The 68,199-nt window shown below is 64.2% G+C and overlaps 2 protein-coding genes across 4 annotated transcripts in view; both read right to left on the bottom strand.

Moving 5' to 3' along the window:
- The window catches only part of HTRA3 (HtrA serine peptidase 3), a 22,460-nt gene extending 18,770 nt beyond the window's left edge, over positions 1-3,690 (bottom strand). Inside the window, exon 1 of the mRNA XM_070399897.1 lies at positions 3,095-3,690. Within this exon, the coding sequence (XP_070255998.1) occupies positions 3,095-3,605 (511 nt within the window). The 5' untranslated portion in view covers positions 3,606-3,690. The remainder of the gene's footprint in view (positions 1-3,094) is intronic.
- A 17,488-nt stretch (positions 3,691-21,178) lies between these two features.
- On the bottom strand, positions 21,179-58,726 carry SH3TC1 (SH3 domain and tetratricopeptide repeats 1). Of its 3 annotated transcripts, none has more exons than XM_070399878.1 (18): positions 58,669-58,726; positions 47,252-47,461; positions 42,044-42,118; positions 40,281-40,408; positions 39,154-39,259; positions 37,964-38,110; positions 37,189-37,399; positions 36,415-36,491; positions 35,429-35,624; positions 33,615-33,748; positions 32,587-32,628; positions 29,082-30,746; positions 26,196-26,376; positions 25,898-26,048; positions 24,411-24,533; positions 23,524-23,674; positions 22,611-22,807; positions 21,179-22,135 (listed from the first exon to the last, which is right to left on the bottom strand). In XM_070399878.1, the coding sequence occupies exons 2-18, from the start codon at positions 47,412-47,414 to the stop codon at positions 21,878-21,880; spliced, it is 4,005 nt and encodes a 1,334-aa protein (XP_070255979.1). In that variant the 5' UTR covers positions 47,415-47,461; positions 58,669-58,726; the 3' UTR covers positions 21,179-21,877. The 3 variants fall into 3 exon arrangements, with proteins under 3 accessions (XP_070255979.1, XP_070255986.1, XP_070255971.1); XM_070399885.1 differs by lacking the exon at positions 58,669-58,726 and adding an exon at positions 52,137-52,160; XM_070399870.1 differs by lacking the exon at positions 58,669-58,726 and adding an exon at positions 50,805-50,910.
- Between the last annotated feature and the right edge of the window lie 9,473 nt (positions 58,727-68,199).

Here is a 68,199-nt window from a genome sequence, read left to right as displayed (position 1 = left end):
GCCCAGGACACGGCCAGCTGAGGCACAGGGCTCAGCTCAGAAGAGGCCGTCGGAATCCAGGCCCGGGCGAGGGTGGCGGGACTTCTGTGCGGGAAAGCTGGGGATGGGCACAGCCTTACCCATTCTGGCTGGGCCCTCGGAGGGCAGAGGGGACACTGCCCCAGACCCAGGCCTGACCCTGACTCCAGGCCTCGGGGACCCCGCTGCCCCCCAGCTGCAGATGAAAGCCTGGGACCCGGAGACTGTGGCTTTCAAAGCCCGTCAGACTAGAGGCCAGGCCTGGCTCGGGCACTTCCTGGCCGACTGACCTCAGACGAGTCGCTGGCCCTGCCCCTCCTCCCTGGGCACGTCTGTGGTGCACGCAGGGCCAGGTTCAGAGCAAATGAGACAGCGCCGGCCGAGGCCTGGCCGCAGCGGGACTCACAGGCCGGATGGTGCGAGCGGGACCCTGCGGGGACTGAGTGTCGGCCCCAGACCTGAGAGCCGCCCTCCTGCAGCGAGGCCTCGCCTCCCTCTCCTCCGGCCCCAGCCGCCCCACATGCCTCTGCACTCCTGCTGTCCCTCTCCGCCTCCCCACCCTTTAATCCTTTACCTGGGCACCCACTCGCTTCCTCAGCTCGGCCCGGAGGCACCCCGACTGCGGAGGAAACAGCTGGTGGGCGCACAGACGTAAGGGTGCCACTAGTGCGTGAAATAACCAGCGGCCCGCTGATGCGAGAATTCCCGCGCACGCGCTGCCGCCACCCCCGCTACAGACGAGGGAGCTGCGGCTAAGGAGCTGCTCGGAGGCCGTGGCTGAGGAAGCGGCACCCCAGGATGCCCCTGCCGGGATGTCCCCGCTGAGCCACCTCGGGCCCCGTCTGTGGTCATCAGGCGGGTCCCCTCTCCCCACCCTCTGTGCGTCTTCCTGCGCTCTGTGTCTCCGGGGCACAGACAGGGTGCCTCATGGAGGGGCCCTTGTCGCTGCCCAGGGCGGCCGCACACAGAGCAGGGACTTCACACAGGCACACCCAGCCCACCAAGAGGGAGACTTTCAAAATGCCCGGGCCACCTGCGCCCTGCCCGCCTGCCCGGCCCTGGAGTCTTATCTAATAGTGTCCACTCGGGGGGCGAGGGTAGGAGGGGCCCCCATGCACACAACCAAGCCGCAGGGGGGGGCGCCCGCCCGGAGCCCTCCACATCAGACCCAGCAGTGGAGCCTTCGGGGGGGGGCCCCCAGTACCCAGCCCCAGAGCAGACAGGCCGCCCGAGGGTGCAGCGGGCACCCATCACATGACAGCATCCACCTCCAGACACCCGGGCACCACGCTCTCACCCCCTGACCTGGGCACCAGCTAAGCCCAAGTCTGACGCATCGCCCTCACTTCCCTCAGGGCCCCACAGTGGGTCTCCCTAATAATCAGTAAGAGCCAGCCGATGCTTCCCAGACTGGGCTCCCCGGAACCCCGGCGTGCCCGGAGAGCCTGGGTCCCACCTGGGAAGGAGAGTGCTCTGTGCAATTCTCTTGGGAAACGCTGGGCTTTGTCATTGCTGTGTGTGTGCACATGGGTGTGTGTACATGTGTGTGTGCATGTGCATGCCTGTGTGCACGCTCTTACTGCAGGCTTTCTCAGAACCCCTGACGGCGTCCAGTGTCCACGTTCCCACACTTCCGGGCCGCGGACACTAACTCTCAGAACACCAGGCCCGGGAAGCCGGTCTACAGGGTGAAGTCTATGCCCAATGCTGCGGCCATGGGTCGTCCCATCCCCGCCAGCCTGCCCAGCCTGGTGTCACACACATGGGCACACACAGCCAATGTGCCCGCAGGTACACACACATCCCCAGCTGCTCAGAGCTGTGTGGCCTCCCCACGTGTCCTCGCACAGCCCGCCTCCCTGAGCTGGTTCACAGCAGCCCCTCGTCCGGGCGGCCTCTCCGTCCGGCTGCCTGGGGGCACCCTCAGCTGAGAAGTCCCCATCTCTGAAGGCTCCCAGCACCCTGGCAGCGGTGCCCTGGGTGTCTCCTGCTGAGGCCACACGGGCCTGGTCCATGAACGGGAGTCCCAACGCAGGGTCTGTGAAGCCCTGCCGACCCAGCGCCGGAGCCGGCCTTCCCTCACAGGGCTACGCCGATAAGGGGACAGCGGGGTTTTCTAGCCTTTTCTCCCCTGCTGAGGGGCAACCCAGGTGGCAAGAATCAACCTAGGCCAGTGATGGCGAACCTTTTGAGCTCGGCGTGTCAGCATTTTGAAAAACCCTAACTTAACTCTGGTGCCGGGTCACATATAGAAATTTTTTGATATTTGAAACCATAGTAAAACAAAGACTTATATTTTTGATATTTATTTTATATATTTAAATGCCATTTAACAAAGAAAAATCAACCAAAAAAATTAGTTTGCGTGTCACCTCTGACACGCGTGTCATAGGTTTGCCATCACTGACCTAGGCCCTAGCCAGTTTGGCTCAGTGGATAGAGCGTCCGCCTGTGGGTTGATTCCGGTGGAGGGCACATACCTCGGTTGCCAGCTCCCCCCAGCCCAGGCCCTGGTTGGGGTGCAGGCGTGTGGCAGGCAATCGATGTGTTTCTCTCACATCGATGCTTCTCTGTCTTTCCCTCTCTTCCAAAATCAATGGGAAAATATCCTCGGGTGAGGATTTAAAAAAAGAATAAGAAGCAGCAGCCCAGGGCCAACCCCAGGTCAGGCTCCAGGGCTCCAAGAGACTGAGGAATCCCAGGCGGCCCCTCCCAGGGAGCCCCACGCAGCGGGACCCCACGCGGGGCAGACACGCATTTTAAGTGCAGCAAAAAGGACAGAAAACACTGCATGTTGCTCCAGGCACCCAGCCTGGGGCTTGAGGCCAGGAGAGATCGCTCCCCCCCCTCCCCCCCAGAGCAGGGTCGCGCAGCCGCGGAAATGGACCTCGGAGGCTGCAGTGACCCCTCTGGGCCTCAGTTTCCCCACCGGAGGGCTGGCTAGATGATTGCCACCTGCCAGCTGTGCCCAGGGGTTGCGGACCTTGAGGCTCCGCCCTGGCGCCCAGCCTCAGTTTCCCCAGGAGAAGCCTCCGCGTCCCCTCCCGTCCCGGCCCGCCCCGGCCCGCGCACTTACCCAAGGGGCAGGCCCCCTTCTGCAGCTGGCGCACGGGCGACCCGGAGAGCTGCAGCGCCCGCCGGCTGGCCGCCTGCAGCGCGCACACGTTGGCGTAGGTGTGCCCGTCGGTGCCACACACGGCGTGCGCCCAGCGGCAGCGACACACGCCGCGCGCGCACTCCAGGCTCTCCCCGCACGGCGCGTCGAGGGGGCGGCCGCACGGCTCGCCCTCGCTGGCGGCGCACACCAGGCAGCAGTTGCAGAGGTCGGGCACGTAGCCGCCGGGGCAGCGGGGGCTCGGGCACCGGGACACGTCACAGCGCGCGGGGCAGGGCGCCGCCGGGGGCTCCCGGGCCTGCGCCAGCGCGGCCAGCACGGCCAGGAGCAGCGCCCGCGCCTGCATGGCGAAGGGGCCGGCGGCGGGCGGCAGCGCGGGGGACCGGCCGGGGACCCGCGGGGACTCGGAGGCCGCGCCGGGGCCGGGCGCCGGGCGCCTGCGGAGGAGCCAGGGACGGGCGCGCGGCCACATGCGCCGGCGGCTCAGGCGGGCGGGTGCCGGGACCGCAGGGGCATGACCGGGGCTGGAGGACAGGAGAGGCGCCGGCTCCCCGGGCTCCTTCTGGCCTTGCGGTCCTCAGGCGGAGGGCCCGACCACATTTAAAGGCGAAGCCCGGCCCCGCCCCCGCTGGAAGGGGCGGCCCGGCCTCCCCGCCGGCCCCGCCCCCGCCCCCGCCCCCGCCCCAACTGGCCCCCGCCCTGCCTTCCAGGCCTGGACCCACCCAGCGGCTCAGGACTGGGCCTGGTCTGGGAGCCCCCGAGAAGGACACGCTGGTGACCTGGAGGGGGAGCCATGGGGAGGCGGAGCCCCCAGGGAGCAGGTCTCAGGCGTCCCTGTCCAGGGTTCCAGGGGCCTGAGCTGCTCCCCCCCCTTCTCCTCCTGCCCCCCCCCCCCACAGCACAGGCCTGGACAATGGCTGTATGGATGTCCCTCCGCGCCCCCGCCCCACCTCCATTAGGGACAAGCCCTCAGGAAGGCCTGCCTTCTGCCCAGAGGCTGGGACTTTTTTCTTTTTAATATATTTTTATGGATTTCAGAGAGGAAGGGAGAGGGGGCTAGACTAGAGAGAAACATCAATGGCGAGAGAGAAGCATTGACCGGCTGCCTCCTGCACGCCCCCTACTGGGGATCGAGCCCACAAACCAGGCTGTGCCCTGACTGGGAATAGAACCGTGACCTCCTGGTTCATAGGCCGATACTCAACCACGGAGCCATCTCTTCAGAGCCTGGAGGATGGCCCTTCCAGGCGCGGGCTAGGTCCGCCAGGGCCCACAGCTCTGCCTCGGCTTCCGTCTCCATGCATCTCACAGGAGTGCTGGGGGACCCCACGGAGCAGATGGTGGGGTGCAGTGTGTGCAGGCGCCTGATGCTTGGCACGCAGTCTGCAGGAACTGGAAGCTGTTCCTTACCTTATTAACCGCAGTCTCTGAGGGCACTTCAGGCCCCGCCCCTGCCCAGGGGCCCAGAGCCTGGGACAGGAAGTGAAGCCACTGTGATGAGGGCTGCAGGGTCAGAGGAGAGGGCAAAACCCCTTTTGAAGGTGAGTGGGGTTTGGATATGTGGTGAGGGGCCTGGGAGCTGGCGGAGGACAAACCAGAGCCGGCCACTACCTGCTCACCACCTGCTCCAAGGCTCCAGACGCAAAAGGAAATCAGAGCGAGCACTCATTCATTCAGCGAGAGGACAGGCGTGCGGACCCGGAGCGGGGCGTCCATCAGCGAGAGGACAGGCGTGCGGACCCGGAGCTGGGCGTCCGTCAGCGAGAGGACGGGCCTGTGGACCCGGAGCTGGGCGTCCATTGGGGGAGAGGACGGGCGTGCGGACCCGGAGCTGGGCGTCCATCGGGGGAGAGGACGGGCGTTCGGACCCGGAGCTGGGCGTCCATCGGGGGAGAGGACGGGCGTGCGGACCTGGAGCTGGGCGTCCGTCAGGGGAGGACGAGCTTGGGGACCCGGAAGGCAGGCCCAGGCCTGTAGAGCAGAGGGAGTGGCCCGCAGGTCCAGGACGTGGTGGTGGTGGTGGTGGTGAGGGGGGGGGGGGGGGGGGGGTCGGGGCTCATGACCCAGAGCGGCCCCTTGGGAAGTACAGGGTGTGGCAAGACGCCTGTCGCTCAGGGCAATGCTTTTGGGGGCCTGCCCCCGCCCCTCTCGGTGCACAGAAAAGAGGAGGCCTGGGAAGGGTCAGGAGCTCACATTTCCTCTAGGCCTGTCTCCCCTAGATGGGGAAGCTGAGTCTCAGAGAGGCCAGGCCGGCCTTGCTGAGGGCGAGCTTGCACCCCTCTGCGGTTTAGGGTGACAGCACGCTGCTCCCCGGGCCGAGGCTGCTCGGTGCTCAGTGTTATCTGACTCCATATTCACAGCCCCTGGGTGGTGGGCGTTATGATCCTTAGAAGAAGGCTCTGAAGGTGAAGGCCTGCAGGGGGCAGGCTGGGGCTCAGACCCGGGCCTTCCTGCCAGTCCAGTCCCCGCTCCTCCCTCCAGGCCACACTGCCCCCCACGGTCACCCGGTTTGACCTTCCCCACTGCCTTGCAAAGGGGGTACTTGTTTCTTGTGCAGACGGGGAAACTGAGGCCCCGAGAGAAAGGACACACAGTAGCTGCCTTCCCTACAGGCCCCTGGAGTCGCCTTGGTTCTCCTGGACACGGAGGCTGGGCCCCAAGAGGCTGCAGAGCGGGGCTGGTGGCTTAAAGGGAATCAGGTTCCAGATTCAGGCAGCTGTGGGGACACAGTGGGAGCAGTGCCCCCTGCTGCTCCCATGCCTTCCTGCCTCCGGTCAGCAAACCAGGACACCCTCAGGGGCTCCCCCTCCTGCCCGGACCCCCTTTCTCTGGGACATGCGTCTCGCCCAGAGCCCCGCTTCCCGCTGGTGAGGGCCCTTGGAGCCTGGCGTGCGCCCAGGCGATGCGCTAAGGAAGGCGAGGCTCTTCTGGTCAGGACCGGGACGCACAGGGAATGTGGGTCCTGCCACCACAGCCCGTTCTCCTGCAGATGCTGGGGGGCCGCTCCAGGCCTGCAGGGGATCCCTGCCTTGTTTACGTCCACTCCGTTGTCCCCGCGCACCCTGCCAGGCTCTTCGCAAACAAGATACAAAGGAGGAAAGAGAGGCAAGTGGTAGGAGCAGGATGGGAAGCCGAGGTGAGGGAGAGGCCGCCTGTAGTGCTGCCCACACGTTCCCCTCCGAGGCTCCTGGCGGCCAGGGAAGCAGGGGGCCCAGGGGATGAGAACAAGCCGTGGCTCCGAAGCAGCCTAGGGGTCCCCGCGGAGCGGGGAGAGGGTCCCCAGGGAGCCAGAGAGAGACGCACCCTCCTCCCCGAGTCCCAGGGGCTCCCCGGGGACATGCCTCGGGGGGATGGGGAGAGACAGCCCAGGGACCTGCAGGGGCTCCGCGAGCCAGCAATGACCAGAGAGCTGCAGTGTCCAGGCGGAATGACCTGGAAGCGCATCAGGCATCCGTGAAACTGAAGCGGGTGAGGAGCGGCCTCTCTCACTCATGAGCCTGCCTTCCCCGTGCCAGCACCTCTCCCCCGCAAAAAAAACCACATTAGCACAGGCAGAGCTCCATCAGCCTCCCACAAGGGCTCTGGTCAGTCCACGCGGCTCGTGGAACACAGCACCGTAGGGCGAGAAGCTTCTAGAAGAGACAACCCCACCTCTGCGTGGAGCTGGACATCAGAGCTGCACCCTGGTCCTCAGGTCGCGCTCCCCAAACTCTGGGCCGGCTCTGCCCTGTGACCTGCCCGTGGTGCAGGCCCGGGGCTCGCGCTGGATGAGGCCATAGCTTACCTCACTTTGGGGACCTGGACGGCCATCCCCAGCCACACCTTGGTCTGCGAGAAGCAGCATCTGACAAGAGGGGTGACTCAGAGGGTGGGCCCTGCTCGGGGTTGGGGTGGGAGGGGTGACGTGGGATGCTGTCTGCAGCCCTCCCCTTGGCCTCACCACACTGACCCCGCCTGGCCCTGGGCCCTGGGCTGCAGGAGAGGCGAGGCGACGCAGCAGCAGCTCTTGGGACCCTGGGAAGTGGGTGCTCTCAGGACCCCCGTTTTGGATTGAGGCCCCAGGCACAGAGGTGGAGGACAGGCCAGGCCTCAGCACAGGGCTGTGCCTTCCTGAAGTCTGAGGCTCAGGGTATAGAGAGCTTGCACGTGCGCGGGGCCATGGAGGGGCCATGAGGCAAGTCCCTGGGGGTGACTGCTGGGAACTGGGCCCCCCTCCCCACCCCCCCCCCACCCCCCGCCCCGCAGCCGGCAGGAAAGCGGGACCTCAGGCCTACAGCCCAAAGGAAGGGAATTCTGCCAAAGCCGCCCACCTGAGCCCCTGCGCCAGGCCCGTGGACACGGCTGGCCTTGGCCCGCGAAACCGTGAGACCATAGGTGTGCTGCTCGAAGCCACGGAAAGCAAGTTTGGAGGTGAGGGCCCAGAGAGTGTGGAGAACTCTGAGGGGCAGGGACCACGCGGTGGGGCACAGAGCCTGGAGGAGGGGAGGCACCCTGCTGGGCCCCACCCTGGCGTTTCCTTAGGATCTGCTGAGGGCACCCAGGGCTGGGGCTCTGCCACCTCAGGGCACAGACGCTGGACCAGGGGGCTTTAAGCGACGCTCCCAGGCCCCAGAGCTGATGGATAGCGGACCCAGGATTGGAGGACAGCTTATCTGACCCCAAAGTTCATGCCTTTCTCCAGCACCATCCTTCTGCTCCACGCCCATTTTATGGAAGGGGAAACTGAGGCCCGGAAGGGGTGGTCACAGTGATTGAGTCTCTAGTATGTATCAGGCAAACACCATAGGAGTCTAATTGTGACCATACCCTCTGAGGAGGCAGCACTATCCATATGTTGCCCAGAGAAGAAGCCAGGCACAGAGAGGCTCACAGCAGGCGAGGCAGAGCCGGGACTGGAGCCCAGGCGGCGGCACTCGGGCCTCGCACACAAAACGCTGCGGCGCTGGCAAGGAGAGGGGGCCGATGGGAGCCTGGGCACGGAGGGGCTGGGGCTGAACCAGGGCCGCAGGCGGGCTGAGCAGGGCTGGTCTTTTTCCTTCTCATAAGACAACAGACAGCCCTTAGCTCTGAGTGGCTGCAGCTCAAGCCCTTCTTGGAAATTACCCCCCCTCCCCCCAGGAGCTGGATGGGAACCTCTCCTGGACCAGCCGCTCTCGGAGGGGGCGCCCTCTCCTCCCCCGCCTGGCAGCCAGCCCACCCACCCGCTGACTGGGCCGCTGTTCCAGAGCTGCGCGACCTCCGACCGCCCGACCACCCAACCGCCCGACCGCCCTCCGGGAGCCACCGGTCTCACAGCCTGAGGCCCCTCTCCTTCCGTCCTCTACACAGTCCTCTGGCCACCCAGGCTGCTGGGAATGGGCGGGCTTGGCAGGAGCGATGGGCGGGGTCTGCAGGGCGGGCCCTGAGCTGAGTCCCAGGGCCCCAGGGGCCAGCTGGGCCGAAGGTGAGCCAGGGAGGAAGCCCTTCAGGACCGAGGGCGAGGAGGCCGCTCAGCCCCCCCGGGCTCCCCTCGAAGCTGTAACTCCGTTAATGGGACACCCTAGGGCCTAGGCCCACCCCCTCCAGCGCCCCGATACCTGCAGTTCCCTGGGCACCCCGTGCCTGTGCCCAGCTGCGGTGTGACCCCCGCGCTCCAGTGGAGGAGCCTACCACCCCCACCCTCCAGGGGAGAACGCCGAGGCTCAGAGAGGGGAGTGACGTGCCCACGGTCACACAGCCGGCCTGGTTGGAGGGGTGGCGTGGGGTGGGAACACGAAGATGAGATGTTCCGGCCAGAAGGAGCCCACAGAGGCAATGGGCCCCCAAGTGTCTTCAGGGGGGGAGCCCCTCCCACCCTCACCAGGGAGGCCTTCCGGCTCTGTCCCTTGAACCTCTGTCTGCTGGCAGCTCTCACCCACGTGTCTCCGCTCAGCCTGGACCCGGGGCAGCCCCCAGCACCCACCCGGAGGCAGATCCCCAGGCCTTCCCAGGATGGCTCCCCACTCTCCCGGCCAACAGGGGCCCTTTCCTCTCCTGATCATGAAACTCAGGTGGGACTGAAACCACACCAGTCCAGGGTAAACCCTGATTGGCCAAGCCCATCTGCATATCCCGCCTCTCCCCCGGTGATTGGTTTAGGGGTGAGCCCTTTAACCAATGAGCGCCCGTTCCACAGGAGACCTTGGCTGGAGCTGTTTCCTTCTGCCCAGAGGGATGCCCCCCCCCCCCATGTGGGAAGAGGAAAAGCGGTGACTGGCAGCCCTCCGATGGCCTGAGGGATGGCCTGAGGGCGTCTGGTGAACCGGAGGCACCTGGGGTGGCACTGAGAGGAGAGAGAGAAGCTGATCTTGAGCCTGGATCCTGCTGCTCCTGAAGCTGTTATTTCTCAGCTCTCAGTCGACGGACCCAACGAATCCTCCTTAATGTTGAATCGGCTCGATTTGGGTTTCCTGTGGTTCCCAGCCCCTGACAATGAACAGACTCACCCAGTCAGCTGGGCGTGATGGGAGTTATGACCAACTGTTTACAGAGTGCCTACTGTGTGCTGGGCACTATCTCCTTCAAGCCCACACAACAAGGTCCCCATTCGACAGGCGAGGACCTGAGACCAGGGGAGGCGCAGGGACTCTCCCAGGACCACGCAGCTGGGACTTGAACTTGGCTCTGACTCACTCCCTCTGCCCAGGAAGCCCCTCCCCGGGCACTGCCTGTGCCTGGAGCCCTGAGCCTGGGACTGGGGAGGCCACGGGGCACCCTGGGTGGCACCTGCCAGGGAAGGGGAGCCTGGGCGTGGCCAAGCCTGGCGCTCTGGGAGGGAGCATATGGTGTGACCGAGGACCATCCCCAGGCCTCAGGGGGCTGCCTGGCCGCAGCGGGGCTGGAGGGTGGCCCGGGCCGCAGGCGCCGGCCTGGGGAGCCACTTGCATTTGATCCCAAGCCTGAAGGTGGGGAGTGGGCTCTGCCTTCCAGGGTGGCTCAGCCACTGTGTGGGCGGGGGGTGAGGCCAGAGCTGAGAGCAGACAGGGCCCCACCAGGGCTTTGTCCCCAGGGTGGCCACACCGGGCTCAGCCCTTCGGTGGCACTCTGAGCTGCAGACCGATGCCCCTCTAACCTTCAGTGCTCCCGGGGGATGTGGGGTGGAAACCGCCCGATGACAGAGCAGAGCGGGAATGAATGAGCCCCCGGGTTCCCGTCCAGCCGCGGCCGCGGCCCCAGCCCCTGTAATTTTCCTGCGTGACAGACAGAAGCGGCCGCCGCTGCTCCCTGTGCCAGGACCCCCCCGCCCCCCCGCCCCCCCGCCCCCCATCACCCGGCCTTGCAGGCGGCTTTGTGCAGACACAGCAGTTCCCTGCTGCTCTGGCCACAGCCACCCGGTGACCTCACCCCCGAGGCATGCCCTCCCGCACCCCCACTCCTCCCAGTGGCCCCGCAGGCTCCTGCCTGGCCCTCCTGTGTGTGGACTGGGCTTGCGGCCGCCCAGGGTGCAGCCCAGGCCTCTCCCCTTTGTTTCCGGGGGCTCCCCCAGCTCCCTGTCCGCTGCTTCCCAGGCCCAGGTTCGCTCCTGGCCTCTGCCCCGCCTGCTCTCTTCGGGGTGTGGCCAGGGGGACAGTCACTCACATACAGGCAGGTGGTCCAGTGGCCACACGGGACTTTGGGGGGAGTCGTGCGGTCACTTGTACAAAACCAAGGGCGGTTTCAAGACCCCCCTTCCCACAGGGGCCAGGAGCGCCCCTGCTGGGCCGCGGAGTGGGGGCCGGAGGGTGACCATAGGGGACGGGCCCCGGCAGGCTGCTCCGAGGCCCCCGGGGTCCACCCAGAGGAAGGAAGGAAGGGTTTTCACTGATGGCTTCTCGCCTGCTGCAGGGGCATCCGCAGGACTCTGGGGACCCCGACCCCGGGGCCTTGTAGCCACGAAGCGGGCGCTGGAGGGAGCGTGTGCGTGGCCGTGGCACTAGGACGCCGTCTGCACGTGAAAGGGCCACCGCGCCTCCTCCAGCGGAAAAGAGGTGACAGCCGAGGGGCTGTGGGTGCCTGTTTGATGGTTGGAAAGACATGCTCCCCCCACCCGCCACCTTCTACCAAAACCTGGAGGGAGCTCTCCCCTCTGCCCCGGTGGGGGGGGGCCGGGCTACTCATATGGACCACCCTTCCGGCCAGGGGCACGTCTGAGGGTGTAGCTTTTCATAGTGATTTCAGAGCCGTGTGTGTGTGTGTGTGTGTGTGTGTATGTGTGTGCTTTCATGAGTGTGTGTGTGCCGTGTGCGTGGGGTGTGCACACGTGTGTATTGCATATGGTGTGTGTGTGCATTTATGTGTGTTGCGCACACATGTGTGTGCGTTGTGTGTGGTGTGTGCACACATGTGCGTTTGTGTGACGTGTACATGGACATGTGTGGGGTGTCTCGCTGCCTGGTGTGTGTCCGTCTCTAACTGCTGTCACTGCCTCACCCCGGATGCCCTGGTCCCCAAGCCCGTTCCCAGGCCAGGATGAAAGCTCTTCCCAGACTTGCAGTCTGGGATTCTCCTGGGATTCTCTCCGGGAGGAAGAGGAGCGGGCGGGGGGCGGCGGGAGGGGGAGGCGCGGGCCTGAGGCTGGCCCTGACTGCAGTTCCCCGAAGGCCGGGGTCCTGGGGCGACAACTTGCTCTCCTGTTCATCCTGAGGAGCAGGGCGTGGCAGCGGCTGGGAGACCCTCTGCCTCTGTTGCACAGGTGGGGAAACTGAGGCAGGCAGGCAGGAGGTGCCCAAACCGCAGGCCAGCGGGCAGCACAGGCACCTCTTCCCCCTGCCTCAGGGCACCCTCCCACCTCCTGCAGTCACGGCCCTGAAGGCCCTCCTCCTCGGGTGGACACTGGTCACACAGGAACACATTGGACACATATGCACGAGGAGACGGGCCCAAGCACATTGATTGAGCACCACTGCATGCACCCGGGACAGGCCAAGGAGCAGGCCTCCGCCTGCACTCAGCAAAGTCTGCACTCCCAGTGTCCTAGGCCGCCTGCCCAGCTGGGTCACAGCTCTGCCTGGCCGCCCGTGAGCCTGAGGAGAGGGTCCGGCGTGAGGCACGTGCCCTCGCCTGTAAAGTGGGGTGATGCCTACCTCACCCAGGGGACCCGAGTGACCACAGGGCAGGCGGCACAGTGCTGCCCGCAGGTGCTCAGTTAACAGCGGTCATGCCGTCTGTCCACTGCTCCCCAAGGTCAGGCATCCCCTGTCCCCGCCCCGTCCTCCCAGAGCCACAGGGCCCCAGCGGCTCAGGACACGCCTGTGGTCACGTCACCCTGACACGCCGACATGGCTGCCCAGGCCTGGGGACCGGGACCTCTGTCACCCTCCTTGTCAGCCGTCTCACCCTGTCTGTGTCTGGCTCTCAAGTTGGGAAAAATAACTTTAATTTCATGCAACTTGTTCATTAGTAGCATGCTATCAGTACCGATTGTGTCTATTCGCCAAATATCTCTGAGAAAGCAGCAAAGAGGATGCAGAAAACTTTTACACAGTCTCTCCATGCCCAGCCGGGGTGGCTCAGTGGTTGAGCATCGACCTATGAACCAGGAGGTCAGGGTTCGATTCCCGGTCAGGGCACATGCCCAGGTTGCGGGCTCCATCCCCAGGCAGGGTGTGTGCGGGAGGCAACCAACAGGTGTTTCCCTCTCTCCCTCTGCCTTCCTCCCTCTCTGAAGTCAATTTTAAAAAAAACATATTTAAAGAAGCCCCCCCATAGCAGGTACGTGGTGGCCCCGAAAATGGCCTGTCCACACCCTAATGCCCAGAGGCCCGCGCATATGCCTCCGGGGGCAAGGGTCTCCGCAGACGGACGCGAGGAAGTCAGGGCCCCGACGTGCCACCATCCTGGGTCCCTGGGGGGCCCTGGCCCTCAGGACACAGAGGACAGGGAGGAGCTCACGTGAGGACGGAGGCAGAGGCTGGGCGAGGCGGCCACCAGCCCAGCGCGGGGGGACCCCGGGAGCCGGAGAGGGGGACCCTCCCGGGAACCCCCAGAGGGGCGGCCTGCAGACTTGAGCTCAGCCTTCTGGCCTCGGGGACGCTGAGGGCACACATTTCTGTTGTTTTAAGTCACCAAGTGTGTAGTCATCTGTTTCGGCAGCCACAGGAAGTGACTACCGATCCCGTCCCAGGCAGGGCGGGTCCTCGCTGACGCCTGGGCTTCTGTCCTCCGGTCTGAGTCTCGGTATGTGAGTGTGTGTCTGTGTGAGTGTGAGTAATTGGTGTGTGTCCAAAACTGTGAGAGTGCGTGAGAGTATGTGAATGTCAGTGTGTGTGTGTGAGTGTGTATGTGCATGTGTGTGAACGTGTGAGTGTGAGTGTGTTCATGTGTGTGGATGTGAGCGTGTATGTGTGTGAGTTCATGTGTATGACTGTGAGTGTGTGTGTGAGAGTGAATGTATGTGTGCATGTATGTATGTGTATGAATGTGAGTGTGTATGTGTGAGTGTGTATGTGTGTGAGTGCATGTGTGTGAATGTGTGAGTGTGAGTGAGAGTGAATGTATGTGTGTGGGTGTGAGTGTGTATGTGTGTGTGAGTACATGTGTATGACTGTGAGTGTGTGTGTGAGAGTGAATGTATGTGTGTATGTGTATGAATGTGAGTGTGTGTGTGAGAGTGAATGTATGTGTGCATGTGTATGAATGTGAGTGTGTGTGTGTGAGAGTGAATGTATGTGTGCATGTATGTATGTGTATGAATGTGAGTGTGTGTGTGTGAGTGAATGTGAGTGCATATGTGTGTGAGTGCATGTGAGTGAATGTGAGTGTGTATGCATGAGCCTGAGTGTGTATGTGAGTGTGAGTGTGAGTGTGTATGTGAGTGTGAGTGTGTGTGACTGTGTGTATTATGTAGTTAAGACTGGACTGATAGTATCTTCATTTTAAAAAACATGGTTTCATAAGAATTTTCTCATTTTATCAAATAACTTTCACAGAAAGTACTTTTTCTTATTGCAAAACATACATAAACATACATGTCTACTTCCTAAGCTGGAGAAGATACAGAAACGCACACATTAGGACCAGGAATGTGCTTGATCTGCCACCAAAGACGACGGTCATTTGGGGATTTCCTTCTCGGCCTGTGCATTGGGCCAAATGCTGTCGGGACGTGTGACAGGCGCGGCCACTCTGGACAATTTGGCAGCCCCTGCCCCCCAGGCATCCGCACAGGACAGCCCTGGCGCCATCCCAGGGAGAGACCTGTGCGCGGAGGCCCCGGGCCAGACGTCGCCCCCTGCGTGGGTCTCCAAGCCACCATCCTGATGAAGACGTCGCTGTCACAATGTCTCGGGCTGTACCACCCACTTCTAGAGCCATTCGGGACCAATGGCATCGCAGACAGACAGGCTGGGGGGGCGGGGGGCTGTGGTATGGGCGCCCGGGTGGCTGCGACCCGGAGAGGTTGGGGTTGGGGCAGTCGGGGTCTTGACGGCACTGGTGGCCGCGTGAATCTACACGCAGGACACGCGGCACGGGACCTCTCGCACGGAATGTGGGCAGGTGTTAATACAAAGCAGTCGTGGGAAAGTGGGTGAAGCGTGCACAGGACACCCTGCACTGTCTTTGCAACTTCTTATAAATCCATAATTATTTCTAAGTAAAATGTTTTTTAACAAAAATCCTGCCAACCCCGGCCGGCGTGGCTCAGTGGTTGAGTGTCAACCAGGGGGTCATGGCTCGGTTCCTGGTCAGGGCACAGGCCTGGGTTTCCGGGCTTGATCCCCCCAGTTGAGGGCATGCAGGAGGCAGCCGATCAATGAATCTCTCATCATTGATGTTTCTCTCTCTCTCTCCCTCTTCCTTCCTCTCTGAAGTCAATAAATATATATTTAAAAAGAAAAAAAAGAAAAGACATTCCCTAGGACAATGCTTGGCAAACTGCGGCTTGCGAGCCACACGCAGCTCTTTGGTCCCTTGAGTGTGGCTCTTCCACAAAATGCCGACTTCTGCGCATGGGCCATGAAGTTTCAGTTGCACTGTACGTGCATGCCCGCACGTGGTATTTTGTGGAAGAGTCACACTCAAGGGGCCAAAGAGCCACATGTGGCTCGCGAGCCGCAGTTTGCCGACCACTGCCCTAGGTCATTGCCAGACAATTTATTTTTTAAAAAAGAAAATCCTGCCAAGAAAACAGAAGGCGCTCCAGGCACTTGAGAGAGGTGATCATCTCGGGAAGGGTCCCCGGGGACGGCGGGCAGGGCAGCCCGAGCCCAGAGCCATCCCACCCCCGGGGCCACTGCTGTCCTCGGGCCGCCCGGCCTCCTGGAGTTCAGCTCGGCCAACAGGCCAGGAGCACCTGCCACTTGCTTTCTGACTCCGAGTCGCAGGGCCGGCTGCTCCCCAGCTGCAGGCCGAGGGCCGTGAGCAGCAGCCACATCCATAAACCACCGGCCAGATAAGCAAAACGTCAAAACACACCCAGGTGACGAGGAGGCGCCGTGACACACAGCAGCCCCATTGGACAAGGCGCAGGCTCCAGGCCCAGCCTCCTCCTGCGGGGGAGCCGCCCCCCACCCACCACCCACAGGGCACCAGGGGCTCGCCAGCTGGGGCAGGTGGGGGCCGCTGGCTGCCCCCCAGTCCAGGTCCCCTCCTTGGGCCTCAGCCAGGCTTCGTCCTGAAAATGTGCAGCCCACTGCCCCCCCAGCGAGTGCGCCGTGGCCCGGAGCCGGAATTCAAACACATGCTCAGCCACGCAGCCTGGCCGAGTCCTCCGCGGCAGGAAATCCAACCGATCGCGCCTGGCCCATCCTCGGTGGGATACACACAACCATAACTCAGGGCAAAAATAAATAAATAATAATAAAATAAGCCCTAACTGGTTTGGCTCAGTGGATAGAGCGTCGGCCTGCGGACTGAAGGGTCCCAAGTTCGATTCCCATCAAGGGCATGTACCTGGGTTGCGGGCACATCCCCAGTAGGAGGTGTGCAGGAGGCAGCTGATCGATGTTTCTCTCTCATCGATGTTTCTAACTCCCTATCCCTCTCCCTTCCTCTCTGTAAAAAATCAATAAAATATATTTTAAAATAATAATAATAAAACAAAGGCCCAGGAGGGAGCTTAGGGCGTTTCTGAGACAAGGACATGTGTTCAGTGCGGAAATCCTCCAAATCCTCCTCCACGGGGGCTCCCAGCCCTTCCCCGGCCTCATGGGGGACACCTGCCCCGTGTCCCAGGGATGCGGGGTCCCCGTCCCCGTCCCCCCGCCTGGGAGCCTCGCCCTGCCCCCGACACATTGCTGTGGCTGCTTGGATACGTGTGTTGCCCAGATCTCCTGGGCACTTCCTCTTTGCCCCGGCATCTCTCACGCACTGCGATCTTTATTTATTTAATCCTCACCCGAGGATATTTTTCCATTGCTTTTTAGAGAGAGTGGATGAGCGAGGGAAAGACAGAGAGAAATAGCAACGTGAGAGAAACACATCGATTGGTTGCCTCCTGCAGGAGCCCCAACCAGGGCCCGGGCTAGGGAGGAGCCTGCAACCGAGAAGCCTGCAACCGAGGTACGTGCCCTTGACCGGAATCGAACTCGGGGCCCTTTGGTCCGCAGGCCGATGCTCTATCCACTGAGCAACACCAGGGAGAGCCAACAAGATGCAATCTTCGCCCTTACCTTCCCGCCCCTCATAAAAACACTCTCACTTTTTGTTGTTAGATGTACACATTGTTTCTGCCTTCCACACTTTTGTTTTCTGTTTTGTGTTCTTAAAAAATATATATTTTTATTAATTTCAGAGAGGAAGGGAGAGGGAGAGCGAGAATCATCACTGATGAGAATCATGGATCGGCTGCCTCCTGCACGCCCCACACTGGGGATCGAGCCTGCAGCCCACACATGTGCCCTGACCGGGAATCGAACCCTGACCTCCTGGTTCATAAGTCGACGCTCAACCGACCCCTGAGCCACTCCGGCCAGGCTGTGCTTTGTTTTTTCACCTGAGAGCACTGGGGCTTTGAGGACATAGCGAGGCAGGGATGCCATGTCACAGGGCCCCGGAGCGCCCCCATGGGTGATGAAGGGGCCACACCCAGGGGGAGTGCCGTGGCTAAGTCAGCGCGAGGCTGCCTGTGGTCTGCCAGGCCATGCCTGTCCCTGGAGCCACGCACTAGTTCTGGAATAAACCCGCACCAGCCAGGGCCGCCCCGCTCACTGCCCTCTCCCTTCTGGGCGAGCTGGCCCTCCCATTCTGCCACCTCCCCTGAGGCCCCTTTGCAGTTTTGCACAAACCCTGTGGGGTTTCCTGGGAATTGCGGAAGCCCCAGGTCAGCTTGAAGAAAGCCGACATCTCGCCCTGGCTGGTTTGGCTCAATGGGTAGAGCGTCGGCTTGCGGACTGAAGGGTCCTGAGTTCGACACCAGTCACAGGCTCGACTCTGGTCAAGGGCACATACCTCGGTTGCAGGCTTGCTCCCTGGCCCTCGTCGGGGCGCATGCGGGAGACAGCCCATCGATGTGTGTCTCTCACATCGATGCTTGTCTCTGTCTCTACCCGTCTCTCCCACTCTCTCCAAAATGCATGGAAAAATATCCTCGGATGAGGGTTACCAAAAGCCCCATTCTCTCTCTGCCACCGTGAGTTCCTGCCCACGGGCACGGTCAGTGTGGGGCTAGGCCATTGCAGAAGGGGACACGCGTTCCTGGTGCGATGGTAAACTGCCCGAGCCGTAAAGCATTTGACTCCCTGGGCAGGTCTGGGGGGCGGATGGACTGCGCTCACCCTCCCAGCGAACTTGGCTGCTTGTCCCCCTGCAGGCGCCAGCCTCTCGCGTTTCCTATGCAAACAGCGTCCATTTGTTTCTCCAACGATCCTCCCCTCCGTCTGTTCCTTCTTCCCGTGTCTGCTGTGTTCGGCCACCTGACCTCCAATGTGACCTTGACTGGAAGTGGTGGAAGCACTGGCCTTGTCCTTGACCTTCCGCTGACCTCTTCTCAGGCCCCTGGTAACAGGGCGGGAAACCCTTAGGCTGAGGCGCTGTCCTCAAGCCGAGAGCATTCCTCATATAGGCGGGAGAACGTGGGGCTTTTCCCCGACTCCTGAGCTGGCGGCGGGCGGGGTGTGTCTGCCCAGGTGTTGGCTGGAGCTGGGGCCAGGGGGAAAGGGCCCCCAGCCCTCGGGCCTCCTCCCAGCCTGCTGGTCCTGCACAGCGAGGCCTGGCAGAGGTGAGAGGTGCGACCCTCTTCCTGGGCCCCTGTCCTGGGCCGGGCCCGCGTGTGTCCTGGGAAGCAGACGGGGTGGTGGGGACTAGGTCAGGGCCGGCCAACCTCACACTCGCTGCGGACCCGCCCGTGCTGGGAACAGGCGTGGCTGCTTGAGCTGGACCGAGGCCACATATGAGGGGGCCACCCCTCCCCCGGGGCCTCCCTGCCAGCCTGGGGGGGCCAGGTCCGGGGGGGATGCCATAGGACCGCCCCGGGGCAGGTGGGGTCACTCCTGCCGGGTGAGGCAACGCCACCTCTGCCTCCCTCGCCCGGGGCAGGGCCTGCTCCTGCGCCTGAGACATGCGTCTCCCTCCCTCCCTTTCTCTGGAAACCCAGCCCTGCCCTCCTCAGCCTCACGCCCCCACTCATAGGTCCCCAGGGGCTTCCCTCGCCCTGCCGGCGAGCCCATCCGTCTTCCGGGAGGGACGCCCCTGTTTCCCGGAGGCACCCCGGGCCCTGCGTTCCTTCTCCCCAGGATGCTGCAGTCCGGGCCCCGAGCCAGGGGTTGTGAAATCCTGGCTTGGGTGCTGACTGGGCCGTGAGGGCAGCAGCGGGCGGACAGGGCCAGCGCTCTGACCACTGAGCCACCAGCCAGGGCTGAAGAGCCGTGTCAGAGCTCCGCCTTCCACCTGGGTGGTGTAGCGACCCTGGGGGTGCCAGGTGGGCATCTTCAGTCTGCAGGACCATCGCCCCTTTCACAGATGAGAAAACCGAGGCGCACGGAGGGCAGGCCACGGGCACAGGAAGGATGCCCCCTGCAGGGGCTCCAGGTCACCCCGTCAGAGAGAGGCCCAGCTGGCCTTGCACAGACCCCACCCTGCGGTAGGCAGATTTCACCCCCTGCACAGCCCGTGGCCGACAGCCCCCCACTCAGGCAGGAAAGCACAGCCGCCGGCTCCCCAGCTCCCCCCAACACAGCTGAGCCCGAGGGGTACCCAGTGAGCCCAGCACACTCTCTGGGTCACCTAGACACCTCTGTTCACGCGGGAGGCGCTCTGTGGGCTGCTGGGACCCCTCTGCTGACAGGGAGCTCACTCCTTCCGGAGGTTCTCTCACCTCCATCTCCGAGAAGCCTGCCCGGGAGAGAGCTCAGCTTCCCCAGGCACCCCCTCCTGTCACTCGCACCGTCGTTGGGGGTGACCGGGCTGAGGGCCTCCATGGTGACAATGATCACCCTTGGGAGAGTCACAGTCCCTCTCTGCGCTACGGTTTCCTTATCCAAACCCGAGGCCCACCTGGACTGGCTCAGCCTCTGCTCCTCGGGGGAAGCCAGAGCCGAGGGGCAGACGGCCACGCTGAGTGCGCCTCCAGCCCCTGGCAGTCAGCGGGTGGGGCTGTGGTGGGTCGGGCACTTCCCTCCTGTGGGGGAGGTGGGTGGGAGCCTCCAGGGACCCCAGCAATGAGTGTGCTTTCATCCCAGCCCCAGGGGCTCTGCCCGCGGCCCAGTCCTGCCGCCGGCCTGCAGGCGTTAATGGGGTGAGCCTGTGTGGGAAGGAGGGTGAACAGACTCCACTGAGCCACGGCGCCTCCTTCTACAACCAGGCCAGTGGTGCTCCGGGCTGTGTGCCCACCGGTGCAGCGGGCTGAAGGCCTACCCTGAGCCAGGCACATGCCCATCTCATGCCCGCTCTGCGGAAGGAAGGGCCTCGGGGGCTGCTGCCGGTGGCCCTGGGCTCAGAAGGGGCGAAGTGGGACCAGGCTATGGGCCCGGGGCCGCGCCTGGCCCCTCCCGGCCTGCTCCTCGCCTCGGCCAGAGCAGAGGCCGGCAGCCCCGTTCCGCACACCCACTCGGCGCCCGGCACACCGTCTCTTCATCCTCAGAACCTGGAGGAGTGGTTGTCTCTGGTTGCAGGTGAAGAAGAGACTGAGGGTCTAAGTGGGGAAGTGCTTGGCCAGTGACTGGCACTTTGGTTTGGTGTCTGGAGCCGTGGTGCTGGCGATCGTCCTAGAGTAACTGCTTCGTTAATAGGAAACAGGTCGCAGGCCGCCCGGAGCCCAGCTGGGCCGGCTGCTCAAACCCTCGCTTCACCCCGGTACAGGGTCTATCCGCGCGTGTCGTAACCAACTGGGACTCAGAGAAATAAGCTCTTCCCACAAACCCCACAGCCTGGAGGTGGGGGCTTGAGTCTGAGCCCAGGGGGAGCACGGCCGAGCCTCCCTCTGCACCTCCAGGTCTGCTGCCGAGAGCCAGGGGTCCCTGTCGGCCGGTGCCCCCATGGCAGGGGGACGAAAGTCTGTGGACGGACTTGGGGGCCCGGCTTCCGAGGCCCCGTGGTCCGAGGCAGGCTGATTGCGGACGGCCTGGGTCCCACGCCAGTGCTCCCAGTGGCTGCAGGCCCGGCCTGGCGCTGCCTGGCGGCCGGACTCAGAGACCCGTGCAACTGTGACGGGCGCTGCCCAGGGCTTCCTGGTTTCAATTACTGTGTGGCCTCCTCCCCGCTTTCAAACCAGCCCTGAGAAGGCAGATCGAGGTCAAGCCTAGAAGGTTTGTCAACAGCTCTGCTGGGCCCCATGCCCTCACCCTGGCCTGGGTTCTGCAAAGCTCTCTGTTGCCCCCTGGTGGGAGAGGCCTGGGGGCAGGTTCTGGGCTCCAGGAGCCGAGGAAGGAAGCCTGGTGGCTCTTCCCTCCTGCCCTGGGGCCTCCCGCTCTGCCACCGTCGTGGGTGCAGAGCCATGCCCAGACTCGTGCTCTGCTCCCCGGTGAGTCCCTCCCCAGGCCTCGGGTTCCCCTTTTGTTCAATGAGGGGCCTGGGAGAGGGGTCCAGGGGTACGGGTTTCCTCGGGCGGATGGTGAGAAACAGAGGCGGTGGCTGCACGGCATCGTGAACGACAAAAACCCACTGACAGGCCACTTGAAATCGTTACATTTATATTATGTAATTTCTCCTCGTTAACAAAATAAGTTCAAGAAAGAAGAGGGGCTGGAATAGAGCCGTGCGGCGAGAAGCTCCGGGCACCCCTCCCTGAGCCTCGGTTCCCTGCCTGTGAGTCGGGGAGAGGATTTCAAGGGGATGCCTGGGTTCCTGCCCTGGCGGCCTGTGGGGGGAGCAGCTGGGCAGGGCAGGGGTGGGCGGCCCAGCAGCGGACCCCACATGGCCCTCCCTCCGTATCTGCTGTGTGGCAGCGGGCAAAGCTCCTAGCCTCTCTGGTCCTCTATTTCTTCAGCTGTCAAAGGGGAGCTCCGCAGTCCGAGCTCACAGGAGGCTTAAGATTCACGGCGGAGCACCGTGCGGACACACAGTGGGGCTCCGGGAGGGGAGCCGGGAGGAACTTGCCCAAGGCCACGCCGCCGCCGTGCGAGGCTGGCAGGGGACCCGCCTGGGTCTGCCGGGCTCACAGACGACCCACTTAGGCCTGAGGATGGGGTGCAGCCGCAGGTGGCCCCCAGGACGGGCCAGGCCCTGGGCCCTCCCCAGGAGGCCGCAGGGAGGGGCCTGCAGGCTTGAGGAGGGGCCTGCGGAACATTTATTGCCGATTGGCCGCCTCCTTTGTTCCCCGGAAAACGCGCCGCCAGGACGCACCCCGCCAGCACGGGCCTGCCTCGGGGCCAGTCAGGGCGGGTGGCCGGAGGCCAGCCAGGGTGCGCGCCCCCAGCACCGCTGCGGGGCCAGGCTGACCCTGCGGAGGTTGAGCTCGGAGGCGAAGGTGCGGGCCTTCTGGTAGAAGAAGAGGGACTTCTCGCGGTCCAGCAGGAAGTTGTGGTAGATGGTGGCCAGGCGCGTGTAGATCTTCATCTGGGCCTTTTTGTTGCCCAAGTCCACGGCGGCCGCCAGCGCCAGCTGGTAGTACCCGGCCGCGTCGAAGGGGTCCTGGCCGGGAGATGGGACATTTGCAGGGACGTGAGGGCTCAAGGGTCCTCAGAGACCAGGGGGAGCTCTGCACAGACTGGCAGGCTTCCCGGAAGAGGGGCCAGGATTTGCATCATGGGGTAGTGGTGAGCCCCTCGTTCGCTCCCCAAAGACCCTTTTCCCCTCCCACATTTCTGTGGCTACCCCGAGCTCCTCGCAGTCACCTCCTCCAGGAGGCCCCCCTGACTGTACTCCATCTGGTCCTTTATGCAAAGCAAAGGCCGCCGTCATCTGTTCACACGACAGCCTCCACTGACCCGAGCTCTGAAGGGCGTGGCTGACCTCATGGCTGAGGCGTCTGCTGAGCCCCGCCTGCTCCTCACGGCCGGGCCGGGAGCTTCCAGGGCCTGGACTCCCTGGGACTGAGCACCTGGCCCAGGCCTCGGGGGTCTGAGTGGCCCCCACCCCGAGCCCCGCAGCCCCGCCCGGCGCCCACCTTCAGGCCATAGAAGGTGATGTCGCCCAGCACCAGGTACACCTTCATGTAGTACAGCGTCTCCTCGGCGAACTCGAGCGGCGAGCTGCAGAGCGAGAGCGCCTTGAGGTAGAAGTGCTCGGCCAGCTCGCCGTGGCCCAGCCGCTGGTGCAGGGCGGCCAGCCGGTGGTAGGCCACGCGCTCATTCAGACGGTCTCCTGGGGGACACACCGGGAGGGCCGTGCGTGAGGACAGGCTGCGTGGGGCGGCGGCCCAGGCCGGTCAGAGCCGCCTCAGAGCTCCCGCCCGTCACCTCCCATCCGGAGACTCACTCTTCCCATCTGTGAAGTGGGCCCAATGGCGCCTGTTCCCAGCCCGCCTTGGGGATGTGGCCAAGCGGGGGGTTTGGAGGCCCCCGTCCGAGCCTGACATAGCCGCCTGGGGTGCCTGGGTTGCTATTTTGACTAGGAGACCCCAAAGGTCAGGTCGCAGACCCCGGACTCCGGGCAACCTCAGACATGACCTCTGACCCTCCTGGGTATCAGCAGTGGCCCCGCCCCATCCCAAGGGTGTCATCAGACCAGGCTGTGCCCGGGTCCCTCCCCCAGGGGGGCGCTGTGGGGCCAGCATGGGACCCCGTTTCACACCCACTGCGCACCTGGCCCTCTCGGGGCTTCCATCAGGGGGAGACCGGGGCCTGGGACAGCTCACTTAGGTGACCGGACACAGGGACGCCCGGCACCGAGGGACCAGAGCCTGGAAAGGGCCTGAGGTTCCAGGAGCCGAGCACAGCGGGGCTGGCCGAGTGCAGGGAAGGGGCGGCATGCGGCGGGCACCGCCAGGGACCGGTGAGAAGCCGGAGCATCCGGGATAGCTGGCCTCGCGCGTGGCGAGGGACCGAGGCGGAGGCCCGGGCCAGGGGTGCGGGGCTCACCCAGGGTGATGCTGAGAGCCAGGGCCATGTGGGCGAACTCCAGGCCCTCCTGCTGCAGGCCCAGCTCCGCCAGCAGCGCCACCAGCTTGTTGCACAGCCGAAGCTCCGCCTCCTGCTTCCCTGTGGTCACGGCCAGGGGCAGCGCCCGGTCCTGCCCAAGCAGGTAAGTGGGTCAGGACTCCTCCCGCCTCGGCTTGCCCACACCCAGGACCCTTCTCAGTGCCCCCGCCCCCGCCCTGGGAGCTGCCCGCCCACTGCCCCGGGGTCCTTATGCAGCTCTGTCCCCCGAGAGAAAGGCCAGCTCCCAGAGGCCCTGACACCCCAGGCCACTGGCCGTGAGCAGCTGGGTTGTGGTCTGCAGCCCATCTGTCTACACGGCATAACCTCAGCTCTCCCCTCCCCTCCTGGGCCCCGAGGGCCTGACCAGGAGCACCCAACACCCCTCGGGGCTCTGCAAATGCCACGTCCACCTGAACCCGTGGCTGGGCCGCACACCAGGAGCTGGGCAGACAGGAGGGGAGAAGCCGCCCTCCCTGGGGGGCCCGTGCAGCCTGGGCCCTGGGCCCGATCCTCCCACTGATATGCCGTGTCCTGTGGCACACTCCTGTGCTCCCCTCTGAGCCTCAGTTTCCTCATCTGTAAAATGGGCACAGGTGCACTCTGGGTTGTTGGAGATGACAGGGATGCATGCTGCGAGCTGGGAGCTGCCTGTGACCCTTGGACAGTGCATCCCTTCTCTGTCCCTCTAGGTTGGGGTGGGGGTGGGGTCATGACTATCACAGACCATGCAGAGGGTGATCCGCCTCCTGGGAGGCTGCTCCCGCTGTGCCTGCGCCTCCGCCCACCCAGGGACACCACTGAGGCCCCCCGCCCTGCCCGGGCCTCACCCTGTAGAAGGACACAGCTTTCTCCCGCTCCCAGGCCCCATTGAAGAAGATGTCTCCGGCTGCCTCGAACAGCTCCAGCCCCAGGTTGGGGTCCCCCGTGTACAGGGCCGCGTTCTGGGCCACCTGCGGGGATGCGGGCCTGTGAGACCCACAGCGTTCCAGCGGGGCAGGTGGCCGTCCCACCAGCGGGGACCTCACAGCAAGTCCCGGCCACCCTGGGGCCCTCGAGCTGCCAAACGAGTGCATTAGGCCTCGTCCCTCTCACACCCCAGGAGGGACCGGTCCTGTGCATTTAGGGGTCCTTGTCTCCCACTGGGGGAGGATGATCATTCCAGCCGTGTCCCTTGGGAAGGCTGTCAGTGAAGGCTCGGAGCCGCAGGTAGGGACTGCTGAGGAGCTGGGCACAGTCAGAGCGGCCCTGAATCCACGCCACGCCTGGGCCATGCGTCCTCCGCCCTGGCCTCACGGGGCTCGCACACCTGCCCCCACGGGGCTCGCACACCTGCCCCTTCACCCCACTACTTTCCCTCTGTCTCCTTCGCACCCCTGATGGCACACGTCTGCCCACCTCTCCCACCAGAGGACTAAGGCTGTCGGCTTCTCTGCTGGGTCTGGGGCCTGGCACAGTACCTGGCGCACAGTAGGTGCTCAATAAATACTGCTGAGTGAATGATGGACTAGCCCCTGCCTGCAGCCCGGCTGTACCCAATTGCTCGCAGCCCCAAAATCTGTGCACTTCTGGGCCTTGGCGCCTGCGTCCTGCTGCCCGAACGCCCCTCCTGGTGGGCACGGCCCCCCTCGCTGCCGCTCACACAGCCTCAGTGACCCAGGTGGGCAGGAGCCTGCCCTCCCGCTCCTCTGCACCCCCACCCTGCCACAGCCCCTCAGCCGCAGCCCCTCACCCGGGAGCCTCGGCCCCTGGCCAGGGAGGTGCGGCCGGTGCTCAGAAAGGAACAGCCTCGCAAGGACCAGGAGCCTCCCGGTTCGCCCCCATCGCGTCCTGTTTAAAGCACACGTGCCTGTGCTGCTGGGGCAAGGTCTCCCGTGTGCCGCTGCGTGGGCACAGTGTGCACGTGACTCAGCACGTGCTGTGCGCCAGCCTGGTGGGGGCTCTGCCCCTGGGAGCTGAGATGCTGGGAGATGCTGGCAGCGGGGTCAGGGGTGTGGGGAGACGGCACGGGCACCTGGCACGCAGCTCAGCAGTGGCTTAGGGATGAGTGAGTGAGTGAGTGAGTACGTAGACCCACACGCCCCCCTGGAGGCACAGGTGCCCGCCCCGCCCACCTGGAGGTACAGGTGCCTGCCCTGCCCCCTGGAGGCACATGTGCCTGGCCCCGCCCATCTGGAGGCACAGGTGCCTGGCCCTGCCCATCTGGAGGCACAGGTGCCCGCCCCGCCCACCTGGATGTACAGGTACCCACCCCGCCCACCTGGATGTACAGGTGCCTGCCCCGCCCCCTGGAGGCACAGGTGCCCGCCCCGCCCACCTGGATGTACAGGTCCACCAGCTCGTTCTGCTGGAGCAGGTAGTAGATCTTTCCCGCCTGCAGCCAGGCGTGCGCCTCCTTCTCCTTCTCCTGGAGGTCGATGAAGATGCCCAGGCTGCGCTTGGTGTAGTCCAGCGCCGATCTGTAGGCCCTGGAAGCGGAAGCAACGGTCAGAGTGACACCCGGGCGGCTGGCGAGTCCTCCCCGGGGCGCCAAGGAAGGAGGGTTCCCGGGAGGGCCCCCCGGGAGGCTGGCGCAGCCTCTGGTCCCGGCCGCCCCAGCGCCCGCGGAGCCTCACCGCTCGGTGCCCAGGGACAGGTAGAGCCGGCTGATGGTCTCCAGGAGCTGCCCCTCCAGCTCCTTGTCGGCCGCCCGGCGGGCCAGCTCGAGCTGGAACTCGTGGTAGATGACGCACTGGGCCCTGCGGGGCCTGACCGAGCTGTAGAAGTGGCACAGCCGCTGGACGGCACGCAGCTGGCCTGGGCGGGGAGACAGGGAGAGGCTGCGGCACTGGCTGCAGCGGGTTTGGGGGCTCGCAGGCCCCTGCTGTGTGCCCGCCTCTCCCGCCCTCTGCGGGGGTCACCGCAGATCGGACACTGAGCCCACCCAGGCCGAGAACCCTATTCAAGGTCACACACTGGGGCCAGGCAGGGCAGCCACGGATGCTCGAGAGACAGCGCCCCCGTTTTTATAAGCCCTGGGCTGGGGTCCTGGCCAGGCCCTCCCGCGGCACCGACCACTCCTCCCGGCCGACAGCTCGTCACACTGAGCTGGCGAGGCTGGGCACCTGCACCCCTGTGTTGCAGGTGGCACTCTGAGTCCAAGGCTGAGTCCGGACAGGCAGTGGAGATGGGGTTCAGATCCAGCGGCCGGCATCCGGATCCAAAGCTCCCTCAGGAAGTTGGCTCCCGGCCACCGCCTGCCTCACCCTCTGAGAGGGGGCCTGGGGCAGCGAGAGCTTTCCCTGTAAACATGACCCGAAGCCCGGCCGGCGGGGCCCAGTGGCTGATCATCAACCCATGACCAGGAGGACATGGTTCAACTCCCGGTCAGGGCGCATGCCCTGCTTGTGGGCTCCATCCCCAGCAGGGGGCAGCCAATCCGCGTTTCTCTCTCATCATTGATGTTTCTCTCTCTCTCTCTCTCTCTCTCTCTCTCTCTCCCTTCCTCTCTCTGAAACATAGAAAAACATATTTTGAAAAAAATGACCTGAAGAACCTATATGCACAGCCCTTGGACACACAGACAATAGCGTGGTGATGGCCAGATTCGGGGGGGGGGGCAGGGAGAGGGGGGCTGGGTGGAGGCGGGCAAAGGGGGAGGGAAATGGGGGACATCTGTCAACAATAAAAATAAAGTAAAAAGTAATAAACAGCCCTGGATGGTGTGGCTCAGTGGATAGAGCGTCGGCCTGCGGACTGAAGGGTCCGGGTTTGATTCCAGTCAGGGCACATGCCCAGGTTGCGGGCTGGATCCCCAGTGGGGGGCGTGCAGGAGGCAGCCGATCAGTGATCCTCTCTCATCATGGATGTTTCTATCTCTCTCTCCCTCTCCTTTCCTCTCTGAAATCAATGAAAATATATTTAGAATAAATAAATAAATAAATAAACAAACAGAAGGAAGTTTGGGAAATTCACAGATACGTGGAAGTGAGCGAACTCCTCAGCACCCAGGGGCCCAGGAAGCTCGGGGCCGGAGACGGGGAGACGTGCGGAGAGGAGCAGAGACAGAGCGCGAGGCGCCCACACAGGACGCGGCGAGAGCAGCCCACGGGGGCTTACGCCGGTAAGTGTCTTTAGAGAGAAGAACATCTCCAGTAACAGCCTCTCAGCTTCCACTCCGAGGAGCTAGAAGAGGAGGAGCGAACCAGAGGCAGAGCGAGCAAAAGGAAAGTGAAGACCCGGGAGCCGGTAAAAAAGACAGACACCAGCAACGCAGCAGGAAAGTCAGTGAAGCCAAAGGCCGTTCCTTGACAAGATAACCGTGCGGACACAGCTTTCGCAGACTGACCAGGAGAAAGGAGTGAAGGTGGAGATGGGCAAAGGCCCGAAGGACACAGACGGCTGGAACAGCCTAAAAAGGGGCCCCGAGTGAGCACTGGGTGGCCCTGGGTATCACCCCAGGCCTGGGTCTCCTCGCTATTCAGTTTGGGGGTAACAACATGATCCCCAGGTCCCCCAACTCTGAATCCCCGAGTGCCCTGGGGGCCCACAGGAGGTTTCTGGGAGGCCCACGGGGGCCCCTGGCAAGCGCAGCCCGACCTGTCTGAGGCCACAAGTCCCCAGACCCGCCCCCCCTTGGTTCTTCCCTGAGGTTCAGAGGGCCCCCTGCCGGCCTCGGTGAGGGTGCTACGGCCCGCGGTGGCTCCCCAGTGCCCTCAGGGAAAATGCCACAAGCAGCGTGGGTTCCCCTGCCCTGCCTGGCCCCGATCGAGGTTCTCAACACCCACCACCCATCCCACCCAGACCTTGCACCTCAATGCACGGCCCAGCTCACCTACCCAGGGCCTTCGTATAAGCCGCGCCTGCTGCCAGCTCTGCCCGCCGCCCACCTAATGCCTGGCTAAACCCTCCTGACCCTCGGGTCCCAGACCACACAGACTCCCCTGGCCCCCGCGTCGGGGCCAGGAGCTGCCCCCACCACCCCGAGGACCACTTTGTGAGCTGGTCACTGCTTCCCACAAGACCCACTCAGGTCACGTTGGCAGGTGGAGCCGGCACAGAGCCCGGTGTATTTGCACAGCGAGGGGCTGTTAATACAGCCAGTGGCTCCTCAGCCCTGGGAACCGCCCGCCACCGGGGAGGCGTCTGGCGGGCAGGGCTGGCGGATGCCTAGAGGAAGCCACTGGCTAAATCACCCACGTTCAAGGCCCCGGGCTCCTCTGTGCCCAGCCCCTCCGGCCCGGCCTGGGCTATGCCCACGACGGTGGGGATGCTCGGGCTATGGGCCTGCCAGGGCTCCACACCCCAGGCAGACAGAGACGAGCCGGGGGCCCTGCCTGTCCGGCCCAGTGTGGGAGCGGCCTCGGCGCCAGCAAACAGCTCGTGGTTTCCATTACTCAGCGTTGTCGGCGGCGGAAAAACCACCGCCCGCCTGTGACTCTCACACCCCAGGTGCTCTGGCCGGAGATGGAAAGAGAACACGCTCTTTCCAGGAAGTGAGAGCGGGGCTGGGCGGCACTTACTCTCCAGGTTGCCCGTCTCCGCGGCGACCAGGAAGGCCCACTCGTAGTAGCACTTGCCCCGCTGGGCGAGGGCCCGGCGCGTGTACAGGTGGCCCAGCTGCAGGAGCACGTGGGTGAAGTCCCGGCCGCACTCCCCGCTGGGCAGCCCTGAGAAGAGCCTCACGGCCTCCAGGAGGTAGTGCTGGGCCAGCCCGCGGGCCCCCGCCTGCAGGCACAGCGCCCCGAAGTTGGCCAGGGCCACCGCCTGGTTCCGCCGCTGGCCCAGGTGCCGGGCGATGCCCAGGGCGCGGAAGTAGCCCTCGGCCGCCAGCCGCGTCCTGCCCGTCCTCTTCAGGGCGAGGGCCATCATGTTGGCGACCACGCCCTCCTGGTCCACGCCGGCCACGGCCGCGTCCAGGACCGCCTGCAGGATGCCCAGGGCCACCGGGCTCTGCCCGTGCAGCACGTGCAGCCAGGCCAGGGCCACCAGGTCGTCCACGACCCGGCGGCCACCCGTCTCGGCGTCCGCTTCCAGCGCCCGCGTCATGAGGGAGATGGCCCGGCCGTGCTGCCGGTGGAGGCTGTGCAGCTGGGCCAGGCTGGCGTAGAGGGGCCCGCGCCACGCGGGGGCCGGGCCGGGGGCCGGGGCGGCCAGCGCCTGCCGGAGGTAGTGCGCGATCTGCGAGGGGAGGCGCGGGGGCTGCGGCGTGTTCCGCAGGACCAGGTCCACGCTCCGCAGCGAGCTGGCCAGCGAGCCCCGCGCCCGCAGCGAGGCCACCCGGACGCAGCTGAGCGCCAGGTGCGGCAGGCACTTCCGGCTGTAGATGTCGGCCAGGAGCAGGTAGCCGTCGGCCGGCCACGCGGCGTCCGGGCGCCCCAGGGCCCCGTGCAACAGCAGCAGCCTCTCCAGGAAGGGCAGGGCCGCCTCGGGCTGCTTGAGGTGCACCTGGTGCCCGGCCAGCAGGAAGCAGGCGCGGGCCTCGGCCTGTGGGCTGCGGGCGCCCACGGCCCTGCGCAGGGCGAGCCGCAGGAGCTCCGCCTCGGCCTCGGTGCTGCAGACGTGGCCCGGCGTCCCCAGGAGCAGGGCGCAGGCTTTGGGCACCACCTGCCCGCACTTGTCCCTGTTGCTCTGCCGCAGGTGGACGGTGGCCAGGTTGGCATACAGGGCCACCACCAGGAAGAGGTCCCCGAAGTGGCCGCCCAGGGCCCCCAGGGCCTCCTCGAAGTACACGCGCGCCTGGGACAGCTTGAGCCTCCGCACGCACAGCCGGCCCAGCAGGAAGCAGAGCCTGGCCAGGGCCATGGGGAGGTCTGCCTTCTTGGCCACCCCCCGGGCCTGGGCCAGGCGTCCGGCCAGCTCCTCCTCGTCGGCGAAGCCACAGAACATGGTGCCGAGCCCCGGCAGGGAGGCGTCATACAGGCCACGGAAGGCGGGCTCGTACCCAGGAGCATCCAGGAACCGCAACAGGGAGCCCAGGGCCTCCGGGTCGGCCCAGTCGTCCTCCGCGTCCAGGCAGAAGGAGGGCTCCTCGGTGTCTGGTGAGCTTGCTCCACTGGATGCTGATTGGAGACCCCAGGACACTGGCTCCTCAGGGCAGCTGTGGTGGGACTTACATTGTTCTAGAACCTTCTTCACCTTCTGCAGGGTCTCATGTGGCTCCGGGTGCAGGCCAGACAGAGGTGTTTCTGCAAGTTACCAAAACACCAGATGGATTAGAGTCTGGGGCAGCATGGGGCAGGGATGTCCCTCCCCAGGCGCAGCGTCCCTGTGGCGGCGTTTGGCAGATACTGCTTCCCCAGGGAATGCCCAACGCCCAGCACACAGTGGGAGCACAGTGGGAGCTCAGCGCACAGTGGGAGCACAGTCGTATGGTTACAGGGAGAACACAGGTCAGTCTGGCCTTTTCTTATTCTTCCCTGTTTGAAAGCAGTGGCAGGAGACTAGTGTCCTCGCTCTGTGACCACACAGAGACCCCTTTCCCTTCAAAGCCACTCAGTGGGACACCCATTCAGTGCTGCAACTGCCCACGTGTCTCCAGTCAGGTGCAGCGATCCTGTGACATCATCAAGAGCCAATCAGAGGAAGGGATTAGCCTGAGCTCTAAAGCCAGCCACGGGACTGAGAGAGCCAGCCACGGAACTGAGCCAGCCACGGGACCGAGGGAGCCAGCCACGGAACCAAGCCAGCCACAGAATTGAGAGAGCCAGCCACATAACCGAGCCAGCCACAGAATTGAGAGAGCCACGGGACTGAGAGAACCAGCCCTGGGGGAGGAAGACCCCTTTCTCTCCTGGGACGACTTCCAACAAGAAAGAGTGGGAGAGGCCCCACCCCAGGCTCCACTTCGCCCTAAAGGGTTTGAGAAGCGGAGGCCACGGTCTCTAGAGGGTCAAGGAGAGAAAGGGCGGGGGCTGGAGAACATGGGGACCTGGGACTGTTGGCTGTGGAAAGAGCCAGGCCCGAAAGCTAGTCCAGTCGCGGAGCAAACACGCCCGTTTCCTGTTGGGAAAACACGGTTGGGGAAGGCTGGGAGGAGAGAAGCAGCAAAGACGCCTCTGTCTCGGATCCGCGAGTGAAGGGCTCCAGGCTGGCAGTGCCTGTTGGTTGCGCAGTCGGGCGTCAATGCAGGGTGTGTGGCTCGCTGGCCGGCGTCCGACTCGACTAGACATTCGATTTGCTAAGAAAACACCCAGGTTGGCGAGGCCACAGAGCCCTCCCGGCCTGTGCTCCCGGGGCTCGCGGGGTGTGAACCCCCTCCTCTGGGCAGGGAGCCCACAGCGTCTTCCTGTCCTCACCCCCCGAGGCTCGGAGGGCGCCCTGAGACAGCCCTGGGGGAGGGCTTTCTCACCGACACCCCAAAGTGGCCCTCGGTGTTTGTGCTCCAATGGGGCCTGCTCTCGGGGACCTCAAAGGGGCCTTGGCATTACATCTGTGCCTCTCCCATGCAGACCCTCTGTCGGGAGGAAGTGGAGGGAGGAGGGAGGAGGGCTTCTCCCTGGACCAGCCCCTCCGGGAGGGAGCAGGCCCCCGAGGGACTTACTTCTGAACATAAGGCTCCAAATTCAGCGCCCGCTTCACCCTTAAGCAGAGCCCGTGGGACCGCCAGCTGCTGCGGGTGGTGCGAAGGGACCCAGGGCCGGGCATGGAGGGACCCACCTTAGCTGGGGACAGTGTGGGGGGGCTGGGCATAGAGGGGACCCACCTTAGCTGGGGACAGTGTTGGGGGCTGAGCATGGAGGGGACCCACCTTAGCAGGGGACAGCGCAGGGGGCCGGGCATGGGCTCCGGCATGGTGGGGCAGGGCTTGGGGTCTGGCATGTCTGCTGGGACCTGTAGCCACAGTGGAGGATGCTCCACCAGCACCTCCTCCAGCCTTCAGGGCAGGACCTCCTCCCTCAGCCCTCCCCAAGGAGGAGTGAGGGCCGTGCCCAGCACCCACGGGCGCCCAGCTCCGCAGCCTCTGCCCGCGTCAGCTCCGGGGTCCAGCCGTGACCGGAGGAGCCCGTGCCGCGTGGAGGAACCCACCTTGCTCTTCTGACGGCTCAGCCTCAGTTTCTCCGAGTCTGTCTGAAAGGGGAGGAGAGAACGGTCAGCCTCCGGCCAGTGCCCTCTGACCCCGGGCCGTGTCCTGCAGAGGTGGTGACCCCCGGATGGTGACACTCCCAACTCCAGCGCCGGCGAGGGGCAGTGGGGCCCAGGCCCACCGTTGAGGGGCCGGGAAGCCACGCCTCCCAGGGCCTGCCCCCACCGCACCCCTGCAGGGCTGCCTCCCACGAGGGGCTGTGGCTTCCACCCTCGAGGCTGCGGGCTCTCCCAGGGAACAGGGCGCTGCCCTCACCCCAGGGGCAGCGCCTCCCCAAGCCACAGTGTTCCCCTCTGTGAAGTGGGTACACTAGCAGCTTGCTGGCTGCCACAGAAACCACTTGAGAAAGAGCTGACCAGAGACCTGCCAAGTGACAGCCCCTGGGAGACCACGGGGCGGCCGGCAGGGAGAGCTGACCCCGACGCCTCCCCCGAACCAGGGCCCCAGTGTGAGGTCCTAGGAAAGAGGAGAGACGGCCCACCAGGCTGGCGGAGGCCCAGGCCGGTGTGAGCGCCGCGCAGAGAGGAGCAGGGCTGAGTGGGCGGGGTTCTCATCGGCTGCTGGTGGGAAAGGTTGCCACACATGTTCGCAGCAGACAGATGTGTGTGTGTGTGTATGTGTGTGTGTTCATGTCTTCATGTGGGCGTGTATGCATATGCATGTGCATGTGTGTGTGCACATGTGCATGTGTATCTGTGCATCCATGCAGGCGTGCACCCACGCGTGTCTATCTCCATCCAGGGGGATGAAGCCGTGAGTGACGTTCGTGACCAGTGCAGCGACTGGCCAGTCTGTCCTGGCCTCGTCCCGTCCGTTTCCTTCCGTCGCTGGGGACACGCCTCCGTCCTCTCCCTCTGCACGGCCTCAGGAGAAGCCCACGTGCCGGGGGAGGTGACCCGGGACAGCGGGTCTGGGAGGCGGCGGCCTGGGCCCAGCCCCCGGGCCCCTGGGCCGGGCCGCACCCACCTACCCAAGCTGTACGCCGTGCAGATGTCCGCGCCCGACGTCCTGCTCAGCAGCCGCCGGGCGTCCTCCTCGGAGAAGCGGCCCTCCCTGCTGAAGAAGGCCTGCTCGTCCTCATCGAGGAAAAGCACGCTGTCCAGCCTGGAGAGACAGAGGCCTCCCTTCACACCGAGGCTCCCATGGCGCCGCCCGGGAAGACCCACTGCGCTCCCTGCACACCTACTGGGTGCCCAGCAGTGAAGGCCCCAGATCACAAACAACACCAAACGTCCTGCCTCCCAGGGAGCCTCGCCTGGCCAGCAGCAGGCGCTTGGAGCAGGAGCTGGGACAGACGCAGTGGGTCACAGCAGCCTGGGGAGAAGGGTTCTTGGGCCGCCTGCAAAGCCCAACCCCAAGTGCCCCCTTCCCCGCCCCCCGCCCCAGAGGCCTGCGTGACGGTGCAGGCAGAATGGATCCCTCCACACACTCAGCTCCTCACACAAGCCCCACGGTGCTCCCAGGCACCCCGCACAAACCCGCACAAACACGCGTGTGCTCTGTGAGGTCGGTGGGGGGAAGACAGAGGACACAGAGGGAGGGGCGGGGGGAGAGGAGGAGGCCACTGTTGCTTACAGGACTACGTTACCCGCAGAATATGGAACTTGGAAATGCACTTTGAAACTCAGGGGATGCTGTTCTGAGAAGGTAAAGGGAACCTTAGAGCAGCTGGTGGGACATTGGACAAAATAAAGGTCAAAATGTCCGTGTCATAAAAGACAAGACAGGCGGGGAACTGCAGGCGAAGGGGACTCGACGAGGAGACAGGGCAGCTGGTAACACGTGGTCTGGAATGTTCTCTGGCTAGAGGGGCGTATGGGAAACTGGCGGATCCGAGTGGGGTGTGTGAGGACGTGTGGGGGTTCATCCTGGCCTTGACAGCCAGACAGGGGTTATGCAAGCGGATGTCTGGTTTTCAAAACACTGAATGGTTTCGGAGTAAAGAACATCATGTTCTCAATTCCCTCTCAGAGGGCCTAGGGAAGCCGGGAAGTGGAGAGAAAAGAGGAGAAAGCCATCGTCCCGTGGACACGCGGGCCATCTGGGGGGAGGGTGCGGGGACCTCATGCTGTCACGTGACCTTTCCCCGAGTCTGCAGTTCTGTCAGAATGTTAGGAGGGAAAGAATAGCACCAGCTGTTCGCTAAACAAGGGGTCAAGCCCAGGCTCTGCAGCAGGACAGACTTTAGTAAGATTGTCGAGTGACTGAGGGAAGTCCTAGGGCAGTGATGGCGAGCCTGTGACACGCGCGTCAGAGGTGACACGCGAACTCGTTTTTTTGGTTGATTTTTCTTTGTTAAATGGCATTTAAATATATAAAATAAATACCAAAAATATAAGTCTTTGTTTTACTATGTTTGCAAATATCAAAAAATGTCTATGTGTGACCCGGCACCAGAGTTAAGTTAGGGTTTTTCAAAATGCTGACACGCCAAGCTCAAAAGGTTCGCCATCACTGGCCTAGGGTCTCCTGCTAAGCAGGACCGGGTCCCGGGCCCGACACACCTCTGGATTAAGATACAAGAACAGCCCGGCCGGCGGGGCTCAGTGGTTGGCGTCCGCCTTCGGACAGGAAGGGACACTGGCCCTGGGGATAGGGGATGGCAGCCTGGATTCGCTCCAGCCCCGGGACATGGCTGGGAGCAGACTGGGGGGTGTGGTCCAGGATGAGCCCAGCCTTGTCACCTGTGAAGCAGGTGGCAGCCAGGTAGGCAGCCGGTAGGCAGCCGCAGGGTTCCCAGGGCGAGGGGCGGGGTCAGGGAGGGGCGGGGCCTCAGCCACTCACTCAGACGCGTGGCCCTGCACACTGACGAGACTCGTCCGCACAAACCCGACCTGGCGGGAGGCCACGTGCCGGCCCAGGAACCAGGGCAGGCCGGGCACCTGCGCGCCCAGGATCTCGATGAGGTCGCCGCTGTGGAAGGCCAGCTCTTCGGGCCCCGCGCCCTGGCAGCCGGCCACGGCTGAGGCCAGGCCCACGGCTGCGGAGGGAGGGCACGGGTCAGTGCTGGGTGGGGGCTGGGGGGGGGGCGGGCAGACGGCAGCCGCAGCCAGGCGCCCCCAGTCCTGCCGTGGGACATGTGGCACCTGCCCGGCGTGTGGTGAGGCCCGGCCACCTGCCCTTCCGCACGTGAGGGCTGGGCATCTATGGGGTCCTCGGAGCGGGCGCTGTGTCCTCACGCTGACGCTGGGAAACTGAGGCCTGGAGACTTGGATAAACTTGGCCTGGGTGTCGGCCCCAAGGCCAGGGCCCCTCCCTCCATTCCTCGCCAGCAAGGCCCGCCAGGGCCCACTCAGGGCGCATGCGGCTGTGAACATGGGTCCTTCTCATCCCCCTCCCACGGTGCCTCGTGTCCATGTCACAGGGACGCAGGCCCCCACACTAGCCAGCTTGGGGCAGAGCAAAGCGCTGGCCGGAGCCCAGGGTCCCAGCAGCGCTGGCTTTTCGAAAGAAGAGCTGGCCTCACTCCTCATTAGTGTTAATAACAGCTCTAGCCCCGGCCCCGCCCAGCCCACTCCAGCCCGCCTGTGCCGGGGCTCAGGTGTTTAACCCAGAGTGACCAGCCTGGCCTGGCTGTGCTGCGGGGGGTGGGGGGGTTGCACCAGCCCATAGGCCTCGAGCCTCAGTTATCACCTTGTGAACTGGAGAGAATTCTATGTCTTCTGGCTTGGGGTGCCTTCATGTGGGGGCAGAAGCTTCCAGATGCTGGTGCCTCCCCTCTCCTCCCCCCCACCATCCCCCCCGGCCGCTTCCCCAGTGGAGACATTTACCCATCAGCTGGACGTCTGGTGTCACGGGTCCACCCACAGAGTCCTCGAAGGGGTCCCAGGCGACCCTGAGAGCCCATCTGGAGTGGGAGAGGGAGGTCTTTGCTGTGGGATTTCAGCTTTGGGGTGGGAGTGAAACTGTGCGGGGACTGGTGAGTTAGCAGCCCCCGGGACTCAGGCAGGTCCCATCACCTGCCCCCCACCACACACACACGCACACACACACACACACACACACACACCCCTGCCCCGGGCTGCAGCCTTTAGGGCCGGGTGTGGCCCAGCCCAGGCGCCTCCTGCCCATCCTCAGGCTCCCATCCCGGGGCCGCCCTTTATTTCCCAGGAGAGAAGCCGAGCCACGGCTTGTTCCTTCAGGGACAGTGGACGCCGGGAGATGAACTTTCTCTCTTTGCCGTGGCTGCCAGGCGGCTCCCAGCCGAGCTTCTGCCCCGTGGTCAGCATGTGGGCAGCTCGGTCTCAGGCTGCGCCTGCCTGGGTGGCACTGGCGCAGGTTCCCAAGCGCCCAGCTGCGGGCACACGCCCTGCGGCTCCCTGAGGAGCTTTCCAGAACGAGCCAGTCGAGGAAGCGAGAGCTCCGTCAGCGTCAGCACTGGGAGCACTCAGTGACCTGTCATCTGAGGCAGGTGGGCTGGGAGCAGCGGAGGGAGCGTGGGGTCTGGGGGCTCACGCGCCCCCCCCCCCAACGGACAGCCCAGGGCCTGGGCCTCTGTGGGGGGCCTGCCAGCGGGATGCAGAGGAACGAAGGCCGGTACCTACTGATGAAACGGAGTCAGAGGCTCTGCGGCGGACACGGCCGCCTCCTCCTCGGAGCACACGCTGAGCCTGCCGGCCGGAGAGCCCGCTGCCGGGGCCGCCTCTCCCTGGGGAGCCCCTGAAGCCGGCCTGAGGGGCTGGGGGCCCCTGCTTGCACCCTGGGGACCGGTGGTCACTCTCACATAGCCGTCAGGACACAGGACAAAGAAAGGCCCTTCAAAGCGACAGAGGGTGGTCACTCAGGGCGGCCAGACTCAGAGGCAGCCATAGCTCTGCAGCAGGACCCACTCTCCCCGTCAGGACACGTGTGCGGGCGGCACCCCCACCCTGTCTCTGCACTCACAGCTGCTCAGACACCAGACCCCAGGGGCCAGACTGGGAGGCTGGACCTGGGCTGGGGTCCTGGCTCTGCCGGCCTTCCCCTGGGAGCCTGGCTCCCCCTCAGACTCTTGGGGCCTCAGTTTCCCCTTCTGTGCTGTGAAGGGCCAGACGGGCGGGTTGGCCCACCCCAGCCGCCCAGCTTCCTCCCCGTGGCCAGGTGGGCAGCAGCGTCAGGCTGTGTGGCCGAGTCAGGGGCGCGAGCTGGGGTGGCGCTTGCAAACCAAACCCCCTTATTTCTTGGGGAGCTGACCGTGATAAAGCTCGGGCACCTCCCTGTCGGTGTTCCCCACCCAAGCCCCTCTGTTCCCTCTGCACCAGCCCCCCCAGAGCCCCCCAGCTGTAGGGACCCCGAGTCCCCAGCACAGCGTGGGCCGGCGCCACTGCCCGCGCAGCTCACCTTCCTGCACCAGGAGGCTCTCGTGCGTCAGCCTCAGCGCCTCCTCGTCCACGTGGACCTGGATGGCCACCTCCTCGTGCTCCTCGGGCGAGCGCAGCCAGAAGGCCTGGCCCACCAGCAGGTCTTCCAGGCAGTGGTGCGTGAAGCCTGCGGCAGGCAGCCCGGTCACGGCGCGCTCGGGGGTGGCCGAGCCCAGCACCCACCAGGCTCAGGGAGACACCCACCCAGCTGCCCCGGCCCAGGTGGCCCTGTCTCACTATCTGAGCTGCAGGGGCCAGTCCTGACCCCGGACGACTGATTTGACCACCCCGGGCCTCGGGAAGGTTAAAGGAGGACAGTTACTTCCTCTAGGGCAGCGGTTCTCAACCTTCCTAATGCCGTGACCCTTTAATACAGTTCCTCATGTTGTGGTGACCCCCAACCATAAAATTATTTTCGTTGCTACTTCATAACTGTAATTTTGCTACTGTTATGGAACCGTCATGTAAATATCTGATATGCAGGATGTATTTTCATTGTTACACATTGAACATAATTAAAGCATAGTGACTAATCACAAAAACAATATGGAATTATATATGTGTTTTCTGATGGTTTTAGGCGACCCCTGTGAAAGGGTCGTTCGACCCCCAAAGGGGTCGCGACCCACAGGTTGAGAACCGCTGCTCTAGGGCCCCGGCCTCCTCGTCTGAGAAACGGGACAGTGTTCTCATGGGGGGCCGGGGGGGGTGGGGGGGCGGGGGGGGGGAGGACGGGGGGGGCCCTGCTCGGGGCAGCAGGGAATTGTCGCTGGTTGTTATTTCCAAACCTCCTGGGCTCTCAGGCTGTGGGGAGGGGTGTGGGGCGTGTTTCCCCAGGGGACCCTGCAAATGCCTCCCCAAAGGACGAGGAATATTCTGGAAAGCAAGCACCACGGCTGAGGGTGAATGACAGTTTCCTGGACTGTGCTCAGCGGGCTGGGCCGGTCAGAGAGCTGGGAGGTCCCGCGCTGGAAGGAGGTGGGGACTCGGCCCAGCCATGAGGCCGCACAGCCCTGAGCATCTGGAGCCCCCCACCCACCCAGCCCCCGACCTGAGCACAGGTGAGCTGCCCCGGAGGCCGCGGGGCACTAACCTACTCTGAGCCCGATCGTACACACCAGCCTGGTGTGGACAGGGCCTGGCAGGGGAGTCCCGCCGGCTCGGCCTTACCGAGGGCGTGGTAGGTGGAAAACTTCCAGATCTCTTCGAAGGTCTTGAAGGTCACCACCAGCCGGTCCTGGTCGCTGTGGATGGACAGCAGCCGGGCCGACAGCTCCTGACCGGGAGAAGCAGGAATCAGGAACGTCCCCGCGGTACTGAGGCGTCTGACCGTAGGAGGGACGGTCACGAGAGGGGCACCTTTTGAAGACATGACCCTGGACCGGCACCAACACACAGCTGCCTCCTCGACAGCCCAGGGGCGCCCCTCACGCTCTCAAGCCTGCTGTGGCTCCCCAGCCCCTGGGGCACGTCCAGAGCTCCTGGGCCCTCCACGCTCTGGGCACCCTGCCCCCCACTCCCGGTTTGCCAGGGACCGGCCAGCATATGCCTGTCCCCTGCTGGCAGCGTGAAGGGGCACTGGAGCAGCACAGCCAGGACCCCTCACAGCCCAGGAATGTGTGTGTCGCTGGGGGGGGGGGGGGGGGGAGTTGCTGTCATCCGCTTGCCTGACCTTCAGTACGTGGCACAGCAGGGGTTCAGCCCAGAGCCAGCAGCTCACCTGCAGTGCCCGCCCGGGGTCCCGAGGGCAGCCCCGCTGCTGAGCGTGTACAGGGTGCCCATGGAGCTGTGGCGGGGGTGGGGCTCACACCGGCTCCCTCCGGCCAGGCTGGCGCCATGGTTAGAGGGTGGCCACCTGTCCCTAACCCAGCCCCTCCTCCTCCAGCCTCCTGTCCAACTGTCCATCCCGCAGATCAGAGAATAAGATCAGCTCCCAGGCCCTTTACTCCCCATCAAGGGGCCTTCACAGCCCAGGGGGTGGAGGGCGCTGGGGGAAGGGGTGGGGGACCCTGGGAACTCGGTGGCCCCTGCGTGGCTGCACCTGCAGGAGTGACAGTTGGTCCCTGGGGACACACATCCAGGAGAGCGGGCGGGGACGAGCCGCAGGCCGCCGCTAGGGGAGGTGGAGGGCGGCCTTCCTGCCCATGGCCTTGGCCCCTTGGAGGCCAGGACTCGCGGCCCCTGGTCCTGCTGTGCCCCCCCCCCCCATCTCCTCCGCACCGTCCACCCGTCCCCTTGTCGGGGGGGGGCCCTACACCTGCGCTCCCCCAGGTCCCAGGCCCCAGGGAGCCACTCACCCCCAGTGTGCGGGCCACCTCCCGGCTGTCGTTCTCCAGCAGGCGGAGCCGGGCCCGCAGGGCCTGCTGCAGCCCGGGGTCCGGCTGCCCGCTCCGCCTCCGCACGGCCTGCAGCTGCAGCGTCAGGTCTGCAGGGACAGGTCAAGGTTAGGCCGCCCGCCCACCCCGCCCCAGAGCCCCAGCCATGGGCGGGGCCCGGGTTCAATGCCCACCTTAGGCGCCGCCTGTGGGCACCCAGTGCCGATGCCCATCCCCCCATCCCCTGAGCCCCAGTTTCTCTCATGGAGGGTGAGTTGCTCCACCCAGAGCGATGGGGCAGCTCCCCCTCCAGCCCCAGCACAGGCCCCAGGAGCTTTCGGCAGGTGGTCCTGAGTCACCGAGACCTCCAGCCCGACCTCCCCACCGCCAGCCCCAGACAGGACCCTCTGACCCCTAGCCCCACCCCACAGACCCCTAGCCCCACCCCAACCCAGCTCCTGCCCTTCTTCCCACCCCAGCCCTGCCCAGGTCACACCCACCTCCCTCCATCACAGGCCTGGAGGTCCACGGGAGCCCGACCCCCCCTGCGGTGCCAGCCTGGCTCCCTAAGATGCAGATCTCAGCTCAGATGCCCCCACCCACCCCGGCCCCCAAGGAGGCCTCCAGAACCCAGGAGTCCCCAGAGCCCCAGGGGCTGCTGGGGGCGGGGGTTAGGGAGGGAAGGAGAAAGAGGAGGTAGGGAGAGAGATTCCCACGCCCTTTGAACAGCCTTGCACCCCCTTAGAACTTTCCAGCAAATGGCCCCAGAGCAAACACCCCCTCCCGTGGGCAGGGCCGGGGCAGAGACTGGGCAGCTCTGGGGTCTGGCCAGCTACCAACGGGCAGTGGGCAGCACCTCGAATCTGTCCTGAGCTGCCCCTGCTGCCCCATCTGAGGGCGGGCTGCTTTCTCAAACCCTGGTCCTGACCACCGAGACCACAGGGCGCTCGGACCTCCGAGAGGAAGGGGGACGGGCCAAGGTGAGGTGCCAGCAGCACTGGGGTCTCCGGGTCCCGCACAGCTGGGGGTCAGGGTGGGGTCTCCGGGGTAAGGGGCAGATTCTTACCACACCCCCACCCTGGTGCTACCCCCCAGGTGATACCCACGTCCACGCCCTGCAGAAATCCGCCCCCGTTCTCATAGCCCCGTCCCCGGAAACCAGCCCTGGGACACCTCCCCGAGGCCCTCCCTCCCTCTGCCCACAGCGCATGACCTCTTCTGTCCGTTCTTACCGTGCCCCACCCGTCACCCTCCCGGGCCCCTTCCCTCGCAGGCACCTTAGGGCAGGGGTGGGCAAACTTTTTGACTCGAGGGCCACAATGGGTTCTTAAACTGGACCGGAGGGCCGGAACAAAAGCATGGATGGAGTGTTTGTGTGAACTAATATAAATTCAAAGTAAACATCATTACATAAAAGAGTACGGTCTTTTTTTTTTTTAGTTTTATTCATTTCAAACGGCCGGATCCGGCCCGCGGGCCGTAGTTTGCCCACGGCTGCCTTAGGGTCATGTCCCCCTGAGCAGAAGCAGAGCCCAGGGGAGCCCTTTGCAAATGCAGCTGAACCCAGACCCTAGCCCCTGGGGATGTGGGGTCCTGGGCCCCACCCCAGACGGATGGATTCAGGGCCCGGGCAGGGACCTGGGCATCTGCATTTAACAAGCCCCTCCCCCACCCCATGGTGGGGGGCCAGGGGTCCCACAGTCTGTACGAACCCCGCGGTGTGTTTCGTGCCCAGGGATGTCTACCTGTGGGGTACGCTCCCCGCTGGCCGGGAGGGGTCCCGGAGTCCCGCTGAGAGACGACCGGGGTTGGAGCAGCATCTGGAACACAGCAGGTCTGTGACTCAGGTGAGAGCAGGCCACTCACTGCCCAGGCCCCACCCCCAGAAGCTTCTGGAGCAAACAGAGGAACACCCACACCCCCACCTTCCCACAGGGTCACGTGGCCAATGAGGACGGAGGCCTGATTTTCCCTGGTGCTTTATAAAACCAGCCCAGACCGGCAGCGGGGCTCAGGGGCTGAGCGTCGACCTATGAACCAGGAGGTCACGGTTAGAGTCCCGGTCAGGGCACATGCCCGGGTTGCGGGCTCGATCCCCAGTGTGGAGCGTGCAGGAGGCAGCCGATCAGTGATTCTCTCTCATCACTGATGCTTCTATCTCCCCCTTTCCCTTCCTCTCTGAGATGAATAAAAACATATTTAATAATAATAAACAAGAAACCAGCCCAGCTCCATGGCCTCGGGAAACAAGGTGCACTATCCTGCTGTTCTGGGTGCCACGGGCGCTGGCTGAGGGCGCGCTGGCCGAGGGCGCGCTGGCTGAGGGCGCGCTGGCTGAGGGCGCGCTGGCTGAGGGCGCGCTGGCCGAGGGGCTGGCTGAGGGCGCGCTGGCTGAGGGGCTGGCTGAGGGTGCACTGGCTGAGGGCGCACTGGCTGAGGGCGCGCTGGCTGAGGGCGCGCTGGCTGAGGGCGCGCTGGCCGAGGGGCTGGCTGAGGGCGCGCTGGCTGAGGGGCTGGCTGAGGGTGCACTGGCTGAGGGCGCACTGGCTGAGGGCGCGCTGGCTGAGGGCGCGCTGGCTGAGGGCGCGCTGGCCGAGGGACTGGCTGAGGGACTGGCTGAGGGTGCACTGGCTGAGGGCGCGCTGGCTGAGGGCGCGCTGGCCGAGGGACTGGCTGAGGGACTGGCTGAGGGCGCGCTGGCCGAGGGACTGGCTGAGGGTGCACTGGCTGAGGGCGCACTGGCTGAGGGCGCGCTGGCCGAGGGCCCGCTGGCTGAGGGCGCACTGGCTGAGGGCGCGCTGGCTGAGGGGCTGGCTGAGGGCGCACTGGCTGAGGGCGCGCTGGCCGAGGGACTGGCTGAGGGTGCACTGGCTGAGGGCGCGCTGGCTGAGGGACTGGCTGAGGGGCTGGCTGAGGGCGCACTGGCTGAGGACGCACTGGCTGAGGACGCACTGGCTGAGGGGCTGGCTGAGGGACTGGCTGAGGGCGCGCTGGCTGAGGACGCACTGGCTGAGGACGCACTGGCTGAGGGGCTGGCTGAGGGACTGGCTGAGGGCGCGCTGGCTGAGGACGCACTGGCTGAGGGCGCGCTGGCTGAGGGCGCACTGGCTGAGGGCGCACTGGCTGAGGGCGCACTGGCTGAGGGCGCGCTGGCCGAGGGACTGGCTGAGGGCACGCTGGCTGAGGGCGCGCTGGCCGAGGGACTGGCTGAGGGCGCACTGGCTGAGGGCGCGCTGGCTGAGGGGCTGGCTGAGGACGCACTGGCCGAGGGACTGGCTGAGGGTGCACTGGCTGAGGGCGCACTGGCCGAGGGACTGGTGAGGGCGCACTGGCCGAGGGACTGGTGAGGACGCACTGGCTGAGGGCGCACTGGCCGAGGGACTGGTGAGGGCGCACTGGCTGAGGGACTGGCTGAGGGCGCACTGGCTGAGGGACTGGCTGAGGGACTGGCTGAGGACGCACTGGCTCAGGACGCACTGGCTGAGGGTGCACTGGCTGAGGGACTGGCTGAGGACGCACTGGCTGAGGGCACACTGGCTGAGGGACTGGCTGAGGACGCACTGGCTGAGGACGCACTGGCTGAGGGCGCACTGGCTGAGGGCGCACTGGCTGAGGGACTGGCTGAGGACGCACTGGCTGAGGGCACACTGGCTGAGGGACTGGCTGAGGGACTGGCTGAGGACGCACTGGCTGAGGGCGCACTGGCTGAGGGACTGGCTGAGGGACTGGCTGAGGACGCACTGGCTCAGGACGCACTGGCTGAGGACGCACTGGCTCAGGACGCACTGGCTGAGGGTGCACTGGCTGAGGGACTGGCTGAGGACGCACTGGCTGAGGGCACACTGGCTGAGGGACTGGCTGAGGACGCACTGGCTGAGGACGCACTGGCTGAGGGCGCACTGGCTGAGGGCGCACTGGCTGAGGGACTGGCTGAGGACGCACTGGCTGAGGGCACACTGGCTGAGGGACTGGCTGAGGACGCACTGGCTGAGGACGCACTGGCTGAGGGCGCACTGGCTGAGGATGCACTGGCTGAGGGACTGGCTGAGGGACTGGCTGAGGACGCACTGGCTGAGGACGCACTGGCTGAGGACACACTGGCTGAGGACGCACTGGCTGAGGGACTGGTGAGGATGCACTGGCTGAGGGCGCACTGACTGAGGGACTGGCTGAGGACGCACTGGCTCAGGACGCACTGGCTGAGGGCGCACTGGCTGAGGGACTGGCTGAGGACGCACTGGCTGAGGGCACACTGGCTGAGGACGCACTGGCTGAGGACGCACTGGCTGAGGGCGCACTGGCTGAGGGACTGGCTGAGGGACTGGCTGAGGACGCACTGGCTCAGGACGCACTGGCTGAGGGCGCACTGGCTGAGGGACTGGCTGAGGACGCACTGGCTGAGGGCGCACTGACTGAGGGACTGGCTGAGGACGCACTGGCTGAGGGCGCACTGACTGAGGGACTGGCTGAGGGTGCACTGGCTGAGGGCGCACTGGCTGAGGGCGCACTGGCTGAGGGACTGGCTGAGGGCGCACTGGCTGAGGTGCTGCCTGAGGGACTGGCTGAGGGCGCACTGGCTGAGGGCGCACTGGCTGAGGGCGCACTGGCTGAGGCACTGGCTGAAACCCAGGTGTGGGCAGAGCGGCTCCTCTGAGGCTCCCAGGGAGAATCTGATTCCAGCCTTTCCAGTGCCCAGAGGCGCCCGCATCCCTTGGCTCCTGGCCCCTCCTCCATGGTCAAAGGCTTTGATTTCTCCCTGACTCCGCCCTCGGGATAATCTCCCATCTCAGGATCCTTAACTTCGTCCCACCTGCACGCTGTTGCCACAGGGGTGAGGTGGGCGTGCCGGGGTCTGGGGTCAGGCGGATTTCATTGGGGGCCACTATTCTGTGACCACACAGGGGAGGTGACAACCTGGAAGGAACTGAGGGTCTGGAGCAGACAGAGCCGTGTCTTGATCCAGCTGCACCCGCTGGGTGAGACATGCCTGTGAGGCTGTGGGGTGTGGCTCACAGCCTGGCGAGGAGGTACCCCAAGATTCGGGGTCAGAGGGGGGGACTCACGCTGGGACAAGAGCAGAGGGCGGCTCAGTCCTCCCCTGTCGTCCCTCCCGCGGTCCCATCCCGAGGCCAGCTCCCAGTGTGCACCTTGGCTGGAGTCCCGGGTCGCTGCCCGGCTCAGTTTGCTCATCTGTAAAATGGGCTGAGCGATTGGGGCCTTAGGATCAAGGCCGATGTGATCGGGAAGAGCCTGTGATTCCCGCAGCCGGTGTGAACTTCAGGGCTGCCGGTCCCAGCGCCTGCAGGATGTTCCCCTAAGAGCCGTGGGCACAGCACCGCCCGCTCGGCCTTGGACTGGACAACACGATGGTGCTCATTTCTGCTCTTTTCCTATCAGCGTCTTCAAGCGCCTCCAGTATACCAGCCCCTACGGTGTACCAGCCCCACGGTGTGTGGCTGCCTGGGTGGTCAGAGCCCACAGCCAGGCCTTGCTTGCTCTGTGGTCCAGGGCCTGCCTCAGAGCCGCGCGGGCAGCACAGACTCAGAAAAACTGTCAAATCCAAAAGAGCACACAGCTTCCAGTCCTGGCATGAAGCACCATCCTCCAATTCGGAAGCCCGGGCTCCTTGTGACATGACTAGTTCCGGGGCCGGGCCAGGAAGTGCCCGTCTGTGGTCCCCCAAGCAGGACGTGCTCACAGGATGATGGAGACGTGAGAAGACCCCATGCTCACGGGATGATGGAGACGTGAGGAGACCCTGTGCTCACAGGATGATGGAGACGTGAGAAGAGAGAAGCTGGGCAATTTGAATGAAGAAATAAACGATGGCAACTGTCACAGTCCGGAGAGCACAGTGCAGACCGATGAGCCCCCAGTAAAATGAATGAATGGACCGTGGGGAGGGGGACAGGCGTCCTTAGCATAGAAAGTCAATGAGAAACGTAGAGGAATAAAGCGTGCGATCGCCCCCACTGAGGAGCCGTCACAATAATTCTCATTTCCACCGAACACCAGGCCGGGTGACAAAATTCCGCTGGGTGAGTTTCAAGAGGAGCGAGGCATGGACTTCGTCTCAAGTATCTCCCCCGGGTGACACAGTGACGACAGAGCAGGAGCGATGCCTGGGCGGTGGGGAGTCTGTCACACCCTGAACCCAGGCATCAAAACAATGTCCCCGTAGGAGCCAGGCCGTCACACGCCTCCAGCCGCGCTGCCATGGGACACGGCACTTCCGGGACATCGGCCGCAGGGACCCGGCATCGCGGGGGCGGCCACTGCTGCGCCCACACTGAGGGGCGAGCTCCGGAGTGACCGGCGAGTTCTTAGACCAGCGATCAGCGACGCGGCACCAGGCGCAGCCCGGCCCGGCCAGGCTTTCCCGGCTGCCAGGACGCAGGGTCTGAGCGAGGCCTGAGGCTCATCACGTGGACCCGCTGCCTGGGGCCTGTAGGGCACGTCCGGGTTGAGCCAAAGGGATTGGGGCTCAAAGGAGCCCGTATGGACAGAGAGAGGCCACTGGTCCCTCCCTCTCCAGCCTCAGCTTGTCTCCGGGACCCAGGGGCGGCCCCGGCCTGAGTGCTCCTGGGTCCATGCCCTGCGGACACAGCAGGACTGAGGGGGCACAGGTTTGTAAAAGGCCCGTTAGCAAGTGCAGGGCCGCTGCTCTACAATCCCCCAGCCCCTCCCCCTCCCCGTCGGTGTGGGTGCCACTGATGCGCCCTGAACAGCACACTGGCCTGCACACGACTCAACAGACACCCCCGAGCCCAGCCAGTGTGGCTCAGTGGGTGAGCATCGACCCCTGAACCAGGAGGTCACGGTTGATTCCGGTCAGGGCACAGGCCCGGGTTGCAGGCTGGATCCCCAGTGTGGGGCGTGCAGGAGGCAGCCGGCCCATGAGGATTCTCTCTCATCGCTGATGTTTCTCTCTCTCCCTCGCACACCGCACTCACCGTCTCTGCCCGCAGCCTGGGCCTCCTCGGGTCCTGGTCCCGCCCAGCTGACGGAGCTCCCAGCCTTTCTCTGGACCTTGTCGCCACCGCCGCCGCCCCAGGGCCCGGCCACCGTCTCCGTCGGGGCAGGCTCCTCCGCGGCCGCCTCCCCTGGGTCCTTCATGGCTGACGTGGCCTCAGCACCCAGGGCTGGGCATGCCGGGCTGGCCGCTGTGGAGAGAGGAGGGGAGGTGGTCAGCGACGACCCCTCCAGGGAGACGGGCCGCCGGGACCAGCACGGATGCTGCCGCCAGAGTTGGGGTTCGGAGGAGAGAACCCCCTCCATGCCTGGGAGCCCTGCTCAGCCCTCTCTGGTCGCTGGCAGTCACTTCCTCTCTGACCAGCACAAGCCCCCGGGGCCAGGCTGTGCGTGGTGGCCTGGCCATGCCCCCCTGGCCGCGGGTGGACGTCCTGCAGGCAGGGGTCTCCTAGGCCCAGAGGACACAGCTCAGGGCTGCCCGTAACCTGCTCAGCGCGTGTGTGAGCGGGGCCACGGGGACAGAGGGCACTGTCCTTGTGGCTCACATGGCCCCACGCTCGGGGTGAGCCCACCACACCTCCGGCCGCAGGGCTGAAGCGGGGACCCTGCGACAGCCATTCCCGGGTCACACGGGCCTCGGAGCTAGGGCTTCCACGCGGCCCTGGCGCTGCCGTTACAACCACAAGCCCGATCCAGCTCCGTGGGCTGTTGTCTCCCACGGGAAGAGGCCCGGACGGCAGGGTCCCAAGATCGAGTCCCGTTCACGGGAAACGGGCTGGGTCCTGGCAGCCGTGGGCGGGAAGGAAGCAGGGCCGTGGCCGTGGCCGTGGCCGAGAGGCTTTGTCTCCCACCCGGGGCTCCCTCAGCCCCAGAGCCAGTCCTCCTGCCCCCACTCCCCGTCGGAGATGAGAGCCCTCACGGCTGCACACCATGGCCTGGGCTTGGGGTTGGTCACCAACCGAGGGCACAGGAGACCGCGTCCTCTCTCGGGTGGGCAGGGAGGCAGGGGCGACAGGGACAGCACAGCGGGCGGCTGAGGGGTGCAGCCTGGGCCAGACCCTGGACCAGCCCAGCCCCTCGGCCCTCGGCACTGGGACAGGGGAGCTGGGGCCCCAGCCAGGATCCATCTGCTCCTGAGGCGTCTCATAGAGCAGGGTCCTGTGTGGGGGGCCTAGTCCTGCCGCCTCCCCACCAGGTCCCTGTCCTCCCCTCTGCCACCTTCAGGAGCCACGTGCGATGCCCCTGAGACGGAGCAGGGCCTGCAGCCGGGCACCCAGCACAATGGACCAGGTCTGGGGCCTGTGCTCGTCCTGCTGGTCTTCCAGGTCCCGTCTGTGTGTCCACCACAGGCACACGGGCTGGGGACGGGCTGGGGCTAGGGACGGGGCCTGGGGACAGGGCCGGGGCCGGGACAGGGACGGCTCTGCACAGGGACCCTCCCACCTGCTCGGTGAAGGGCCTGGCCAGTGGTGGGGCTGCAGTGACAGCTGTGAGCACAGAGTTCCCAGTGACAGTCCAGTGTGAGGAAGTGGGAGCCATCTCCACGGAAGTGCTCCCCTCCCCCTTCCCCTCCCCCTTCCTGAAATGGCCTCCCTCGGCCTGGGGCGCCTTCTCGGCTGCAGAAGCAGCTGCCGGACTCCTGGGGCAGCTGGCGGTCACCCCTGGGCCGCCCCGTGGAGGGTCTCCCTCCTCCGGCCTTGATCCTCTGAGCTCAGCGTATGGTGGGACAACCCAGGAGCGCCTGCAGCCGGGCCAGCCCGACCCGAGTGGGGTGGGTTTGACCCGCGCGGGGTGGGAACCCGGGTGGGGTGGGTTCGGCACCAGACGCAGAGCCTGGGGCCGGCGGGCTGGGCCTAGTTCACTCACCGGAGAATGAGAATGAAAACATCACCTCGCAAGGAGGCTGGAGGGTTAGGTGAACGGTGCTCTGGGTTACAGGTGGCATTTAATAAACAGGGCGCAGGGGGAGGAGACGGCACAACCCAGCCTTGAAGGGTTGGGGGGGTCTGGCCGGAGCTGACGCTGGGCTCGTGCTGGACCAATACCTGCAGCCTCGCCCCTCCACCAGGAGCACCTCTCCCGAGCTGTACTGGGGTGGACGGCGTCCCCCAAAGCCGTGTCCCCAGGACCTCAGTAGATGCCCCTGTCTAGACACAGGGTCTCTGCGGTGAAGTTAAGGCTTGGCCCCATTGGGGCAGGCTGGGCCTGAACGCAGGGACTGACGTCACAGGACAGGAGGAACACCAGACACAGGGAGGCCACGTGACCACAGGGGACGGCTGCAGCGGGGCCCCCGGCCCAGGGCCACCTGAGCCCCCAGCGGCTGGAGCCGGAAGGAAGGCGCCTCCCCGGAGCTGCTGACACTGATTCAGGCCCTGGCCTCCCGCCAGTGACAGTCCGTCTCTGCTGTGAGCCCACGTGTGGGACTGGGTCACGCCTGCCCCGGGATGCTCGCCACCCCCCCAGACCCTGTGCCTCACTTTGTGCGTGGGGAAGCGGGGTCACCCTCACCTAGCGAGCAGAGTCAAGGGACTCGTCACATCAGACACGGGCACGACCCCGACACGGGACGCGTCACCCTGACCCACAGTGGTGTGACGATCACCACAGCCACCACCATCCAACCCTCAGGGCAGTGGGGATGGGTGTCCTGCGCCCATTTCGCAGATGGTTGGCCTGAGGCTCAGCCAGGCTTGAAAAGTGAGATTTGAATCCAGGTGGGTCTGAGTCCAGCCCTCCAGCACCTGTTCGAACTTGAATGCACCCACCTCGACCCCACCTGCCTCCAACCTGGGGTTTAGCTCAGCTCCTCGGACAGGGTGCTGGGAGGCACCTCGCTCACGGCCGGCCCATGTGCGGGCACCCCGGCTCCAGCGCCAGCCGCACCACTAACTCCCGACCACGCTCTACCAGCCGTCGCTTCTACGAGCCTCGCCAAGGGGGCAGGGTCCCTGGAGGCCGGCGCAGGGTCTCAGAGGCGTCCACGGACCACGTGCCCCGGGCAGGACTGGGTGCCGGAGGCCTGGCCTATGCCCTTCCCTCCAGCTCTGTGGGTGGTGCCCCTCGCCAAGGAACTCGTCCTATTTTAATGCCGGAAAGGAGGCCCAGGGGGTGACCTCAGAGTGGCCGGTCACGGCGGCACTGCCACCCTGGGCTGGGCACTTCTGTGGCCAACCTGGCGGGAGGCCCCACTTGAGACCTGTAGCCCTGGCCCCCTCACCACCGGCTCCGGGCGCGCTCGCTGAGCCCTCGAGGGGGCGAGGTCAGCAGAGGCCACGGAGCCCGGTGCTTTAGGTGCTTTATCAAACCCGCCGTCGTCACGGCGCCATCACGGCTGGTCACCCCGGCAACACTCCTGACAGCCCCACGGCCCTCGGGCCCCCCAGACTCCTGTCTGCTCCCCTAACCCCTAAATCTCAGCAAAGTCTCCCAGAAAGTGGAGGACGGGCTATTCTTAGATCCACCGGTGGGCGCCGCCTACCCGGCCCGTCCACGCCCGTCACCTCTGCGTCCCTGTCGCCAGCACCCACTTACCTGCGCCCACTCCCCAGGCAGCCCAGGACGCAGACACCAGGTCGCTACTCGGCTCCTCCCCGGCTGGCCGGCCTAGGCAGTCTCCCAGCGGCAGCCGGGCCGCCCTCCGCCCTCCCTCCGCGGCCACCGCCCCCTGCTTCCTGCCCCACTTCCTCCCTGCGCCTGGGCCTGGCGAGAGGCCGGCTGCGGAGACAGCCAGTTGATCATTAGCTCCTTCCTGGGCCGGCTCCAGGCCTCCGCCTGACTGCGGCCCAGCCCCCAGGTGCCGGGGGAGGCCCAGGACGCCGCTCCCGCCTCACTCCTGGGATTGGGGAAGTCCACCAGCTGCCAGGCCTCCCTGCCAACCCCGGCCCTGCTCTGTTCCTCTTCCACTTTCTGCACACCCACATGCACACACAGGCCCCCCGCTCACACGTGCAAGGACACAGGTCCCCACTGGGCCCGCTGGGTCAGCCACCGCTCTCCCTCCCTCCTCTCTGGCTGGGTCTGGCCCCACCTGGCCTGAGAACAGGGACTACGGCCTGACTGCTAGGGAGATGGGGCTGGGTCTCCTGTTGGCTCCAACAGGAAGTGGGAACTGATCCGGGTCCCCCGCAGCCCCGCCCTCCTGTCTACCCTCACAGCCCTGGGACTCGAGAATGAGTGGGTGACCTTCACGCGTGGCCTGGCGACACCGGGAAGCATTGCTAAGCTAAGTGGTAACGCGCCTGTTTTACAGACAGGAAAACTGAGGCTCAGCGAGGCCATGAGACAAGCCCAAGACCCCAGGCACCTGGAAGATGAGCTGGAACGGTGTCTGACAGACACCGAAGCCCGAAGGCCGGGGTTCTAACCGCGGCAGTGCTGCCGCTGTGGCTCGGGCTCCCTGTCACGGGAGCGGCTGCAGAGGGCAGAGTGTTAGCAGCATCCTGGCCTCTGCCCACGAGACGCCACCCCAGCTGTGACAGCCAAGCATCTCAGATGTTTGTCTCCAGGGGCAACGTCGCTTGCACTGAGGACCGTGGCTCTAGGCGAATCTCCTTTGGGGTGAGGCCAAACCCCCGGCCCATGCTCCCGTCCCCTCCCCCGCCACCTGTCCCTTCTCTGATCAGCTCCAGGCATCACTCACAGCCACCCCGCAGTCCTCCAGCCCATGGGCCTCAGGGAGGCCTGAGCAGGTGCCGGTGCCCATCCGGAGCCCCTCCAGGCCACGGCCTCGCCACCCCTCCTTCACCGACACCCCAACTCCATACCTACCTCCCCCATTGGCTCCCGCACCCCAGCCCCTGCCCAGCTCCCCACAGCCCCTGCCAAGCCCCCGCACAGGGCCCGCTGCCCGTCTACAGGACATACCTGCCCCTTCTCGTACCAGGCGCTTCTCCCAGGGCCGTTCTCCTGGGCGAGACTGCTGTCCCCACCCCAAGGCAGGTGTCCACATCCCCCTGCAGGGGCACCCGGACCTGTGGATGGATGCCCACAGACAGGCCAGCATCAGCCCCTGCCAGGCCCCTCCCTCCCCGCTGCATGGGGCCTTTCAGCTCCCCTTCCTCCTTCTCCGCGGGGATCAGGCCGGCGCCCTCACCCGCAGCACCAACCGCAGCGGCACCTGGCTGCGTGCACGGGCCCTGCGGGTCGCACGGCTGGGCGGCTGGGCGTTTGCTGGCTCACAGAGGGCCCCGGGGTGGGGCTGTCCTGACACCGCTCCGCTGTCAGGAGGGCTCACTTGCCGCGGGAATCCCCCGCAGGCCAAGCAGCGCCCCGCAGCCGGACTGCCGGTCCCTGTAACACGCCAGTGTCCCGCCGCCCCAAGGCCAGGGGACGGGGTTCCTGGGCACGTGGGGAAGGAGACGAGTCTGGACGGTCAGTCCCCTGGCCCGCACGCCCACCCAGGACACAGGGCGGCCTGCCCAGCTGCCCGGGGAGGCCCGGGGCTTCGGGAGAAGCACCGAGGCCGCCCCCTTGAGGCCTGCCGTGGCCCCGCCCCCGTCCCTGCCCCCGTCTGTGAGGGACGAGTTTTGCAGGCTGCTCAGACACCCACACTGTGCGGCGCATGGGGCATGGGAGGCTTGGCCTCTGCGCCCTTGTTTTGCTGGAAACTGTGGAAAGAGGCCCCGGCCGCTCCACATCCATAAAAGGGTCCGGCGGTTTCCTCTCTGGCCTTTGTCCCCACTGCGCCGGCCCGGGACCCGCATCCTGTTTGTCTCTGCAGCTGTGCCCTTGGCCCACGGCCAGAGGGGGTTTTCCAAGAGCCTCCCCCACTGTGCTCAGTGCTCCTTGATTCTGCAAGGTGCACCCCAACTCTGCACAGCACCGACTCCACAGGACGCACCCCAACTCTGCACAGCGCACTGACTCCACAGGACGCACCCCAACTCTGCACAGCGCACCGACTCCACAGGACGCACCCCAACTATACACAGCACACTGACTCCACAGGATGCACCCCAACTCTGCACAGCACAGTGCACTGACTGCAGAGGATGCACCCCAACTCCACACAGTGCACTGACTGCACAGGATGCACCCCAACTCCACACAGTGCACTGACTCCACAGGATGCACCCCAACTCCACACAGTGCACTGACTCCACAGGATGCACCCCAACTCCACACAGTGCACTGACTCCACAGGATGCACCCCAACTCCACACAGTGCACTGACTCCACAGGATGCACCCCAACTCCACACAGTGCACTGACTCCACAGGACGCACCCCAACTCTGCACAGCGCACTGACTGCACAGGATGCACCCCAACTCTGCACAGCACACTGACTCCACAGGATGCACCCCAACTCTGCACTGCACACCCCAACAGACTTCCAGAGGAAAAAGGAGCCTCCTAGGTCAGAGGGCTCTCCAAACAGGAGTCCCCACTGGAGGCCAAGCCCGGGCAGACCCCAGCCCAGCCCGCCTCTGAGGGCCCCTGGGTGGGCCTGTCCCTCCCTGGGCCTCAGTGTTCCCCTGCCAGGGGAGGGGCCGGGCCTGGGGAGCCCTCAGTGCCATGGAGCTCACAGCTCGGCTGCTGACCTGGAGGTGCTGTGGGGACGGGGAGGGAGGGCCCGCCAGCAGCACAGCACCCAGCCCAGTCTTCACGTGCCAACCGGCTCCAGGCACGCGGTTTGCTAAGCCTCACAGCCCCTTCCAGCAACAGCAGGCAGCCCGTGCCAAGGATGTGCACTAGGGCCGCAGGCCGGGGAGATTGGTGTGGGGGGGGGGAGGTGCAGTCGCCCCAACCTCCACCCCCGGCTCAGTCTCTCTCCAGCAGCCCCAGCCACACAGCCCAGCAGGAAGGGGTCAGCACACAGGCGCTCTCTCCCCCTGGAATTGGGGTGCCTGAGGTTCCAGGGCACAGGAGTGTCTAAGCGGGCGTGGGCGGGGTGGGCACCACGGGCATGAATGACCAGCAGCTCAGACCATCGCGGCTTGAAGTGGCTCAGCACCATGACGCGGGTTCTGGCCGTGACCCGGAGCCAGGTAGTCTGTTACCTGTGCTACTGCCAACTGGCACTCAGCATGCAGAGCTGAGGGCCCGAGGCAGGTAACTGGGCAGCGGGTCCTTCAGGTGGGGAAACTGAGGCTCAGAGAGAGAGCCTCTCACCTCGGTCGCGTGGCTGTCACACTGCAGATGGCTCTGAGCCGCAGCCCCAGCCCAGGTCCTGCCGGGACCGTGCCCACGCCCCAAGCCCCGCAGCACCCAGTCCATCCTGGTCTCTGGCCCGACGTGTGCAAAAGCAGATGTGACCGGCCTCGTGCAGTTTCCGAGAAAGACACAGGGACAGAGACACCATCTTCCCCGGCGGCACCTTCCCGGCCCACCCAGCTCTAGGGCGCTGGGGGCAGAACCCGGACTGGTGAGGCCTGTCCGTCGGTTCCTCCGCAGCCGCCTGAGCAGGAGGCATCGGGGAGACGGAGACGCCGGCCTGGAGCCTGGCGCCGCTGCCCAGGCCACGTGGGAAGGGCTAGGACGGCCCCACCCAGCAAGGCTCCACGTGCTTGTCCTTCTGGCCTCAGTGGCTAAAACCCTCCCCAGCAAAGATGAGCAGGGCTAGGCCCCGTGACTGCAGAAACTGCTCTTTGCAAAACAAGGCTATCAGACCAAACAGGCTGTCCAGCTGCCTGGTGGCCTGGCCGGGCCGGGTCGCAGGCCGGCAGGAAGCGGTCAGCAGTTTCTCCCGCCTGGGCCGGGACCCGGGGTGCCCCTCCACCCCCCTCCCAATCAGCCCCTGTCACGCTCTGTGGGCAGGTGTGGCCCTTGAGGTGGGACATTGCTGACTGGGCGGCCGGGCCAGCTGGCCAGGTGCCCAGGCCTGTGTGTTAGGGACCCTTCATCCAGGTAGTCAGGGTGCGAGGGGCTGCCACAGACAGCTTCCAGGGGGGGTGCTCCAACCCACACCCCGAGTAATGGCAGGAGTTGGCCAGAATGGTATTCAGCTGTGTTGGCACCCACGCAGGCCCAGGCCCAGGCCGGACGTCCCCCTTGTCCCTGCAGGGCAGGCCCGAGGCCCTGGGTGACCGGAGGGGCTGCACAGGAGACAGAGTGGGGACAGGACCTGTGCTGCACAGCTTTCTGAGACGTCAGCCCAGGGACACCCCCACCCCATCGGCCCTCACTCCCCAGAACCCCGACATTCCTGACTCAGGGTGTGGGACCCCCGCCCCGCTGGAATTTGGACATTCTCTGGGGCCAGTCCCCAGGGTGGATTTTGAACTTGGCTTACGCAAATATTAACCAGCCTTAGGCCTCTGGGAGGGGAGTCCTCCTGCCGGACCGTTTCCCTGGAAACCAGGTCAGTCCCTGCACCCCTCCAACCTCCCTCCCACCCCTCCTGCCTCACCTCACACCCCTCCTGCCTCACCTCCCACCCCTCCTGCCTCACCTCTCAGAGGCGGGGACTTCTGGAGCCACACACACACTGTACACACTGACAACTGAGGGTCATCCCAGCCCTGAGGGCTGAGCCAGCGTGCATCCTACCTGCCTCCGCGCCCCCCCCCCCCCCCCCCCCCGTTCCTGATCCTTCTCTCCCCACTGTCACACCCAAGCCCCCACCCAGCGCTGCTCCTTGCAGGCCAGGGCCGGCCCCAGGACGTGGGTGGGTCAGGCCTCTGTCCCCAGGCTCCCGCCTCGGGGCGGACGGAGCGGCGCTGGCAGGTTCTGTGTGCCATGCACTTTAGTGGGATTTGCTGGTGTTTTTCTCAGTCCTTTTCCTTTTAATTTTTAACCAACCAGATTGCGGCTGGTTTTAGTTCTGAGCCAGGCTGGACCCGGCCCCCAGAGCAGCTGTTTTTAGTTAAACTGCACTTGAAGGTTGGCCCCCAGGCCACGCCAGGAACACGCACAAGTCCACGGAAAAGCATGAGCCGGCAGGCGGGCCTCTGCCACTGCCTTACATACATGACACGATGTGCATGTCTCCCCGGCCGGAGGCACGGAGCCACCCACGACCCTCAGGTGCCCAGCCTGGCAGCACTGGCACCTGGCAGGCTGCCTTTGGTGGCTCTGGAGGAGCAATGGCCAGCCGACCCGAGGGCAGCTTGCCAACCAGTGGCCAGACAACCACACGGGGCCACCCTGTGACCAGCAGCCCCACTTCCAGGAAGTCGTTCCACAGACGCCTGGCCACTCCCAGATGCAGGGCGAGGCGGGTGTGAACAGTTCCCACAACAGCAACACCTTGGAGACAACCAGGTGTCAAATAACTCACACCGGCCGCCCGGCCCGCCCAGCCGCCCAGCCAGCAGCTGCCACAGAACCAGAGGCTCTGGGCTGACAAGGAAAGAGCGAGACTTGCTCAGCGGGTGGAAGGCACTGCAGAGCGAGCGTGTGGGGCCCCTCCTGCTCTCGGGGAGCCCGAGCTTGCTCACCCCTGTGCTGGCCTCCGGGAGGAGAGGCAGGAAGGGGCCGAGTGGGGCAGAGGGTGTGCGTAGGGTGGGAGCTCTTCTGTGTGACGCTGTGATGGTGGGTACCCGACGTTCTACACTTGTCAAAAGGACACTGAAGGTGCCCGGCCGGTGTGGCTCAGTGGTTGAGCATCGACCCATGAACCAGGAGGTCACGGTTCGATTCCCAGTCGGGGCACAAGTCCAGGTTGTGGGCTCCATCCCCAGTAGCGGGCGTGCAGGAGGCAGCCAATCAGTGATTCTCACCACTGATATTTCTCTCTCTCTCCCTCTCCCTTCCTCTCTGAAATCAATAAAAACCTTATTTAAAAAAGACGCTAACGTCTACAGCATAAACCACAAACCTTAATGTATGTGAATGGAAAGACGCGTGGAGGACAGGGCATCCCAGGATGGGAGCAGAGGGGCCGCACAGTGACGGCCTGGCAAGCATGGAGCGGCCTCGCCGGGGGGCAGCGGAGGGAGGCCACCAGCTCCGGCCACGGGTGGGTCCGGGAGACGAGAGACGCGTGGAACGCACGGAGGCCTGGCTCTGGCTGGCCACGCGGCTCCCCCGGGGCCTGGTTACTAATTCCTTACTTCTGTGCCGGATGGAACAGCTGGGCTGAACCAGGAAGGATTAGCGGAGGTATCGCTATGGGAGGGGGTGGCACAGAAAATCAAGGAGAGAGGCCGCAGCGCCCCCTGTGGCGACGGGTGGGAGTTGGAGACAGTGGGGTGTGAACTCACAGCTCACCATAGACACATGGTATGCACATGGGTCAGGACACGTATGTACTACCTTACAGATAGTGTGTACACACAGGTAAGCACACTTTGCACTTAACAGGTACATGTGCATGCCCAGGTCAGCATCCACGCTCAGACCTCGGGCTGTCAGCTGAGGTCCCAGAGGCAAAGCCACCCAGGGCGCCCCAAGTGCCCCCTGCCCCTGAGCGAAGGGAACTTGGTCCCTAAGCCCAGCTCCAGAATCAGGACTCGGACCAGGCCAGAGAGTGCAGAGCGGAGCCCGGCCCGCAGCGTCGGGGAAGGGAGGGAGGGAGTGGACGAATGAAGGAAGAGGGGGTCCATGAAATCCGCAGGGTGGGGTGGCGCACGGGGACAGAGGAGCCGGGACAGAGCTCCCGAGGGCCGAGGCTGGAAACACTTGAGCCACAAAGTTAATTCGATCAGGTTATAACCCCGAGGAGAAATAAGCAGCCGCGAGTCTATCTGACATAAATAAACCACTGGGCAAAGGGGCCCTGAAAACGACCGATTCCCACAGCCCCCGAGGGACAGGGAGGGGCCACCCGGCTCCCTGGGCACGTGGGAAACTGAGGCTCCGAGGTGCAGCCTCGCCTGGGGCCCCGGAGCTGCCCCCTACCTGGCCAGCCTGAGCCAAGTCCACAGTCAGGGCCCCAGGACCAGGGGGGCGGAGCCTCTTCCTCACACCCCCAACCTCCTCCTCACCTTCCTCTCCCTGCTCAACACTCACTGTCAGCCTCCCCCAGGGAAGCAGGGGCGGTGCCCAGGGCGGCAGGGACTTTGGCTCCTGGGGGATGTGATGGGGGCTGGGGAAGAGGGGAGCAGAGACCCCTCCGTGCAGGCCCCCAGGGAGCAGGGAGGGAAAGCCAGGTCCCGCCTGGGCTGAGCACAAGTGGACGGGCTGGCCCCGCACACGCCCCTCCTGAGGACGGAAACGAGGCTCAGCTGCAGCAACATCAGAACCCCAGGGGCCACCGTCTGTGGCCTCACCTGGTCCCCCGACCCCGGGAGGCGCCTCCACCCCTTACAGCTGCTCCTTTGACAAAGTCCAGCTCTGCCCGCCGGGCTCCCAGCCCCTTTCCCAGAAGTAGGGCCACCTACACCCTGCAGCTCCCGGCCAGGCCAGTTTGGGGCGCACACCACCCGTTTCCACAGGTGACCCAGCTTGGGGCACGGGCCTAGTCAGGGGGAGGCCTCCTCCTGGGGGGACCGGGCCCAGGGACCCAGAACTTACCTGCCAGGGGCAGACGCTGCCAAGGAAGAAGGCTCCCAGGCCCCTCAGGACGGCCAGGCCCCGGCCACACAGCGCCGACCAGGGGCAAAGGCGCACTTTTTCAGGGAGCCCGGCCCTGCAGCTCCAATCGGAGGCCTGAGCCATTGGCCTGGTCATTGGCTGTGCCCTGGGCCCCCCGCCCCCCAGGGAGGGGCCAGTCTCCCAATGACCTTTCTCCTGCTTATCGCCCTGGGAAGTGTCAGCATTCCTGGTCCACAGGCATTCCCGAGGAGCAGGCATTCCCGAGCAGGGCGGGGAGAAGCCGGCAGGCTGGCGGGCTGGGCACCTCGGCTGGGCTCCCAGGCCCACCTGATGTGCTGGGGAGGGGGCCACCTGGGAACAGGTGCCATACCTTGGTCGGGGGCCTCAGACGGGAGGGAGGCTGGGCCCTTGGACAGCGGCTGGGACCTCCCTCCAGCTGGGTTGAGAGCCTGCAGCTGGGGTGGGGGTAGCTGGCTGGGGCGCAGCCAACATTTATTGGGCACCTACTGGGTGCCGGAGCCACTGTGAGGCCCGCAGTGGGTCTGCAAAGGCGGCCAGTCTCTGTGTGGTGTCCAGAGACACTGGCTCCCAAACCTGCTCACCACGAGTCACCTGGGTGTCCTTAAAGGTACAGGACCCGAAATCTGGACTTTTAACAAGTTCCCAAGCGTCATTGTGTTACTGCTACTGCGCTGGGGGCTGGCCCTGCCCCAGCGCAGGCTGGGACCTTCCCCACGTCCTCCAGGTCCCTGACTCATGAAGGAAACATGTCAAGACACGCGTCCAGGTGGAAGCGAGAATAAGTTTATTAAAGCTTGGACCGTGAGCCTGGCCAGTGTGGCTCAGTGGTAGAGCGTCAACCTATGAACCAGGAGGTCACCGTTCGATTCCCGGTCAGGGCACATGCCTGGGTTGTGGGCTCCATCCCCAATAGGGGTTGTGCAGGAGGCAGCCAATCAGTGATTCTCTCCATCATTGGTGTTTCTCTCTCTCTCTCTCTCCCTCTCTCTCTCTCTCTCTCTCTCTCTCCCTCTCTCTCTGAAATCAATAAAAAAATATTTTTAAAAACATAAGCTTGAGACAGTGAGGCAAAGGAAGGGCCCTGGAGGCAGGGTCAGGGGTGGACCGGGTCCGAGCTGCCGCTGCCCACTGCCCCCCTGGGTGTAAGTCGTGTCGGGACCCTTAGAGCTCAAGACGGAAGAAGCAAGTACAGGCCCCGGAGCGAGGGGGGCGTGCGCTGAGCGAGCGGCGCTGCTGTCCTTTGTCCTGGTCTATTTCCACAGGAGGGAACTTCAGGGAGGAACTCAACAGAACCTTCAGATTCCCGGGGTGTCCTCTGGCAGGTGGGCGCCTCAAAAGGAGCGTGTAATGGGGCCTGGGGTCCTCCTCTGGTTCGCTCTGCCTCATCTTGGGTTCGTCTGGCTCTAACCCAGCGGTTCTCAACCTTCCTAATGCCGCGACCCTTTAATACAGTTCCTCATGTTGTGGTGACCCCCAACCATAACATTATTTTCGTTGCTACTTCATAACTGTAATGTTGCTGTTGTTATGAATCGTCATGTAAATATCTGATATGCAGGATGTATTTTCATGGTTATAAACTGAACATAATGAAAGCATAGTGATTAATCACAACAACAATATGGAATTATATATGTGTTTTCCGATGGTCTTAGGCGACCCCTGTGAAAGGGTCGTTCGACCCCCAAAGGGGTCGCGACCCACAGGTTGAAAACCGCTGCTCTAATTGGTGTTGTTATGTCTCCTGCTGGTGGTGATTAAACTCTCTGTTCCGGCATCTTCCCGGAGGGAGGGCGGGAGGCCTTGTGCTTGATGAGCTGCTGCTAACTGCTCCGCTGGTCCCCAGCCGGCGTTGGTTCCCTCTGTCTGCTCTGGGGTCTGGTTGGTGCAGGAGGGCTCCCCGCTGTTCATTGCTCAGCTCTACGGCCACTTCCACAGCCACTGGCCTGGCTTTCCTCGCCCACTTTCGGGGAATTCTACCAGTTTCTCATCGGCCTGCCTCACCCAAGCAGTGCGCACAGCCCTGCCCACGGCGCTTCTCCCGCTGACACTCACACAGGGGCAGCGCCGGGGCCTGCGACCACCACTGCCCCTGCCCCTGCCCCTCCAGAGACCCCCGTTGCCCTGTGCTTCCGGGCCCAGCTCCGGGCCGGCCTAGGCTGACCTGCGGACCCGTCCAGTGTGGACTCCAGGGGCGTGTGCTGATGGCGAGGCCGGGGCAGCCAGGAGGGGCGGGGTCCCGGGGGTCCCCTTTGAGGGCCTCCCTCGCCGGCCTTCAGGGGCCGGGCACCTGCGCCCTCGGGGTTTCAAGGGCTTCAACCACCCAGCCAGGTCGATGCAGCGGCTCTGTTCCCAGGTGGTCCTCACTCACCGTCGCCGTCTGCAGACTGTGGTGGCGGCGGGGGGGACGGACCGCAGCGGGGGAGCTGGCTTCGTGGCTCACACTCACGGAGGAACCTGCCCCCTGCCCACCACGGCTCCTGTGTGCTCCCCGCGCGCAGTCCTGGCCGAGGGCTGAGCAGGGGAGGACGCCTCTCCTTTCTCTGTGAGGATTCTCTCTCGGCCACGCGGACCACATCCGCCTCCTTTAACCTGGGCTCGGTCGGGGTTCATGCAGGAAGCACTTGGGGTCGACATAGCAATGTCCAAACTGTCGAGAATTTTTATGAGTTTATTTGAGTCAAACTGATGACAATTGCCAGGAAGCGAGATCTCCACGGCTCCAGAGAATGCCCCGGGAAATGGCGGTTTCATGGCATATTGTGTGTGTGCACCAGAACCCGGGAAGACCGAGGGCGTACATGGGATCCACTGCTGGTAGGATAGGGAGTGGGGAGAGACACACACTCCACACAGGGGGTGCAGGAGTCAACCAGGGCCATTCAGCACATGAGCCGGGCGGGGGGGCAGATCAGAGGGGCTCTGCTCTGTGGGAGGCCGCGCCCTCGGGGGCTGGGAGGGGATTCCTCCGACCTTCCAAAGGCATCTCATCGTGGATGCAGAGACCACAGCCAGGCTCCGTGAGGGTGAAGGCTGCCCTTCGTCAGGGGAGAGACCCGCTAGGACATGACGCCCGCCATGACCGCGTCAGTCCGAAGGTCCCATTTCACCGTCCGTGTGGTCACCGTGACCCTGAGTGTGCCAGGCCGCCAGGCCTCCCCCGCGCGGTCAGTGCAGGGTGGCCCTTCTCGTCCACCAGGGTCCTCGACGCGATGATGACGCTGTGAATTGTCTCGGGGACTGGGCTGTGGGGTCCAGAATTCACTGCCCATCAAGCACCTCGACACCTACACTCGATCCCATCCCTGTCAAGACCATTTTAGGAATCTTGCTTCAAAGAAGAAACACAAGAGCCCCTGTGAGGGGCAGAAATAGAACATGGGGACTCGCTATCAGTTGTAAGAAATAAAATAGGAAATACTAGTATGAATCATGCTCTGTTAACCCTGATGGGTTGGTTCTGATTAAAGAAGGCACATTCCAACCTGGCTGGGACTTGTACGTCCCCAGGGCCCGGGAGTCAACCTTCCCCCTGGGAGTCAACCTTCCCCCTGGGAGTCAGCCTTGGGCCGGGAAATCAGCCTTGGGCCTGGGAGTCAACCTTGGATCCAGGAGTCAACCTTGGACCCAGGAGTCAGCCTTGGGCCTGGGAGTCAACCTTGGACCTGGGAGTCAACCTTGGACCCAGGAGTCAACCTTGGGCCTGGGAGTCAGCCTGGACCTGGAGTGAGCCTTGGGCCGGGAAATCAGCCTTGGGCCTGGGAGTCAACCTTGGACCCAGGAGTCAACCTTGGGCCTGGGAGTCAACCTTGGATCCAGGAGTCAACCTTGGACCCGGGAGTCAGCCTTGGGCCTGGGAGTCAACCTTGGACCCAGGAGTCAACCTTGGGCCTGGGAGTCAGCCTTGGGCCTGGGAGTCAACCTTGGACCCAGGAGTCAACCTTGGACCCAGGAGTCAGCCTTGGGCCTGGGAGTCAACCTTGGACCCAGGAGTCAACCTTGGACCCAGGAGTCAACCTTGGACCCGGGAGTCAGCCTTGGACCCGGAGTCAGCCTTGGGCCTGGGAGTCAGCCTGGGGCCTGGCCCCTAACCCTGGAATGTGATCCACCCCCTTCAAGAACTGCCTACTATCATGGAAAGATTAATAACCTTGTTGCCCAAACAATGGAGTCTTCTCCCATCCCCACCCCAGCCCACCTTGTCCACATCCCAGGCCTGTGATTCCTGCTCCCCAGGTAACCCTTGTCCTCCCCACATAAGCAGCTGGCGGGGGGCGGGGCGAGGGGTGCAGAGCAGATTTTGTGGACGACCTGCTGCTCTCCCTGCTGCCGGCAGGATTGGAATAAACGCTCACATGGGATTCACCCATCTCTGCTGAATTGGCTCAACCCATTGTCCAGCTTCACACCTCCTTCCACCAGCTGTGACCCTGAAGGGCTGGCCAGGCCACCCTCAGCCCGAGAGGGGCCTGACTGACGGGCCCTTTTCAAGGCGAGTTTACTACACGTGCGGGAGCCAGGGTGTGTGAGGCAGGGACGGCGGTGGTGGCCCTGGGGACCCGCAGGAACTCAAGATCCTAGGAACGGAACAGACCGCAGGCCCAGGGCACCAGGAGCCCTGCATTGAATGCATGGGCTGCCCTGGCTGGGCCCTGGGTGTTCAAGGCTGTGGGTTCAGTCCCCTTCAGGGCGCCTGCGAGCATCAACCAATGATGCATCATAAGTGGAGCAACAAATCAACCTCTCAAATCAACAAAATGAAATAGGATAAATGGGTGGGCTTGGTCTGTTTCCTCTGGGACAAGCCGACCAGAGGAGACCTGAGCCGGGCAAGGAAAAGGAGGAAAGGCCGTGCCTGCGGGCTGGGCGGGGACAGGCAGGGCCCACCAGCAGCCTGACATTTGAAAAGGAGGTTGGGCAGCACCCCAAGGACTTGGACTTGGTCCTGAACTGGTCACAGGGGCAGGGGGACCCCGTGCAGGCCCCGGGCCCACCCTGCCAGGGGCGGAGGGGTTGCTGACAAGGACTGACGCTGGCGCAGCACACGGGGAGCCGGAAAGGTTCTCCTCTCCTCCGAGGCTGAGGGAGGACGGGGTTCAAAACGTCATGACGGCTGCAGCCCGTTTTTGTTTTCCAAAATGCACTTCAGCCCGGCCAGCCTGGCTCAGTGGTTGAGCGCCGACCTAGGAACCAGGAGGGCAGAGTTCCATTCCTGGTCAGGGCACATGCCTGGGGTGTGGGCTCCGTCCCTGGTGGGGCTGTGCAGGAGCCAATCCATGATTCTCTCTCATCATTGATGTTTCTCTCTCTCTTTCCTCTCCCTTCCACTCTGAGATCAATAAAAGGGAAGGAAGGATGGGAGGGAGTAAGGGAAGGAGGGAGGGAGGGAGGAAGGGAGGGCGCTTCAGAGGACAGAAACTGGACAGAGGACTGCAGAGCGCCTACCACAGTCCTCGGGCCAATGCGCTCAGGGGGTCGGTGCTCGCTGCGCTCCTGTATTTCCATGTGTATTTCTGCGTGTACCAAGTTGTAATCATAGTTACAATCAGATGGTGATTTTTGTAAGCCGTGACTGTGTGATAATGAAAACCATCTTCTGGGTGCAAGGTTCTAAACGGAAGTGCTACCCGTCCAAGGAAGGGCACGCCAGGAATTTGTCCTCCAAATCCAGGCTCCTGGGGCCTCCGCCCAGGTCCCTGACCCCTGGATTCCAGCCTGCCCCCAGTGTTCGATTTATTAGGGTGCATCCCGCCGGCCCCCACCCCAAACCCCCTTGTGAAGAGCCCCAGGCGCTGGGAGGGGTGTCAGTTCTTTGCCTGGGTGACCTTGAGCAAGTCTCTCCCCGCTGGGCCTCCTCTGTTGCCCTCCCCAGACCCAGGAGTCAGGACACTCCCTGCAGGTCCCAGTTCCCAGCTGCTCAGAGCAAACCTGGAGGAGAGGCTCCGCCCACCACTGCCCTCTAGTGGGGAGCAGGAGGATGGACCACAGGCACTCTGGTGAGCATCCTGGATCCCAGAGGTAAGACCCTTCTGAGTGACCTTGGTGGGAGCGCCTGGAGGACATGCTCCTTAGCCACCCCCTCCACAGACCAGAGGGACGTGGCTTTCCCGGGGGTGGTGACCGGGGTCCCCCGGCCTCCCCGCAGGCTGGATCCTCGATTCTTAATCAGGTAATAGCACTGCCCACGAAAGAACCCCCAGCCCAAGAAGTCTCATGGGCTCATCTGAGTCAAACTGACAACAGTTGCCGGGAAGCAAGATCTCAGCGGGCGGAGAAAATGCCCCGGAGAATGGCGGGTGTGCAGCTCATTTCATACGTTAGAATCAAAGGAGGAGACGGAAGGGGGTTACATGACACCCACAGGTGGTAGTTAAGGGGCGGGAGAAAGCCAAGCAAGGAGACCTCTGGGGTTAGATAAAAAGAGGAGAGACAGGCCCTTCTTTTCCGTCAGAGGGTGCAGCACGGTCAGCATTTACAGAACCGGAGGTGGTGTGTGAGTGGCAGGAGGACAGCATGGTCCCCGCTCTGAGGCAGTGGTTGCACCTCCCAGGGGTCAGGGCAAGATTATGCTATTTCACACGAACCTCTCTTAGGTGCACAAGACAATAGGCAGTGTCAAAGGGGTGTGTGTGTTTTCTTAAATAAATCTTTATATATATATATATGAAATTGATTTTTTACAGAGAGGAAGGGAGAGGGATAGAGAGTTAGAAACATTGATGAGAGAGAAGAATCGATCAGCTGCCTCCTGCACAGCCCCCACCGGGGATGTGCCTGCAACCAAGGTACATGCCCTTGACCGGAATCGAACCTGGGACCCTTCAGTCCTCAGGCCGACACTCTATCCACTGAGCCAAACTGGCCAGGGCCAAAGGTGTGTTATCTCAGGTGCACAAGACTGTAGACAAGGTCAGAGGTAAGAGACTCCTCACCGTGATGGCGTTTGGTTAGGAACCTTTGCGTTCAGACCATCCTGGGTGGTTCCTTTCCAGCTCTGGGTGTGTAAGACCTGCCGTGCGGGCCTCCCCTGAGCTGTCAGGTTGAGTGTGTGGCCCCTTTCGCCCACAGTATTAGTAATGTAAGAGGCTCCTGGTCCGTAAGACCAGGTGGTACTCGCGTCAGCTCCTCCGAGTGCCGGATGCGAGGGGGATGGGGAAGCGGTGGGTTCCCAGGTGAGGCTCATTCCAATCTTCCCCAGAGCTCTCAGGAGTGCCCGCCCCCAATACCTGAATTCCAGAACAGCGAGAGAACAATTTTCTGCTGTTCTGTTCCGCGGCCCCAGGTAACGGGTCCACAGCCAGCGCTCCACCCCTGGTTCCCAGCAGGGGCCTGGCCTGCAGTCACCGCTCACCTCTGAGTTTGCTCTCCCCACACCCTCTCTCTTCCTCCCCCTCCCGTCCTGACTCTCTCCTTGTCTGTCTCTGTGCTGGGGGTGCAGAGTTGAATGACAAGAATGGCTTTTGAGCACCAGCCAAGACATAAGTCTCACGCAGGAGAGTCCTGGTCAGAACCATCTCGCGATTTCCTGTGATGACCAAATGCCGCCAAGTCCTCAGAGCTACCTGGGCAGTTGAATGATGGGATAGACCCGGCTGCTAGAGAATCAATGTGCGTGTAAGCCCCACCGGCCCAGGTGCCCTCCCCGGCGGGGAGAACCAGGTGACCTGTAGGTGTGAGGCGTGAGGTTGGGCCTAAATCAGCTGGGGCCCGGCTGTGTGGCCCGGCTGGTGGAGGGTGTGAGGCTCTGAATGTGAGCCACATGTTGTTTTTACTCCCGGTTTCGCGTGGCACGGTTTAAATTATTGAGCGGCTGGGAAGATCCCACAATGAAATCATATTTCATTTGCTTCTCCACTTGGCCGTGAAGTCAATCAATTTCTGGGCTGGCTTTGGAGGCACAGAAGTCAGAGAGACCTGCAGTTTGGCGAGAGAATGAGTGGAGGTGCCCTGGGCGACCCAGGCCCCGGATGCTATCGGCTCCCCTGCCACTGAGCACCTGCGGCTGCAGGCTTTCTGTGCAGCTGGGTTTGGGGGGACGCTTCTCTACGTGAGGCCTGGGTGGGAATGGTGGGAGGGGCTCAGGGATCGGACCGCCTCCCTTCCCATTTGCTGAGTGGGGGGCAGAGGAAACCACCGTGGGTGCACGCTGACCCCACAGCTCACTGGCTACGCCCCTCTGTGCTGAGGATTTCAGCATGAGCTGGAGGCCCCGGGATGCCCTGGAGACCCCAGAATGTGCTGGAGACCCCATCATGAGGTGGACCCCGCCCCCCTAGGAGACCTGACATTTAGAAATGGAGCCAGGATAGAGACAACCGGCAAGATGATGGAGTGATGTGACCATGAGAGTCAAGGCCTCGGGAGCAGAGGTGGCCCTAGCTTAGCGGGGGGTCAGGCAGCTCCTCCGACTGGGGGATCTGCAGCAAAGTCCAGAGGGTGAGGATGAGTCTGCAGGTGAGGACGGGGCATTCCCAGGGGCAGAGGCCGAGGTTTGGATCCCTGGGCTGTGCCCCTCACCTCCTGCCCAGGCCTCTCGCCTCGGCACCTGGCCTCCCCGGCACCCTGTGGAGGTGATGACAGAACCAGGAGGGACCACAGGCTCTCTCTTCAGAAGGGCCTGGGTGTGCAGCCTAGCAGCTCCACTAGGCAATAGTGTGCATTTGGGTAAAGGCCTCAGTTTATGCAGCTGTAAAATGGGACGATGATCATGACGATGATGGAGGTTCTCTGGCACAGATCGGTCCCTGGTTGTGATTGCTGACCTGGCTTGGCCCTAGGCGTCTGGTGCAGTTTCTTTTCTTTTTATTGATTTCAGAGAGGAAGGGAGAGGGAGAGACAGAAACATCAATGATGAGAGAGAATCATTGATCGGCTGCCTCCTGCACGCCCCACATTGGGGATAGAGCCCACAACCCAGGCATGTGCCCTTGACTGGAGTCGAACCTGGGACCCTTCAGTCTGTAGGCCGATGCTCTATCCACTGGGCCAAACAGGCTAGAGCTGAACAACTGTGCTTTTAGATGAAGCAGGTGGTTTTATATATTTAAAGGTGTTCGTGAAGGCATATATTTGCATGTATTATTTTTGTGTTTTATGACCACCTTTGAATTACCAGAAATGGAACCCCAAGATTATAAGCTGCTGCCCTCAGGGGAGCAGAGAGGGCTTGACCCTGAAACCCAGTGCGTAGGGGTCTGAGGTTGCCCCCCTGGATCCTGCCCCATCTCCAGCACACCCCACTGAGAACAGGTGGGGTGGGTGGAGCCCTTACCATCCCCTCTGGCTTCCTGCTGACCCCGCAGGACCCCGGGGCCCAGGTGCTCTGCCATCGGTGTCCTCCGGGCCAGGTTAGAGCAAGCAGCGCGCCAGTCCTCAGATCAGGGGCAGGGTGTTCCTTCCATCTCATCACACGTGATCTGGGCAAAAGGCCCCAGCGGGCAGGCCCCAACCCTGCAGCTGCCAGCCCAGCCACCCAGCGTGCCTCCCGGG

The sequence above is a fragment of the Myotis yumanensis genome, unplaced genomic scaffold (genome assembly GCF_028538775.1).
Source record: "Myotis yumanensis isolate MYYU_CA2020_CCGP unplaced genomic scaffold, mMyoYum1.0.hap1 SCAF_1, whole genome shotgun sequence".
Classification (NCBI taxonomy): domain Eukaryota; kingdom Metazoa; phylum Chordata; class Mammalia; order Chiroptera; family Vespertilionidae; genus Myotis; species Myotis yumanensis.
Note: the sequence above shows the minus strand (reverse complement) of the source record. Positions and strands in the feature narration are given on the sequence as shown.

What these genes read in the sequence shown, in the direction of transcription:
- SH3TC1 (XM_070399878.1), bottom strand. Translation starts at nt 47,414, where the DNA reads ATGAAGGACCCAGGGGAGGCGGCCGCGGAGGAGCCTGCCCCGACGGAG. An exon ending in CCAGGCTGCGGGCAGAGACG is followed by an intron (nt 42,119 to 47,251) that starts GTGAGTGCGGTG and finishes GCTGTGTTCCAG; the next exon opens with ATGCTGCTCCAACCCCGGTC. An exon ending in AAGCTGTGTCCTTCTACAGG is followed by an intron (nt 23,675 to 24,410) that starts GTGAGGCCCGGG and finishes CTGCTTGGGCAG; the next exon opens with GACCGGGCGCTGCCCCTGGC.